We start from the raw sequence: 72,089 nt of genomic DNA, 5'->3' as shown, positions 1-72,089 counted from the left end.
TTTACGCAAGATGTCGCTTCCCACGTGTGCAATAATGTCCATATCTCAATATCTTTAAGTCACTCTTTGCGCAGATATGTGGATTATTACATTTTTCTTTTTCTTTTTTTGGGCAGTGTTACAAAAGGTTCTCCAGACAACAACGTTACAACAAAATGTTATTTTCAAATAATTGAACTTGAGCTTATTGAAAAGTACACCAATTATATGCTATTGCTATAAGTTTATATTTATAATAATACTGTATGGGAATCGGATCATTAACAAGGAATCGTTAAGACATTTTAATTGTAAAAAGCCTACTTGTTCGGAGCAATGCTTTTTATGTAACCTGAACATGAGTACTACGGTCGACCAGTACTACAACCTGGGTCTCCAGTACAGTCTTGTAACTGTACACCTGCTGATGTTATCCCTTTTATTTAATTTGGACCTAAAAAAAGGTTTCATATGCAGAAGCATAATGTCCTTGAAGTCACTTAAATTCTAATGCCAGCATACACCTATTCTAAACCAGAGGCGAAGCCAGCAGCTTCAGACCAACAGACTGGGACCATGACCCGATTGTTCCTCGCCGCTCCCGTTTGTATGCGAGAGCTGGCGAAAACTTCTGGGAACTCAGATTATGACCCGATAGACCTCAAGAGAGAGGTCAGGTTCTCGGGGTCGAGGCTCTCCCATGGGCAGCTAGGGACGGATTCGGAACAGGGGTGGGCTGGCCAGTCCCACCGGCTAATTGAGAACCAGTCCCTGCCACATATCTAACTGCCGGTTATTTTCTGCAGCTCTCTGCCTCATTCATACACTCAAAGCTGGCAAGGTTAACTTATAGGATAACAGTCAGCCGGTCAGCGGTGTTCTCTCTCTCACCCTCTCTACCATCGCGATCAAATACAGTGATGTGCATCTGCATCCCTGTTCAGATACTTTCCGTGTATATCACGGTTTGGACCTCATCAGAATGTCCTCCTTTTGAGGAGTCATCCTGGGCACTTTAATGAATTAGTGTAATTAAAAACAAATAATAATACATTTCATTTCAGTCAAATTAAACCATCAAATTAAATTGAGTTAAATGAGGATTTAATTATTATTATTATTTTAAACATAATCTAATCCAATAATCTTTACGACAATAATTTATGACAGGTTCCTTCCTATTTGAATCTGGTTTCTCTATTCTCGTCCTTCGTGGTTTTAAACCTTCATTTATACAGTCTATGTTTTAAACTGTCAATAGCGCTTTTTGCCCCGCTTTTACGAGTGATCTGCAGATCTCTTCCGGCACAGACACACCAATTGCCATCGGTGTGTCTGTGCGTGCGTGCGTGCTCACGAGAGAGAGAGAGAGAGAGAGAGAGAGAATTTACTTGAGTAAAAGTACAAAAGTATTGGCATCAAAATATATTTAAAGTAGCACATGTAAAAGTACTCATTATGCAGAAGGTCCCATTTCACAAGGTTTCCAATGTATAAATGTATACAAATCCTTTGTAAGTAAGTAAGTAAGTAAGTACATTTTATTTATAAAGCACATTTCAAAACAAGGTTACAAAGTGCTGTACAATGGAGCATGATTAAACAAAATTAACACGATAACAACAGAGTATAAAGGTATATAAATAGAGTAATAAAACAATACAACAAGGATTAAAACAAAGCAATTTGTCCATGAAAGTCAGGTACAACTTCATGGGTAAAAATGCTTACGGAACAAATGTGTTTTTAACATCCTCTTAAAACCTTCAACAGACTCTGCATTTTTTAGGGCCAATGGTAGGGCCACAGTGTGGGAGCAGCCACTGCAAAAGCCCGGTCACCCTTTGTTTTGAGGTTGGACTTAGGTATTTTAAGAAGGCCTTTGTCAGAAGACCTGAGGGATCTCACATTGTCCTTAGGGGGCAGTAGGTCCGAAATATAAGATGGGGCCAGTCCGTGTAATGCTTTATAAGTGGTTAAGATAATTTTAAAATCTATTCTGGACCTAATTGGTAGCCAGTGCAGTGCGGCTAACACCGGAGTTATGTGTGCTCTGCGGTTGGTGTTTGTGAGGATTCTGGCTGCTGTATTCTGAACTAGTTGAAGTCGGGATAATGATGAACGGCTCAGGGTGGTATATAGTCCGTTACAATAGTCGAGACGGGAGGAAACAAAAGCGTGCATGATTTTTTCCAGGTCTTGAGAAGTGAGCATTGATTTTATTTTTGCGATATTGCGTAGATGGTAGAAGCATGACTGGGTAACCTTTTTAATATGGAACTCAAAGTTCATTTGATTGTCAAAGAAGACACCTAGGTTCTTTGCAGACTGTTTGACATTAGTTGCCAGGGGACCAAGGGACAGACAAATTGCATTTGAGCTAATCTCAGGGCCTATGATGAGGATTTCATTGAAAGTTGCAGATCTACAAGCTCACAATGCGTGGCAAAGCGACACATTGTGAGCTTGTAGATGGGATATTTTAAAATTGCCAAAGTATAGGTCCGAAGTGATTTCTTAAAACAGCAATTTTTTTATATAATGGTGTAGTGTTAATAGAATAGATAGATTTTGACATGTTGATGTCAAAATCTATGTTAAGCTTAAAAAGCAATAAAAGCAATTTTAAGCTCTGTTTGAGCAGCAATGAGTGTTTTTCTGTGTATTTTAATAATAACAACACATTTCTATACGTTTTACGTATTTTAAGGGACTACTTATCGACTACTACTAATCGATCGGTGTGTGTGTGTGTGTGTGTGTGTGTGTGTGTGTGTGTGTGTGTGTGTGTGTGTGTGTGTGTGTGTGTGTGTGTGTGTGTGTGTGTGTGTGTGTGTAGAGCAGTTGAAGCAGGAGAGGTGTTAACCTGGATGACGTTTGTCTTGTCAGGTGTGTATATTATATATTATTTGTAGAGTGTTGCATTATCACACATTTATAGTAAAGTCTGCTCTGCTCTTTTTACTTCCTCAATGGAGAGAGAGGAGTTGAAGTGTCAGAGGTATTAACCTGGATGACGTTTGTCTTTATTCTATTAATATCACATACAGAGAGAATGAACAGAGATCAACCCCAAAGAGATCCTGGGCCGGCCTCTTTATAACACAAGCACAACGCAAGTCTTCACTGGTTAGTGTAAGTAAGTCTTCACTTAATTACACTTATAGGGATCTCCATAGAGTAGAGTGAGCTAATCTGCTGTTAGGAAGGCTGAGGCCGAAACACGTTAGCCCAGGGGTCTTCAACAGGGGGTCCGGGACCCCTAGGGGGTCCTCAGAGCTACTACAGGGGGTTCGCCAAATCTTTGTGTGATAGGATTATTTTTTTTTACATTAACCACTTGAACCCTAGAATTCCTTTTCTGAGGGGAACATTAGCCAAAAATAGCTGATCTACAAGCTCTCAACGCCTCGTGCTGCGAGGCGTTGTGAGCTTGTAGATCGGCTATTTTTGGTAAAGAGGCTATAGGTGTAGAGGGAAAAAAGAGCAGACTAAGTAAAACAAATCCTTTAATCTGAAACACAATTTTATACAATATAGAGTAGGGGGTCCCTGCTTCATCTCTCTCTCAGCTAGGGGGTCCTTGGCCTGAAAACATTGAAGACCCCTGCGTTAGCCTAATAAAAATAATGCACAATTGAGCCTCTGTCTTGCATCCCTTTATTTTGGGTTGCCATCATTTCCACCTTGGTGTGGTTCCTTTCTTTAACTGGGCTAAAACAGTGTTTCCATTGTTATTGTGAGCCGAAAGTGATATTACTAACAATAATGTAATCACAATCAATTTTATTTTATTTATTATAATTTGTTGGATGCCCACTCTTTGACTCTGAATATCATGTTTTATTCTATGGAGATCATTAAGTACATCAAGTGTATTATATGAAAGGCAGAGTCTACGGTCTCAACGTTAGAGACAGAGACAAGTGTAGATATTGGGACTAGGTCTGTGTGTGTGTGTGTGTGTGTGTGTGTGTGTGTGTGTGTGTGTGTGTGTGTGTGTGTGTGTGTGTGTGTGTGTGTGTGTGTGTGTGTCTTCATATCTGTCATTACTGTCATACCTGAGTGTTTTCTCTCGGTGTGTGTGAACTTGAAGTACTTGATTTACAGGCATCACGTGTCAGTATATGTTGACACTGGAGGCCGATGCATATGTCTTGACACGCCATCTGTGTGTCTGTGTGAGAGAGAGAGAGAGAGAGAGAGAGAGAGAGAGATTTTTCAAAATAAGATAGTCATAGTCATATTTCATAAATTCATGAATACTGTAGTGTATACAATACAAATACAGAATAAATACATGGTGGTATACTTTTATGACTATAATTGTACTTCACTATCAACTGCAACACATGACTTGTGATATCATCGGTTCACCATCTCACCAATCATTACAATTTACAATTTAGGCATTTAGCAGACGCTCTTAATCCAGAGCGATTTACAGTGAGCAAGGACAACACAAGGTAATACATCCAGGGGTCATCACCATGCCAGCTTGTGATGGACATTTTTGCCACAGACATACAAAAGAAATGATCAATAACTTTACCAGAAATACATAATGAATTCCTAAGTCTTAGACCTTGCATAGTTGTGATGTAAGGCATGCTGATGGAACAATGAAAAAATAAAGATTGGAGTAAAAATCATCATACTGTACGTACATGATGAGTGATTAGATAAGGATAAAGGGCTTGACAGGATTTAAAGGAATGCAGTGTCACAGCTAATGTCATGCAAGGACTCTTAACTTTGATCAGAGAAAGCAAATGTACTGTATAAGCTGGAGGTCTGATGTTGATTGTGGACCCCAGGCTGTGGATCAAGGGTTTCCACTGATTATGATTGTGAAATATTAGTGAAATCGATTGTGAAATAGCAGATCTACAAGCTCACAGCAATGTGTCGCATCACTTGTAGATCGGCTATTTTCAAATCGCCAAAGTTTAAATAGGGCTGAAGTGGTTCATGTGTGTTTTGTATTAATAATACAAATCTACAAAGTAACTAGTAAAGTTTTCAAATATTTGTAGTGGAGTAAACGTACCATATTTGCCCCTGAGATGTAGTGGAGTAGAAGTAAAAGTATTGGAAATTGGAAATACTCAAGTAAAGTACAAATACCACAGAATTGTACTTATTTAAGTAAATGTACTTAGTTACTTTCCACCACTGATCAGCGGTGCTGCTGAACCATTCGCCAATCGAATGTACGTATAATGTATAGTGACGTGGGCTACTGTCTTTGGTCTGTCCATTGTATTGTGACTGGCAATTTGCGTCCTTCAGAACAATTATCTTGCAGCTTGCTTGGCACAGTAAGTGCAAGTATAGTATGTGCTTAATGATAGGATATCAGCTATTTTGTGAATTTGTGTCCTTCAGAACAATTATCTTGCAGCTTGCTGGGCACAGTAAGTGCAAGTATAGTATGTGCTTAATGATAGGATATCAGCTATTTTGTGAATTTGTGTCCTTCAGAACAATTATCTTGCAGCTTGCTTGGCACAGTAAGTGCAAGTATAGTATGTGCTTAATGATAGGATATCAGCCATTTTGTGAATTTTAAAATGATTTTATCAGAGTGCTTCACACCCCACATCAGCTGAGACGCTAGCCGCGCCATAGCCTTATATTAAGATTGTCATAATGTATTTTATCGATTCTGGCTCTGGCATTTGTGTGACTGTCTTGGACACTTCCTCAAATCGTTTTTGGAGTTCCATGTTTATGGCTGTTTTCACACGTAACAAACACGTAACTCCAAACACTAGTTGGGGAAGTGTCCAAGGCTAGCTACGCCCCTATTTATGGCCATCATATGGTTAATGATTACAGTGTTCTTCATATATAGGAATGACATCTCAGTGCATGTTGAGGAGGATGAAGATTAGACACTGAACTTGTTTCTTCTACAACACACCTTGTTGGCAAGTAAAACGGTAAGCAGTGATCTTTCAGTATAATTAGAAATCAAGTTACAGATGTGTTTTATAGGTAGACTACATGATTATAGTAAATAATGGATGTACAGTTAACTTTAAAGTATAGTCACTCCAGCAACGGACTGATCTGGCAAATGGTACCGGAGCGTCAGGTCTCAATCGCAGACTCTGTTTCTGTCCCCAGGCCATATGATGTCTGAACTTTAAAAAAGTGATATAAACTGTAACAGGTTTACATTTTACAGATGTGGACTGTGCAGATTCCATTCACATTGTATTGCCATTTCTGATCATACTGCATATTAGATTGTTAACTTTACTACCACCACTGCAGACATTTAATTGACTGCACTATTTGTTTTTATAGAGAAAACAATCTAAATCTTTATACCCACTTGAGATGGGGATCTAGATCGTACAGTTAACTTTAAAGTATAGTCACTCCAGCAACGGACTGATCTGGCAAATGGTACCGGAGCGTCAGGTCTCAATCAAGCAGAATCGGTTTCTGTCCCCAGGCCATAGGACGTCTGAACTTTTAAAAAGTGATATAATCTGTAACAGGTTTACATTTTACAGATGTGGACTGTGCAGATTCCATTCACATTGTTTTGCGATATCTGATCATGCTGCACATTAGAGATTGTTAACTTTACAGCCACCACTGCAGACATTTAACTGACTGTGCTAAATTTTATACATAGCACATTGTTTTAATTTTTGCAAAGATACAAATCTGCATCTTTATACCCACTAGTGAGATGGGTATAAAGGATGGTTCGCCAGGTACAGACACTAATAGCTGTGTGGGGCTCTAGATGGTTCACCAGGTTCAATAAAACCCCACCTGTAAATATCAAACCGTCCATTATTCAGAGGGCATCGTTTTTTAGGTGTATTGTGAAATGTTTTGATTCTGGTAATGATGTTAGTGGTTACTGTCAGACAGTAGGGCCATATCCAGGATTTATAAATAACTGAGGTCATGAATCCTAGCCCCCTCAATGCATTTTGAAAGCCACAATGATCACTGAGTACAGTTGGTCCCAAGTTAAGTGATATTTTTTGGTCAAAACAAAAAAGTTTTGTTAAAAGGTTAAAGACGGGGTGCCGTGATCCCCCCCCCCCCCCCCCCCCCCCCCCCTAAAACACACTGGTGGTGTCACTATGAGTTGGTTATTATCCATATATGGAGTCCTAATGTCAGTGATCAAGCCCAAAAATGGAAACTATAATGTCAGACTTCGATATATCAGTGAGCTCCATGTATGGAGTTCCAGGTACAGCATTTTGTGACGTGGTCTGACTCACAGTGGTAACCACAACAACAACAGTAGGACGCCCAAATATTTAGTGGGTAACTATGGTGAGTGACCTATCCAGCAATTGTATGGACAGTTACACTCCTGTGCTTCTGCCTGCACAACAGGTCTCTGGATAATGGATAATGCATCTGCATTCTATGACTGAGGAATGTCTTGTACTGAATCTCGTACTAAATCTCATACTGATGCTCATTTACTTAGATCTAATAGAGTGACACATTACTGGTGAGATATTACAGCCCCTAACACAGCTTCTCCTGACATTATCTGAATAATGTGCAACACACACATTCCACTTATAAAAAAATACAATAAAAATAAATGACATTACCAGGACCAGCCTGTGCTGTTACAATATTACGTTACTACATGAGTGTTATACTAAATTAAAGGTAGGGTAAGTGATATTTTTTGGTTAAAACAAAAAGTATTTTGTTAAAAGGTTAAAGCACTATATTCTGATAGTAATCATTGCTATAGAGTGTTTGTTCAGTAACAGGAGTCTCCCCGTCTCTCCAGCTCTTTAATAAACAGAAAATACATTTTCCGGTAGGTGTCAAAATCTCAGCCAATCAGGAGAAAGTACCCATTTTTAAGCTTCATTTTTATAGTGTTCCAGTTCCAACTTTGCCTGCTAATTTCTTAGTGTCATCACTTCCAATTTCACTTGTTTAATCTATATCCTGATTGAGTTCTCTATCCTGATTGGACAAAATTGGAAATTAAACTGAAACTGAAACGAAAATGCATTTTCTGTTTAATAAAGAGCTGGAGAGACAAGGAGACTCCTTTTACTGAACAAACACTCTATAGCAATGAGTACTATCAGAATATAGAGCTATTTAACACTTATTTTAACCAAAGAAAATCACTTACCCTAGCTTTAACTACAACTGCCTGTCTGTGAACAGCTAATCTCAGGCACCACTGGCCCGATCAGCGTGAAACTTTTCAAGCCCGCTCCTAGGAGGCCAAATAACCTAATTTGCAAGAACATTTTTTACAGCGGCCTGTTATAGCGCCACCATGAGACAGATTTTTGCTTAACTCATTTTGAGTCCAAACCAATTGCTGTTAAACTTTGCACACACATTACCACCAAGGCTAGGCCAAGGCCACCCTACATCTTTCCAATTGGCCTCATGGCGGTTCTATAACAGGTCACAACACAGCCCGGGGTAGACAACCCGGCCTGGCAGGGGATCTGCACTCAGAGGAGTGCACTTTACTATTTGTGACTTATTTTGCTGTTTTACAGTTCAAACAACAGCTGTAGACAAGATGGCCAGTAAAACCTCAGCTTCCATCAGAGGTGAGTTCTATTAAAACAAACTAAACCAACAAACTGATATGGGATTAGTCATATATGTGAGCTTCATGATTTTTTTTGGTATTTATTTTTCCAACCAGGGAAGAACAATGACCTGCCAGAAGTGAGAATTGTTCTGCTTGGGGGTGGACCTGGAACTGGTCCCAGTGGAAAGAGTTCAGTGGGAAACATCATCCTGGGCAGAGATGTCTTTGAAACAAATAGAAGAACATCTAAGTGTGTCAAGGGACAAGAGAAAGTATTGGGAAGACAAGTCACTGTGGTCGACACTCCAGGGTGGAGGTCTTCTATACCCCTAGATCTGACCCCAAAAGTGACTCAGTTAGAAATCCAACAGTGTGTGTATCTGTGTCCCCCAGGACCTCATGTCTTTGTCCTGATGATGCCATTGGGCACCACCTATATAGGAACAGGGATGTCAGTAGAGGAGCATGTACGTTGTCTCCTCAGTGACCAAGTGTGGAAACATACTATTGTGGTGTTCACTGTAACTGATAAAACCAAAATGAGAACTGATCTCATTGAATCTGACCCTGAATTAAGATATCTTACTAAGAAATGTGAAGGCCGCTTCCATGTTCTTAACATTACTGACAGAGGAGATGGAAGTCAGGTCACAGAGCTGCTGGAAAAGATAGAGCAGGTGGTGACTTGTAATGGTTGTCACTATGAGACAGAAAAAGATGTCTCAGAGGAACTGAAGAAGATGAAGATCAGAAGAAGAGCAGAACAAAGGAGGGCAGACACTCAGAAACAAACAACTGGACTTCCAAAAGATATTGGTAGGTTTTGTATTACTTTGTTAAGATATTTAACAAAGTCGCCCCCTCCATCTGTTTGTCTGTGAGCAGCTGATCTCAGGCACTGCTGGACCGATTGACACAAAACTTTGCACACATACTCCCAGTAGACTGGAGTAGAAGAAAACATTTCAAATGCAAGCCCCATCCAGTTATGCATTACCCGTTGTACCCATTGTCATGCACCCGTTGTGCCTATCTGTCTGTCTGTGTCCTTTTTATGCCCATAAATGAAGTTCTGTGTGAGACATGAAATTTGGAGCCCAGGCCTGTCTATGATGTCAGTGTGGCGTCATGATGACATCTGGCTACTTTGTAACCGGAACGCTCGCCCCAAAACACAATCGCCTCCCTTTTTTTCATGATTCGCTCGCCCCCATCGGTTCTTGTATTCTTGTATTTGTTTTACTGTGGTTAAGGTTAGGAATAATACGTTTAGGGTTAGGCATAGTTTTACTGAGATTAAGTTTAGGAATAAGGGTAGGTTTAGGCATAATTTGACTGAGGTTAAGTTTAGGAATAAGGGTAGGTTTAGGCATATTTTTACTGAGGTTACATTTTGAAATACCTGGTGGCGACCGTTCAAATCCGGTCACCGGATTTGACCCGGGACGAATATATTAGTTTTTTTCAATATTTTTGGGAGATCCGCTGATCCGACCGCATTTCCACTTGGTGCATCGCTCCCTCTGGTCCTCAGTGTTATGGGCTTGACCATAAATGGGCATATCGGACGGTGGTTCTGGACAGCCGAATCTCTATACTTATATTACTTTATGGGCATATCTTGACACCAGGCACGCCCTCGGGTCCCCGGCGATGCACATGCCGAGTTTGAAGTCTATCAGTGGGACCGTTCTCGAAATACTTGAACTACAGACGCACATACAGATGGACGGACGGACAAACAGACATTCTGAGCATTTATAGTAGCATAATACATACAAAACTGTGATACTGGAGTAAATTAAGTTGTGTATATATAGCAATGCAACCTGTTAAAACAGGTCGGTGTATACAGAATATGCACTGTATTGGAGTAGAAGTAAACCACCGTGTACACCACCGAGAATACAGTCAGCTCCCAAACAGCTTTCCCTTTTGCCATAGGAAGCTCCACAAATGCTAACAGTTGCAAACTCTATTTCCCCCTAGCCTGGGATCAACTCCTTTTTCGTTTTTTTGATCCGGTCTAGAGTGCCAATCTACAATCTCACAATATCACACAACACACAACAGTTTGAGCTTGTAGATCTGCTATTTTATGATAACAGCATAACCTGGACATTGTGGCTTTGTTTTCTCTGACAGAAGTGACTGGCCTCAAGATTCTGTTGTTGGGATGTTGGTTGTCTGGAAAGAGTTCAGCAGGAAACACCATTCTGGGAGATGAGAGAAGCGTTTTTAAAGTTAATCGAGGTCAGAGCAGGTCAGTGCAGTCTGAGGTAAGACAAGGTGAAGTAGCAGGGAGACATCTGACAGTGGTGGACTCACCAGGCTGGTGGTACAATAGTCCACTACAGGACACTTCACAGATGGACAAACTGGAGATCCAGAACAGTGTGTCTCACTGTCCTCCTGGACCAGATGCTGTTCTGCTGATTGTTCCTCTTCATGAAGCATTCACCAAAGCACAGAAAGTAGCAGTAGAAGAACACATGGCACTTCTAACAGAGAGCGTGTGGAGTTACACTTTAGTACTGTTCACGGTTGGAGACTATCTGGGAGACCTAAGCATTGAGCAGTACATTGAGGCTGAAGGGGAAGACCTCCACTGGCTTGTTGGCAAATGTGGGAACAGGTACCATGTCTTCAACAATCAGAAGAGGGATGACACACAGGTCACAGAGCTGCTGGAGAAGATAGACAAGATGGTGGCAGGCAACAGAGGTGGACACTATGAAGTTGATGGAGATGTTTCAGAGAAGCTGTCAGAGAGGAAGAGGAACATAGAGGAACATGTCCAGACATTCCTGAACAGGACACACAAACAAAGAACTGGCCTGAAAGCTCTATTTGAAGGTGATGTTTATAAACTCTGTCTGTCTGTCTCTCTGTCTGTCTGTCTGTCTGACTGTCTGTTTGTGTCCATATGTCTATTTTTAATAGATTAATACCTTAAGGGGTTAATTAATACAATTTCAACCTATTTGTATAATTGTTCACATGAGAGCAGTTTAATATCAGTTGGGCGAACCATTAGTTTCACTGTTTTGTTGTCAGTTAACGCAAAATTGTTTGTCCTGTCATAATTCAACTCAATTCAGAAACAAACAACTACACCAACACAAGATATTGGTATGTTTTGGTTTCTTCAAGAAAAAAAACTATTTTATGTTAATGTTCAGTTAATTTAACTACATTATTCAATGGTGTTTCAATCTGGGCATGTCATTATACTATAGGCAAAAAAATACAGTATTTTAACAATTTTGAAAAAATTAGCATCGCTTAAGTGAATTAATGTTGAGTTTGCTTTATGTTTGAGTCTACCAGATGTGAGCGTGATGTTGGTTGGTGGAGAGCAGTTTGACAGGAGCACAGCTGGAAATCTCATACTGCAGCAGAATGTGTTTAAAGAAACTCCCGGCAAGGTGAATATTATTATATTAATTTGATCTTATACTGAATGACCTCAAAGTAAACAATAAAGAGATCAATATGATGAGATAAAATGTTTAATGATAATGCAAACATATCTGCTGTCATGAATGTTTGAGCCATCATGTGTTGTAGATGTATGTTTTCAGATTTGTGTTCTGATAGTCAAGTATTAAAAAAAACATTCGTAGCAGCTGTATTTTGTGCATGGATTATGTGGGGGTATTTTATGATGTTCCAGTTGAGAATGAAAATAATACATTCAGTGAGATAATCTCTGTGAAGAATAGAAGGGTTTTGCTTAAAACCTCATAAGCATTGATTATTATGACTAACAAACTGCAATCCTCATATTCTAGGAGTTTAAAAACCAGCCTAAACTGACTGAATGTGTCAGACAAACGAAAAAAGTTGCTGAAAGAAATGTGAGTGTGGTGAACTGTCCAGACTGGCTGACTACACCTCCATCACAGAATATCAAAGACCTCCTTCTACACGGTGTGACTCTGAGTTCTCCTGGACCCCATGCTGTCCTGTTGAATGTTTCTGTCATGTCCAGTTTCTCTGAAGATAACAGGAGATCAGTGGAGGAACACATGGAGCTGCTGGGGGACAGAGTCTGGAGACACGCTCTGGTTCTGTTCACACAGGGATGGTGGCTGGGTGAGAGACATGTTGAAGCGTACATAGAGTCTGAAGGAGAAGCTCTGTGGTGGCTCCTTGAGAAATGTGGTTACAGATACCATGCTCTCCAGTGCTTGAACATGGACAGTTCAGAGGTAACAGAGCTGATGGAGAAAATAGAAGACATGGTGTGGAGGAACAAAGGACACTTTGAACCTCGAGCAGCCTGTCGGAAGACCTCGAGCAGCCTGTTGCACTGTCCTCCTAGTAGTGAGTGTCAGTTGATCAGCTAACAGACTTCAATGTGATCGTTCTTACAGTGACTTCTCTGAATGTAACATTTCTTCATCAGATTAACAGAAATGTGGATAACATTTAACACTAATAATAATGTTAAGTTACAGTTCTTTCTTGTATTATCTTCATTGTAAATGTCTTACTGTCTGTTGTCTTGTGTTCCAGTGAGTGGTGAAGATAAGGTTTCTGACTGGCTGCTGAAGAGAAATCCTGGACCAATAGCACCCTCTGCAGGATATGACACCATGGGTGAACACACACAGAGCCCTTCTCCTCAGAGCTGGCCCTCCTCTTCGTCACTGGACTCCGACTCAGCCATCGGTCCTGACAATGGGTGCCTTTTTCAGGGAACGCCATGCGACGTCCTCGGCAAGGAGGGGATCTAGGACGTGGATGGAACAACCACCGACGCGCACCAATCGGTGCAGAAGAGGCTTACGCAAACGAGTACTACACCAGGAGCAAAACATACACACAGTAATTAACTTTTCAACCAAACCCCTATCAGAACTGTGTACTACCGCTCTCAGCAAAGGCTTATCGTTTGCACCCACTTCCAACACGAATGACTTTGAGACACACATAGATTTGCATACATTGTTTCGCACATTGAGACTCAAAGAACTCTTTCATTCCAGTGCGACTGTGTCCCCAGTGACAGTCAATGGACTTGAAAATCCTAATATGAAATTGTCAATGAACTAGACGTGGCTCCACCCACTAACAATTCCATTGTATTGAAACCTACTCCATTCAGATATAGGAATGCCTCTCTCGATACTTAGTGTCGTTTAGTTGAGTTTGATGTACAGGCTGCCTTGAAGAGAAAAGGGAGTATAAAGGGTTTAACAATATGTCTAAGTCGGAAAGAGACGTATTAACTGAATTACAGAAAGACACCACCATTACAATTCGCCCGGCAGACAAAGGCAGGGCTATTATCATTCAAAATTGCTCTGATTACGATTTTGAAATAAAGAGACAATTAAATGATGGCACATTTTACAGAAAACTCCCGTCTGATCCCACTAATCACTTCAGGGCAACTGTACATGAGCAATTACAACTGTGGTTTGAAAATGGTGAAATAAGTAAAAGTGAATATGCATATCATGAAAAACGATTTTCCTGTCATTCCTGTTTTCTATACTTTGCCTAAGGTGCATACATCTCAGACAATTCCACTAGTGGGAAGACCAATAGTTAGTAGTATTGATTCTCTAACAACCAATGTTTCTACTTTTGTTGACTATTGCCTGAAACCATGGGTTTCTCTCCCCTCCTACAGGAGGGATTCAATTTTATTTATTAATTCGTTTATGGACTTACCCACCACAGAGTGTCTGTTGGTCACATTGGATGATAGCAGCCTTTACACCAACATCCCACACAGGGGTGGTGTAGAGGCTGTCAACTTTTTTTCTGAGGCAAAGAGATCCTCTTATCAAACCCAGCACAGCCTGTGTCACTGAGCTCACTAGTATTGACTACAAATTACTTTCTTTACAAAAATGACTTTTTCTTAAAAACTAAGGGGACAGCCATGGGTAGTACAACGGCCCCTAACTACACAAATGTACATAATAGGTTATTTTGAAAAACATTTTGTTCTAGACTCTACTGTGAATCCTCACTATTCCAATATTCTGTTATATCAGCGTTATATTGATGACCTGTTCATTCTATGGACGGGCACGGCAGAAACTCTAAAATTGTTTCAAGCTTATTTAAATTCGGCCATTGAAGATTTACAATTCACTATTGAGTTCAGTGACACAAGCATCAGTTCCTGGATGTGTTAGTCATACAAAATGACAACTCTATACAGAAGAACTGTATCGCAAACCCACTGATAGGAATACTCTATTACGAGTGGATAGTTTTCACCCCACACACTTGATTCGAGGTCTGCCCATCAGTCAGTTTCACAGGGCAAGTAGGGTTTGCAGCACTAACGCTAGCTATAATGCACAGGCTACTGATCTGACCAACAGATTCATAGAAAGAGGGTACTAACAGGAATGGGTTGATGTCGCTTTTGACCGTCTTAAAGCCATGATGCAAGAGGAATGCCTCATACCTAAAATTAGACCTCCAAAGGCAAATTCTCCCTTTGTGTCCCCAGGTACTCACCCATGGGGTTTGATTTAAAAAATAAATTGCAAAACACTGGCATATAATTCAATCAGACCCAAGACTCAACACTGTTTTTAAAGAAGCCCCAGCTGTGGACTTTAAATGCCCTCCCAATTTGAGGGACCAATTGGTGAGATCTTATACACCTCAGAAGCAAAGCACCTTTTTGGATAACATTCCCGATGGGAACTACATGTGCAGTAGTTGTGCCCAATGTGGCTTCACGGCCAAGTGTAAGACTTACACACATCCCCACAGTGGAAAAGATGTGAAGATCTGCGGTGTGTACCTTATTACCTTATAAGGTACCTTATTACCTTACAATGTGGTGTACCTTATTAAATGTCCCTGCGGCTTGGGGTACGTAGGAAAGACCAACAGACCCCTTCGCATCTGCGTCAGCGAGCACCACTCTAACATTAGATGTGGGGACGAAATAAATCCTGTGGCTCTGCACTTCAAACCGGCAGGCCATAGTATTAGCTCATTCCGTTATGTAGGCATTAAAAAGGTAGCACAGCCCCCCAGAGGAGGCAATCAGGAGCACCGCCTGCTACAACGAGAAATGTTTCATATTTACTCAATACTATGGCTCCTCATGGTCTGAACGAGGAATTCAACATCAAACCATTCCTGTAACACATATACTAGTCTTGTTTTTTTTTAATATTGCATTATTCCATATTGCATTCTTAATGTTTGTAATTGTATATATCTGACTGTGTTGACTCTCTGTATAAAGCTCAGGGAGCTTTAAATTGTAGACAGGTATTTCGTATATGGACACTTATTATGCATACAACATGTTTTCCTTTTTTCCTGATGGCCACATAGGAATAATAATGGCTTATCTATATAGATCTGTCAGAGATGTGAATTCCAAATAGGGGCGTTGTCCCCGGGTGCCTTCACTCAGTGATTTGTGAATTCTGCCAACTTTTGTCTCTTTATATACCTGTCTCTTCACTCAGCTCAGTAAACCTGACGAAGGCCACATCGGCCGAAACGTTGTCGTTTTTTTGACCGCTCTATTTACTAAATTGTGTTGGGAGCACCAAGACGGTGTGCGGACCTTTTCCTTTTGTTCACAGTTTATTTAGTCTGATCCAGCACCCGTCGAAATGTTTGGATGTGCGTGCACCTCCTAACCACCATGAGTGAAGCTCCCAGCCCTCGGATGAGTGTGAGAGATGAAGGTGTTTCATAGACAAAACTTTTTTAGTTTGGCATCAGTCATACACATTTTAATTTGTATTTCTTTCATTAAGGGAAATATTTGGTCATTCAAATTAAGTCTGCAAATGCATAGGAAGTACAATAAGTTAAAATAAACAATGCTCCACACATCTGTCAACTCATAGGAGACACCTCGTGGAACATTGCAAATCAGGCATATAAAGACAATAATTGCTAGACAAGATGAATTTATTTTGACATTTTGACATATGTTGATATTGAATATAGGCTTAAAAAGCAACAAAAGCAATTTTAAACTCTGTTTGAGCAGAGATTAGTGTTTCTCTGTGTATTACAATAATAACAACAACACATTTCTACAAGTTGGTTTATGTATGTTAAGGGACTACTTTACATGTCAGAACACACTATTGCAGGTGCTACTAGGTGCTGCGTATTGATCTGTATGTACAGTATGTGTGTCAAGTTGGATTTGACCAATAAAGAACCATAGAACTGAGTTCTCTTCTCCAGTGTTTTTGTTTATAATATAGTTGTATAAATAGGCCACGTACACAATAGTTTATATAAAATAGTTTAGGTTAAAGTTTGATTTTGACATGTTGATGTCAGCTAGTGACTAAATTTTTGCCATATTATATATTTGACTACTATACTATATTGACTACTTAAAGCGGCACTATGCAACTTATTTTTATTGAATAAAATGCAATTTTGTCCAATCTGTATGGTAGGGTATGTTAATACAATATAACATATATATAATCGAGGTGGTTGTATTTTGTCTCCCTGCTCTTCTATTGAGACATTTAGATCGTGTCAAAGGTCATGTCTCACCTAGACACAGGATCTGACACAAATTTTGACCTGTGGTCACGATTCAATGTATCCCCTGAGCAAGCAGGCAGACTTACAAACTAAGTGGTCAATGGTAAAAAAAAAAAAAACAGCACTTGCGCAAGAAACCGGGTTCAAACATTGCCAACATGGGCACAGAGGTGGGTGATCACTGGCACACTGGCATAAGTGTGAGAGAGGGTTTTTCTTTTCTTTTTTTCCCTTCTTTTTTTATGTAGTCAATTATTTTAAGTCCCCTCACATCTGTATGCAAATGATATCCTGCACATCATTTTATATTCATTGAAACTCTGAACTCTGACTGGGGAGGGAGTCTGAGAGATTGGTGGGTTATTGTTCTAAGTCTAATGATCATTATAATGTAAAATTAATAGTTCAAAAGAAGAAGAAACAATAACGGTTGCTATGTATATGAACAATCAAAATATGTTGGAAATATTGTATTTTTATGTGGTGTCATTATTAAACGTCAAAAAGGTTGCCGACCCCTGTATATCAACGGTAAAGGCCCGGTATAAAGGATAGACTATATCAGTGTTTATTTTTTATTTGACAGCAGTAATATCCAACTAGTAGTTGCAAATACTTCAGTTTGACAAGAAACAGCCCTTCTCTCCCAACATTACTCAGTATGTTTTATATGTTCCTTTCCTCCTTACATGGACTGTCAAAGTCCAGCAGAGGGAGGCAGTGTTACATTTTTTATTTGAGAGCTGTAACTTGGGAGAGTAGATGATGTACAAAACAGCCATCACACAATCCTTCATGTTAAAGGAATAGAATATTTGTTGAATATTTTCTTTGGATGCTGGCTTGCAAAAATATCCTACCTGAAGCTGCATTGGACTTGAACCGGTAATGTTGTGTCAATGTTGCAATGTAGTCCATTTGAGCCACCACTGACGATCTTGTGTGGTTTTAAAATGCTGCTTCTTTTGTTAAAACTCAGGTCAAGAATTGAGACTATAAATTCAACAACTTTTTACTTTCTGCTTAAATGAGCTAAAGCCTTAGCATGGCTTTTCTCTGCTTGTTCCCAGACAGATTCCCTTTCCTCTGGGTGCCTGCACACAAGTAGACATAAGAATGTTAGTTTGAGGATTAGATTAGGACACGACTTTAAAACATTGTCTATACTGTACATACACTACATAGCCTACTGTAGTCCACTTTAGATCAATGGTTCCCAACCGCTTCAGGTACCCCTGTCCTACTTATTTTTCAGTCTATAGGACGTCCTATTTTAGTTATTGTTTATTCTATTCTACCGTTATTGATAACATTTTGGCATTTAGCAGACGTTCTTAATCCAGAGTGATTTAAGCAAGTTAAACACAAGGTAATGCATAGAAATAGTAATAATCTAGTATCATAGGTAAACCAAGAACCTATCATCAGTCTAAACCGTATAATATTAAAAAAAATCTATAATCTGTACATTGAAACTATACACACTATAGGCTATGAAGGCTCAAATGTATACAGGTGAGTCCCACCGAGATACACAATCTCTTTTACAAGGGACTCTGTTCAGGGTAATTTAGGTACCTAGTGGTCCTAGAATCAGATGATGTCTGCAGAGTCTCTCCGCAAAGCAGACCTTATCTGAGGGTCAGAAAACCCACCTCTACAGACCCTGTCCCTCAACCATGAGCCTACTATTCAGTCACCCATCCCTCTACTGTGATTCCCAAAGGTTTTGTGCAACCTGATTCCAAGATAGGCCTATACCTGAAATCATAAAGAAAAATCTAAAATCACTGCTATGGACCTGCTATTTTTTTATATTTAAAAGAAGGCTAAAATAGGGATGCCAGGTTGAAAATGGTTAAAATATATTACATGTTTGGGTATAGAAATTGAGTGTGCACAAATAACTAATAATAGTAGATAAAATAAAATATTCATAACTTTTTGTATAGTTGTACATAGTTGGACTATTAAGAATGTGTGGTTTCCACAAAATCCCAAACACACCTGAATTTACTATCTTTGTGTCTGCACTAATCTAATCTGCACTTAGAAATGTATTTTATATTTCATGTTTGTTTTTATGGCTGTGAAGCACTTTGTAAACCTGTTTTTGAAAAGTCCTATTTAAATAAGTTTATTATTAATACAATTACTTTGTAGCATATCCATGTCCTTCTAGCGCTCCAATTCCTTCACCACAGACAATATCATAACCACCAACTCCTACCCCGATATCTACTTCATTTCCCCCAGGGGTTTACCTGGTCCCATCCTTTTTTCCCTCTACACCAAATCTCTTAGCTGAAAATAAAAAAAATCACACCCAGTGTGAAGAGAGTGGTGCCTTTGAAAGTGTAACTGGTTGCATCCTTGTGTTGCAATCAGCAACAATATGTTGTCACGTGACACCTGACAACATATTGTCACGTGTCACGTGAAGCTTGACCAATCATACGGACGGACATACGGACACACGGACAAAGTCAAATGTAGGAGTGGTTGGCACCACTCAAAAATCTACAAGCTCACAACGTGTGGTGTTGTGATGCGCTGTGAGCTTGTAGATCTGCTATTTTCACAGAATGTTTGCCCTTTTTTGCTGAATGTTCACCTATTTCTGTATTGCTTGATTCACTGCCTTTTGCGATTATTTTAATGTTGTTTAATGCTTCTGCTTTTCTTTTTTGCTTTATTGTTAAATTAGTTGTAACTGTAATTATATTCTTGCTCTTGGAGCTGCATTTCATGTCATGAAAGGTGCTATACAATAAAGTGTATTATTATTTTGACATGCCCTGAAGAGGGGTGCTACAGTTCATGGGGTCAATGTTAATGGCAGCACTGCTCCAATCTTGCACTTTTTTTTTAAGTCATTCTGAATGAAAGCATGCGTGCTAAATGCCTAAATTGTAAGTTAATTGTATTCACCCGGTGTCCTTGTCATTCTGGCTGTATAATGAATGAGGTACTATAGTTAGACCCTGGGATGTCAAATGAATGCAACATTGTTCTACAGAGCCACTGCTCTTGTCATATGCCATGTCATATACTACAAACCGAAGAGGGCTTTGTGAAACTGTTTGTGTTCACAACAATCCGAAGACCAAACTGCAGGAGATCAAAGGACAGTGGTTCCCAAACCTTTTAGCTCAAGACCCAAAAGAGAAATGTGTATTTTATACTTTGACATATGAATGTGTCGTGACTTGTGAGGCACACATATTCTATCATAATAATAATAATCTTCTATTTTTACTTACAAAAACGGTTTGAAAACATTTTGGAAACTTTTTTAGAAAACTTGTAAAATCCTGACAAAATGTGCCAGACAACAGAAAAGTGTTGCTGGAAGAAATGTGAGTGTGACTACACCTCCATCACAGTAGATCAAATACGTCTCTCTTTCTCTCTCTGTCTCTAGCCGAAGATCGTAGAATTCGCAGATCTACAAGCTCAGAAGGCGTTGCTGTCCACAACCTGTTGTGAGCTTGCAGACCTGCTGTTTTCGATGCCGTTTCACAATAAACGCTGTTGCACAATAAATCATGCGGTAGTCTCTCTCTCTCTCTCTCTGAGTGAACGCGAACATGATTCACAGGAATCAGATCTCAGTACATGTTGACACTGGGGGCCGATGCATACATATGTCTGGGCTTGTTTCTTGTACGACACACCGTCTGGTAAGTTAGGCTACTAATCCTTAAAATCAAATCAAGTTACAAAATGTGTGTTTATATGGACCACATCAAAGTATAGCAAATTATGGGTGCATAATGACGTATCGTGCATAATGATGGAATATCTACAATCAGTGGTGGACAGTAAGTAAATGTACTTGAGTACTGTACTTAAGTACAGATTCTGAGGATCTGTACTTTACTTCCAAGACAAATATTTTACTTTTACTCAAGTACATTTCTAGGAATGAGTAAAGTACTGAGAACTTTTAGGTTGGCTGTTTCTTTTTTCCACATGCTGCTCTCACACTAGGGTGTTTCTGGCTTCCCCCTCCGCTCGCCTCTTTGTTACATCGTGTATGCATGTATAGGAGTAAAAGTATTTAGTTCTGGTTCCTCAGTCATTTCTATTTTCGTTTTTATAGTGTTTCCGCAGGCTTTGTGTAACGTAATGGTTCTACAAGCAAGCACATCAGTACAGGTGGTTTCAGAGAGTTACTTCTCTGAAACAAGAGTTAAGGTCCTATAAATTCAATGTTTTTGAGAAAACATTACAGCAATTCATTGATATTCAAATTAAGAAATGTACTTCTACTTTTACTTGTACTTTAAGTATTTTTTTTAAAGCATGTAGAGCAAAAAAAAAATGTGACATGAGCTCTACTTAAAGAGGCACTATGTAACCTTTTTAATGAATACAATGTAATTTTGTCCAATCTGTATGGAAGAGTATGTTAATACAATATAACTTATACAATTGTGGCGGTTATATTTTGTCTCCTTGCTCTTCTATTGAGACAGTTAGATTGTGTCAAAGGTCATGTCTCACCTAGACACAGGATCTGACATGAATTTTGACCAGATGTGATAGTATAGGAAATCAAAGGTTGTTTGTGTGGAGACCAAACAAGTCGACTTGTCTCTGTGCCATCTTGTTTTGACAGGGTGAAGTTTGCCGCTGTGCAGGTCGGCGTCATCTTGTTTTGACAAGGTGTAGTTAACGGTTGTGCGTGTGGGTACATATGAAACATCCTCTGCTCTCATGAGAGCAGAGGATGTGGTCATAAAGAAGGCTGTATGTCATGTCTAGCACTGAGAAATGACGTAACCACATGCCTTGCAAACAACACCTGCCTCTCTGCAACCACCATCTTTGCAGGCATGGATGCCGATTTATGTTGAGTGGGTAGGGTACTACAACAAGTCACACATCAACCAAGTTGTAACCCGTTAATCAGAAATACCTGATGAATGTCAGTTGGCAATAAAATACGCTTTTGCTGTAAGTGAAGACAGTGTGCACGATCACCATTCTTTCCTGTCTCATGCACTGGCTGCCTGCTCCTACGCACCTGTCCCAGTAGGTGTGCGAAAGGACCTCTTTTTCCCCCATAAATTTCAAGTCATACAATTTGATTATTGGCTGATGATGAAACCATAACTGGCATAAGGACTTTGCAGATTACAAGGAGAGAGTTTGAATGACAGAAATCTGTTCACAATAACACACGGTATCAGAGCGGGTACATCATACATGCTGTGCACGTTACAAAGCATCACAATAGTCATCCGACCGACACATTTCCTGTGGGTGCTCGGCTTTCTCCTTGGGTGCTCGGGCTCCCCAGCACCCACAGGAGGTCTGCACAAACATACACTGAACAGAGAGAATGCTCTGTTTTCTATGCCAACTGTATGCAAGAATGAGCATGTAAGGTATTGTATCATACATACAGTATCACCAGATGTTAAATATGATCTGGTGGGGAAAAAAGTGTAATCACTGTAATCAAAACGCCCTTATGACAGTTACTTTATTTATTCAATGTATTGGTTTATTTTTTAGAACAGATGGCCTCAGTTTAAAGTTAGCTCCATGTCCTAATCTTTGAAGCTGAATGTTATTGTTTGTATCTTGACAAAAAGGTCACAGTTGATGGTCCTGCATCTGAGAATTTGTACCAAATAGAATTTATTTATCACCAAAGTACATTAATGCAATATAATTAATGTGATCTGAGTGCAGCTTTGTCAGCGATGTGTCACTCATGTGTGATTCCTGTTATTTCCTCCTGAGAAAATAATAATCTTTTGAGGCACAGGGGTTCACGCTGGTCCCAGTGGTGGACGAAGTACTCAACCCCTGTACTTGAGTAAAAGTACAGATACTAATTGTCAAATTTACTCCACTAAGTAAAAGTAGCTCAGTCAAAAATGTTACTCAAGTAAAAGTACAAAAGTAATTGCTTTTAAATATACTTAAGTATTCAAAAGTAAATGCTTTTAAAATGCAAGTAAAAGTACGAGTGGATATATATATCTATATATCTATATATCTCTCTCTCTCTCTCTTTCTATATATATATATATATATATATATATATATCAGACAGGTGAGATGAGGCCGCACACTCCAATGATGTGTGCACAACGCGTTTCGCCTTTTGGCTTCGTCAGGTGCACGAAGCCAAAAGGCGAAACGCGTTGTGCACAAATAAAAGCAATGAAAATATAAAAGTCCATCTCATCATTGGAGTGTGCGGCCTCATCTCACCTGTCTGATACATTACCTGCTTACCCGGGCCAGCACCTCCTCCATTCCAGAAGTGCACAGGAATTGCTCATTTGTATCTCTCATATATATATATATATATATATATATATATATATATATATATATATATATATATATATATATATATATATATATATATATAGTATATGGTTTGTCTTTGGTAAAAACAGTAAGCATTTGAAAAAGTTATTCTATGTCTGTGTGTGCGTTTTTCATAACATGGACTTCGTAACATGCACAGGTTTTTGCACCTGGATGTCATATTTCCGCTTTTATGTAGATCATCTCTCTATCTTAGCTGATAGAGAGAGGAAGCAGGGACCCCATACTGTATATTCTTATTTTTTAGAATGCTTTCCATTCCGTCATACAGAAACGTGAATGGTGTGTGCATTGTGGTCTTGCCAATGCAAGACCACAATGCCACAAGAACTTTAACATTCTGTTCACAACCCACTGAACCCAGACATCGTCATTGAAATTGTCAACCAGCTCAGTGCAGTTTTGGAGAAGTAAAAACTCCTGACTAGATATAACTTCGACACACATGCGTGAGAATACTGTTCCGTGTGAACCTCAGAATGGTGAAGTAGGGGGCAGGGTGCTCTTCACAGCTTCTTCACAGCTTTCATGACATCTGACAATTCAGCACTAATGTCTTTGGCAACGTTACGAGTGACTCCCTAGTCCATACATGAGCAACTGGTGGCCCGGGGGCCACATGCGGCCCCCACCTTCACTTAATGTGGCCCACAGGTTAATATCGGAATACTGATATATTATTGATTTCAGCTGTTATGATTCCAAACATGCAAACATGACCCGCTTTAATTACTTCAGTCTATATTAGAAGCTTAATGACTAGTATTAAAATTCTATTATCTTTTTTTATGTCCAATGTATTTGTATTTAAGTTCATAAAGTTAACATAAGCATAACTAAATGCATTAGAAAATTTGAAAAATCTGAATTCAAAAATAGCAAAAATATCAGATCTACAAGCTCAAAACGCATCGCACTGCGACACGTTTTGAGCTTGTAGATCTGCTACTTTTGCTACTTTTATGTGACATAGAATATGGCCCGACAGTATATGCAATGTGGCCCTCTGGAGTGAGTGTGGAAATATAGTGGCCCTCTCCATCATCAAAGTTGTTAACCTGTAACCTGTGTAGCATGCAGTTTAACCTGTGACCTGTGCTCACATACTGTAGGAGCCAACCAGTGCTTGAGCACTTGCCTGTTTGTTTTCACAGGAGAAATTGCCCTTCTCTTATTTAAATATCAATCTTGCTGAACCACAGTTGCTCTCCACCCTGCTCTCATTCAATACAATGTAGGTTAGGTGGCTTTGTTTGAAAACTCTTTTAGTTTTAGTTGAGTATAAAAGGCATAGCAAAAATAGCAAAGGAAATGCTTTCTCAGTTTCTCAGACATATGTGGCTGTGAAGTGTGGTTTACATTTAGACTATGCAAGTAACACTCAAAAGTGTGAACTTGCTACAGTAGGTTCTGTTGACAGGCTTTTTATTAGGGCTTATCTATGAATCATTATCGTTCATATTTGTAATTATATGAAGTGTGTACACTTTTACTAGACTGCCTATATTGTTTAACTTATCTGTTGCCTAAATTGCTACTGTCCTTCACACCAACACGGTCTCACTGGGTTGGGGGTATAGTTGGGTAGTCTTACTTACAATTTATATTTGCTAATAGTATGTTGAATTATACTATACAAATATTTTACTTTTACTCGAGTACATTTGTAGGAAGGCTGTAAAGTACTGAGTACTTTTAGGTTGGCCGTTTATTTTTTCTTCCCTAAAATGCAATTTTAGGGAAGGCCACACTTCTGCTCTCACACTAGCCGTGTTCCTGGCTTCCCCCTCCGCTCGCCTCTTTGTTACATCTTGTATGGTACTATAGGAGTAAAAGTATTTAGTTCTGGTTCCTTAGTAGTTTCTATGTTTTTATAGGTGTTTTTGCAGGCTTTATAAGAGTTACAAGGTAGGCTACTATAAATCAATTGTGAAAACATTACAGCAATTCATTGATATAAAAATTAAGATATGTGTTTTGGCATTAATGACGCTTTCTGACAAACCATAAATCATTTGACTAGACCTTTCCAGCAGACAGAGAACTCAGAAAAAGGAACTGAAATCTCAGTACATGTGTGTACCATACATGGAACTGGATTGACTAGAGCTCTCTCATCATTATTCTACTGTAAGTATTAATTTTGTCTAATCAGCAAGAACTGCACGTGATGGTGAAGAAAGAGAACTTGGAAAGACACTTGCGGTCAAACCACACGTCATTTGACTGGACATTTCCAGCAGACAGAGAACTGAGAAAAATAAATAAACTAACAAACTGAAAGATCTCATGCCCAATGAAACAGTTAGGGCAAAGAGGGGGCCCTTCTGTTCTAACCTTCTTGAATTAGCACTCACTCACGACAAACGCATCTGTGTTTGTTGTGAGCTTGTAGATGGTTTTATCCTTTTTTCCGAAAATATATAAACACACACACACACACACACACACACACACACACACACACACACACACACACACACACACACACACACACACACACACACACACACACACACACACACACACACACACACACACACACACACACACACGTATGTATGTATGTGTATGTATGTATGTATAATAAGGTCTGGTAGCAGAAACATTTTCTGTATGACTTACATGATTGTTAATATTGTCAATTTGTACTGCTATTTTGTGTTTCTCACCATCAGTAGGCCTAAATGTCCACTTATAGACAAGATATCAAAATCGAAAGGCTAAATTGCTATGAAACTTGCTGAGCACATTCATGTGTTAATCGTTTGAGTGATGCCATGATCTTGTCTCTGGTGCCACCCTCAGGCCAAAGAGTCAACTTCACACACAAGATATCTCATAATCGAATTATTGTAATCTATTAATGTCATGTACATTGTGTGTGTTTCCTGTAGGCTACAATGTTTTCCAAATGGAGGAAATGACAGCAGAGAGAGAGAGAGCTGACAGCGGCAACTAAGGAGATAGCTACACTTTGCAGAACGAGATTCAAACCACCGGCACGCCAGCAGGTGAATTATGATACAAATGTCAAGAAAGTATATCCTATATAATTAATTTCATGGCAAGTATACTATTTTCTCACAAGTGTTTTTGATTCATTCATGGAGATATGATGAGTATGAGTACAATCAAATATTTTGGATGGTTACAGGGTTTTTGTTTACAAACATTGGCCTATACTGGGTATGTGCACATATTAATTTCCACAGTACATAAACAAGAAAGAGACGTTTAACGATGCTTGTGTGTGTACCCTTGCAATACACTTAAAGGACTACTTCACCCATTTTCAATCTATCTTCATATAATTGGTCCTCACTTATGCTCATTTATATGGTATTTTTTTTGTCTACTCACTCTGTGTGTACTTTAGTAGTCAGAAATGTAAACAGCACATGATGGTACAGTAAGAAAAAAGGTAACAGTGTTGAATCTCTATGGCTCTATGACCTATGTATACCGTATATGTCTATGTAGATCACACATGGGCAACATAAGGCAAAAGAAAAAAAACATACCCCCCAAAAAACATCTCCAAACTAAAAAGCAGCATTATGTAGATGGTTTTGAGGGAAATACATTTATCTTGACTATCTGCTTTCTATATTCCATCCGTAATGCACTCGAATGTAAAATGTTTATAATGTGACACAGTCTGCCTTGGGTCCATTTACAACATAATGCAACAGGTTTTATAATGTGAGTGATACAGTACAGCTGTAAAAACAAAAAAACTAAACGCAGTTGACCCTATTGTAAAATAGTCTGTCAACAACAAATTCATGCAATTTTAACATAAATCAACACTACGGTATGTGTTTCACATTTCATTTCAATTGTCCAATGTGTGGACAATTGTGTCCAATGTGTGGACAATATTATATTATCCTTTGTTTGTACCAGGAATCAACCATGGCGACATCTGAGAATCATATCTTGAGAGCACTGGAGAAGCTGGGACCCGAGGAGTTTGAGGGTTTCAAATGGCATCTGAGACTACCTGTTAACTTTAAAACCCTCCACCTCAAGCCGCTCAAAAAAAGTAAAATGGAGAACACTGAAAGAAAAGACATTGCTGATCTGATCATGCAGAATTACCCCGGTAATGAAGATAAGATAATGGTGAAAATGCTGGAGGAGATCGAGAGGAAGGATCTACTGGAGATGTTTCAAAACAAAGGTAGGTGACGTCTGTGTGTGTGTGTGTGTGTGTGTGTGTGTGTGTGTGTGTGTGTGTGTGTGTGTGTGTGTGTGCGTGTGTGTGTTTATACATATATACATATATATATATATATTAAGATATCTTATTTGAAGACGGGGCATTCAAGTGGTGCAGGGGTAAAGTACCTGACCACCACTGCGGAATCTAGGGGTTTGATTCGACCGTGGTGCACCTGGCTTGCCGAGTGTACAAACACATTTGGCCGTGTTCATAGGAGGGATGCTGGACGGGGAGGGTGATCCTTGTCACTGCAAGTACCTGTAGTACTGCGGGCTGGGGCGGCATGTCAGTGGGGAGCGTTAAACGGGAGGAGTAGGACAGAGGCACACACTGGCAGATGAGCCATTAGGGTACAACTGTAGTGGCTGGCAGGGGAGTAATTAATTGGCATAACAACGAAAGTGGGAGAAAACAATGGGTAAAAATAATTGGTTACTCTAAATGTACTAAAATAAATAAGGTGAAGAGGGCTTCCATGTTCTCAACGTTACTGAAAGAGATGGAAGTCAAGTCACAGACCAGCTGGGGACGATAGAGTAGATGGGGATTAGTAATGGTTCCTTCTTACTGTAGAGACATAAAGGAACTGAAGGAGATGGAGAGAACTATCGGAGGAATAGCAGAACAAAGGACATTGGGCATTATGACGTTGTTTCCGCCTAGAACGAATTAACTCCTTTTTCAAATCCATCACTTGATTGCCAAAAACGAGTTAACTCGTTTTTCAAATTTTTACACTTTTAAAAATTTGACCCAAAGACCAAGGAGATATGATTTTTCGAAGATCTAGACTCCTATCCACTTCCTTGTTAACTTAAAACTTATGTATCTCGGCTCCTGAGTACTTTTTTTTTCAATGAAAAATCTCATGGCATAAAACTGCAAAAAATCTGAAATAATTCAGGCATTGAATGTGTTACAAAAAGCTGTCAAGGTGAAAGCAAACAATGTTTTCTCCAACAGGACTGATTGATGTAAGGATTCTGTTATTTGGAAAGTGTGGGTCCAGGAAGAGTTCAGCAGGAAACACCATTCTGGGAGAAAATGTTTTTACAGCAGGTCAGAGGTCAGCGCGCTGTGAGGTAAAACATGGTGAAGCAGCAGGGAGACGTCTCACAGTGGTGGACTCACCAGGCTGGCTCTACACTAGTCAACTACAGGACATTTCAGAAATGGATAAACTGGAGATCCAGAAAAGTGTGTGTCTCTGTCCTCCTGGACCACATGCTGTTCTTTTGTTGGTTCCTCTTGATGATGCATTCACCAAAGCACAGAGAGTAGCAATAGAGGAACACATGACACTTCTGTCACAGAGCGTATGGACTCACACTATAGTACTGTTCACATGCGGAGACCTACTGGGAGACACTAGCATTGAGCAACACATTGAGAGTGAGGGGGAAGATCTCCGCTGGCTTGTTCACAAATGTGGGAACAGGTATCATGTCTTCAACAATCAGAAGAAGGATGACACTCAGGTCACAGAGCTGTTGGAGAAGATCGAGGAGATGGTGGTAGGAAACAGAGGTGGACATTATGAAGTTGATGGAGATGTTGCAGAGAAGCTGTCAGTGAGAAGGACCACCATAAGGGAACGTGTCGAGACATTCAGGACCAGGACACACAGACAAAGAACTGCTCTGAAAGCTCTGTTTGAAGGTGATGTTTATCAAATATGTCTGTCTGTCTGTCTGTCTGTCTGTCTCTCTGTCTGTCTGTCTGTCTGTCTGTCTTAGTATTACTATGACAAATAATACAACAACAGAACAGAGAGAAGAAGCATCATAACACAGCAGTAAAGCAGCTACTCATAATGAAACAGTTGTGCGTTCATTTGTATTGTATATTCTCAATGTGGTAACACTTGTGCATTCAGGCTCTAAATAGTCAAATTGGTGTTAAGTGAACTAAAGTTAGTTCCCTTGTGTCTGTCAGGAGAACATCAGCGTCTACCAGATGTGAGGGTGATATTGGTTGATGGACAGCAGAATGACAGGAGCATAGCTGAAGATATCATATTGCAGAAAGTTGCATTTAGAGAACCTATGGAAAAGGTGAGTAATGTATGAATTTTATGCTAAAATGAATGACCCCTAAGTAAACAATGAAGAGATCAAATATACATGTTTTCTGGTGATATTGTGAATGTATTTGTGACCAATGTGTCCAATGATCTGTCAGTGATCAATACACACAGATATTCTCTCTAAAATGAAGGAAATAAATGTAATAAAAAGAACAGTAATACTAATGAAGGTTTTGCTTAAAACGTTGATTGATTATTGATTATTACGACTAACATACAGTAAACCTCATATTCCAGGAGTTTAAAACCCAGACTAAACTGACAGAATGTGTCAGACAACAGGGACTAGTTGCTGAAAGAAATGTGAGTGTGGTGAACTGTCCAGACTGGTCGACTACACCTCCATCACAGAAGATCAAAGATATCCTTCTACAAGGTGTGACTCTGTGTTCCCCTGGACCCCACGCTGTCCTGTTGAATGTTTCTGTCAGGTCCAGTTTCTCTGAAGCTGACCGGAGATCAGTGGAGGAACACATGGAGCTGCTGGGGGACAGAGTCTGGAGACACACTCTGATTCTGTTCACATGGGGACGGTGGCTGGGAGGGAGACGTGTTGAGAGGTACATAGAGTCTGAAGGAGAACCTCTGAAGTGGCTCCTGGAAAAATGTGGCTACAGGTACCATGTTCTAGACTCCTCCGAATGCAACATTTCAGAGGTAACAGAGCTGACGGAGAAAATCGAAGAAATGGTGACAAGGAACAGAGGACACTTTCGACCTTTAGACTCAAAAGAAGACAGGTCTGTCAGAGACACAGGACTCTTCAGGGTGAGAGATGAGACAAGACAGAAGACACTATTTGAAAGACTGAACGGAAAGCAAACATTTACTGTTGAACAATGGAACAGCCTAGAAAAAGAATGGGAGAAGAGAGAGCAGGGATGGAAGAGGAGTGAGGAGGAGTGGAGGAGGAGAGAGGATGAAGGGAGGATGAGGGAGGAGGAAGGGAGGATGAGAGAGGAGGAATGGAGGAGGAGAGAGGAGGAAATGATAGAGAGGATGTTGAAGTTCATGGTGAGAAGGAAGGGAAGTAGCATGGACCAAGCAGCACCAAGTAGTGAGTATCAATATAATTGAACTGCCAACAGAATGTGATCGCTCTGAATGTGGATAATATTTAACACTTGAAAAACAGCGACCTAGACTTTAATATCCTTCTTTCAGTGATAATACATTCACAAAACCTTTGCCAGTGGGTCTGTGTGTATGTCTGTCCTGAGCGTAACTCGGGCGCTGTCTGACTGATAGATGACATCAAACTTGGCATGTGTGCCGGCAATCACCCGGGGGTGTGCACTGCCGAATGGGAATTTGGTCAGACCAACGGTTGTCGAGAACCCAAAAAATATGGATGTCTCTCTGTCCACGGGTCTGTGGATGATGCACTGAATCTGTGTGTCATGTGGGGGGTGTAGGCGCCGGCTTCCCTGATTGGCCAATCAATCAGCTTCATGGTTGGACTGCTGTGTCACTATTAGTGGCAGCGTGCACGATAGAACTCTGCACCTGTCTCCCATTTACTGTACGCCCATGTACGTCATCAACGCGAGATCAGCAGTTTGTGATGACATCATGACGATCAGGGTTATCTAAATTTTAGGTCGATTTGGTCATAATTCAGGCATTAGTAGGCTAGTGCTTCCGAACAGAATCGTAGCGGCAGCTACTGTCTGTATGAGGAAATATTTAGTGGTACCATATTATGGTAGTGGGTACCACAATGGGTACTCTGACAACAACTACAACGGGTATTGCATAAACAGGTGGGGCTTCCATTCCCAACTTGCTTCGTTCCCGACTTGCATTGTCCCAAGTAGGCTGGTACCCGTTTATAAATCACTCATTAATCGTAATATCTAATATTATTAGTACAGCGACAACAGGTACCACACTGGTACTCTAACAGGTAGTACTCTCACAACAGGTACAATGTTTATTGCATAACTGGTTGAGGCATGCATGCATTCCCAATTTGCATCGTTTCCAAATGACATAATTCTAGACTTGCAAAGTTCTAGTAGCTTAAAATGAACTGAAAGTAGAATATTAACACTAGGTATGTATTATTAGTAGTATTATTGCAATATTATTATTGCTATTAATAATAATAACTTGGAGGTCAGTATATTTAGTCTATTGACATTACTATGATGAAATTGATGACATCAGAGATGTCCATATATGGGCACAAAAGGGACCAGCCAGATAGACAGATTCAGAAATCTCTGTATATGTGCATAAAAGGGACTCAGAGAGACAGACCGACACGCTGACAGATATAGAGATGTTTGGATTCTCGGTTCTGGACAACCGCTTGTCCGAACGACTTCTCAGTCAGCACAAGATACCCCTGGCCCTGGGTCCTCGCCGATACACACGTCAAGTCTGAAGTCAATGGACCCTTCGCTAAACCCCACCCCAAAAGCGATTGTCCAATGCCAGCTTAGCAACCGTTGTTAGCCTGGCATAGGTCTGGCAAGCTTTCGTCACCTGCCATAGCTGTCAATGTTATTTTGCCCACACACACACAATCATTTGCAACATAATAGCAAGAATAGGAATACCACGATAACGCAATGGTGACTATGAACCAGCAACAGATTCCACGTACCCAAAACCGTTGGAGGGTTCCTTTCCCAAGCTGAAATCTGCGCTTAAACTGCAAGGCTTCATGGCTGTGTTGTTGAACACATACACAGCTTGACGTCGGGAAAGTTACACGACTCACTCGCCCAGGTGGTGATACTAATCACAGTAATCGTAACAAAATTCAGAATCACAGCGCTGCCTGTTTCGGATTCCGCACGTTAAAGTATGTTCATTAATTTGTTCGTCTATTTATTAACTGCTACTGTAGTCTTACCCTGCGGTACTTCAACCTGGTGTTTGCACTTTCTCCATTTACGGTCCGTACATCTATATAAACGTTCAGATTTAAAATATAAATTGCTTACCCTATGGCCACGGATGTTAAAATTATGCATGGGACTCTCAAAAGTACCTGTATATTCTGTATTGTTCAATAAAAAGCATTTTAATCCAATCGGTGGCCATTTTCTCATAGAGTTATAATGTATCAGAGTGCAATACACCTACCAACCGATAGGGTCGCTTAGTTGAAAGCATATGGAGAAAATGGTCACTGATCAGATTAAAATGCTTTTTATTGAACAATACGGATGATTCAGGTACTTTTGAGAGCCCGTACATAAATGTAACATCCGTGGCCATGGGATAAGCACTTTAAATTTGAAATATGAACGTTTCTGTAGATGTACGGGCCGTATATGGAGAAAGTGCAAACACCAGGTTGAAGTTCATCCATGACAGGCGAGACAGACCGTTGTGTATCCATGGCTATTACTCCCTCTAACATTTCCCATGTTTTTAGTTTATTGAAATAATGTCATGCACATTTGTCCAGTGCAAAAAAAGTAGCCTACTGCAGGCCTTGTTGACTAGATTTAGAAGAGATTTTGAAGCTATTGCTGCTGAAATTATTGATTATTTTTAAGGGGAAAAGCCGTCATTTAACATGCAAGTCAATGGGTGAGAAGCAGAGTTTGCCAGGCCTGGGTGTGACTAACTCGCACCACCAGTCACAGAGTGGAGTGGGTGGGGCTTAGCGAAGGGTCCATTGATCGGACAGTTCTCTAGTTATGTGTGACAAACACACACCCACACCCACACACACAAACTCATTCCATGCATTTATAGATAACTACTACTACTACTGATGATGATGATAAATGACCAGTTGCAGTTCTTTCTTCTTGTACTATTACAGTATCATTCAAAATGTGTTGTTGTCTGTTGTCTTATGTTCCAGTGAGTGGTGGAACACCATCTGAAACAGGAATTCCATACCTCTCGCGACGTGACATGGTTTCTGATTGGCTGCTGAAGGGACATGCTGGACCAGGTGAATCCACTGACCATCCCCTACCTGCTAAGAGAATAAACTGAACAATAACACAAACAACCACCAAAAGGTGTAGTTGGGCAAGGTTTCAGACCAAATACATCCCCCCTGACTTCCTTTATAAAATTAAAAATATTATAATTGGCGTTGATCACATCGGTGGTTTGCAAGATCGCACGCACGCACGCACGCACGCACACACGCACACACACCTGACGAACACCACGGCGTGGGCATTTCAATTATAATAGTTAGATGAGTTGCAGTTCTTTCTTCTTGTATTGTATTGGTAAATGTGTTGTTGTCTGTCTTGTGTTCCAGTGTGTGCACCATCTGAAGCAGATAGTTCAGACCTCAGGACCCCTGAAAAGGTGGGTGATTGGGGGCCACAGAGCAAAGCATCGAGACAAGATTCAGAACGTATGTCACACGCTTCCAGCTTGAGGAGTCTGATAGAGCTTTTATAGATTAAACATTAGTTTGACAACAATCACACCCATTTTCTTCAGGATGTAACACCATCAGGGAGGCTCACACACATTTACATTCTTATGTCTTTACCTTACATTTTATATCATGCATGATCATTGTAAGAACACAGATGTTTTTGTTCTTAATCTTTATTCATCCCCTCAATTATAATTGATATTTGATTATTTCTTTCCTCCATGGTTATTATTTGTAACAGGAATGTTATAATTATTTTCTTTCTTGAATGTTGATCAAATCCAGCTGGGTTTGGTTTCATTCTTGGTTTAATCTCTCAGGATAAAATTGTGTTGATGAAAAAAATATGTATATGTATTGACATGTATTGTACTGTCTATGGTAATAAATAATAATGATTTGTTTGAGCAGAGATCAGCATTTTTCTCTGTATTCATATTAACACATTTCTATATTTTTGGTGCAGTGTTAAAACAATATATTTTTTACATGTGTTTGAGCAGAGATGATGTTTCTCTGTGTATTATAATAATAACATATCTACATTTTTATGTTTATTTTAAGGGACTACTTTGCATGTCAGAACACACTATTGCAGGTGCTACTAGGTGCTGCGTATTGGTCTGTATGTACAGTATGTGTGTCCATTTGGATTTGACCAATAAAGAACCATAGAACTGAGTTCCCAAGCTTCTCCAGTGTTTTTGTTCATAATATAGTTTAAATAGGCCACATACACAACAGTGTACATAATAGTTAAAGGTTCAAGTTTGATTTTGACATGGCAATGTCAGCTATAGTGACTAAAGGAGCTTCTTTCTTATAGCATCTATCTATACTTTTATAGACTTTTTAAAAAATGAATAAAATGCAATTTTGTCCAATCTGTATGGTAGAGTATGTTAATACAACTAGACCATACCCGGTCGACGCATCCGTGGGGGGATATGCGCACATGATCTGGCAACCCGGGAGCCAGTTCGTCCCATAGCTGGGCAGCCCCGTAACCATGGCGACAGTGTTTGAAACAAAAACGCTAATAAGAAGCTGAGATTTGATGAAATCGAAAAACGGGCTTCACAGTTAAGTTCAGATGGTAATGGTCAATGGCTGTGTGCGAAATCAGAGCAATTGCTCCAGCCAGTGAGGAGAACTGGGTAGCTTCACCTACTCACCCACTCACTCACCACTACAGACAGAGGTTACTAGAATTATAGTAGGATATAACTTATGTGGTTGTATTTTGTCTCCCTGCTCTTCTATTGAGACATTTAGATTGTGTCAAAGGTCATGTCTCACATAGACACAGGATCTGACACAAAGTTTGACCTGATGGTCAATATTCAATGTATCCCCTGAGCAAGCAGGCAGGCTCTATTATCTCAATGTTAAAAATGTCAGCACTTGCGCAGGAAAACGGGTTCAAATCCAGGGTAGAAGAGGAAAGTTACATAGTGCTGTTTTAATCACCTTTATCTACAAAGGAAAATGCAGCATGCAAAAACGTGCCATTACTTTCTTTGTTATTAATGTCTGCATGTTTCAGATGTGAATGTAAACTATCTCTACAGTACCTGCCGATGCTTGGTTGTGTTGCTGCTCTACTGGTATCCTGTATAGAAGAACACAGGAAGCAGTGTTTGGAGAACATTAAAATCATGGTTGTGTTGCTGCTGGTACTAGTACAATGGTTCTCAACCTGTGGGTTCACATGATGGGGGGTGGGGAGATGACATTAAAGTGTTAAAGTGACAATTTAAGGACTAATAATAATAATTATTGAACACTCACGCGAAATACATGTCTAACTGGATGTCTTCAGGTGTGGATGTAGATCAGTCAGTAGAACTAGTTGTTCTGATGTTTTCTGCTAAATGTTTTGATTGCTGCTGGACTGTAGCGATCAAATACATATTCTTATATATTAAATATGATTAATTAAATTATAGAAATACATACTTCATCAAACTGGAACCAGATACTGGTTACCTCATGACCTCACTGTAAACCCTTTAGATAATTTACAATCAGCACAACAACAACAAAGCTTCGACATAATGCAAATCAAAACCTTCCTACGACCTAAAGATGAATTATGAATGACAGAGGATACACAACATTGTTGAATATCTGGGGTGAAATGCAAGTTTTAAGCCCCAAACACAATGTCACCTGCAAACCTGCACACTGAGAACCGAAGCAGAGGTAACAAAATGAGTCAAACGTACACATACTGGGGGAGGGAGTCTGGGAGATTGGTGGGTTATTGCTCTGAGTCTAATGATCATTACAATGTCCTGATGTAAAATAAATAGTTCGAAAGATGAAAAAGAAGAAAAAATAAAGGTTGCTATGTATATGGAAATCAAAATATGTTTTAAATTAAAATATATTGTATTTTTATGTGGTGTCATAATTAAACGTTATGTCAAAATATATAGTCCCTGTAGTGACTATATCAACTGAAAAGGCTCGGTATAAAGGATAGATAGACTATATCATGGGATCATGTATAATGTATTGGATTCTGGGGTTTGATTCCTCCACAGTACAGTGGGGTGAAGAAAAAGCCCCTCTGTCCCTACATTAATCAGAATGTTTTCTTGCAAATAATTGAACAATTTCATTATTCGTTACATGGACTGTCCAGCAGGGGAAGGCAGTGTTTATTTTTTATTTGATATATCCAACTAATTTAGTAGTTGCATAGACTTTGGTTTGACAAGAAACAGCCCTTCTCTCCCAACATTACTCAGTATGTTTTATATGTTCCTTTCCTACTTACATGGACTGTCAAAGTCCAGCAGAGGGAGGCAGTGTTATATTTTTTATTTAAGAGCTGTAACTTCTTACCAGTGATGGGAGAGTAGATTATGTACAACACAGTCATCACACAATCCTTCATGTTAAAGGAATAGAAAACACTGGGTGAAAAAGGTGATATACCTGGATACGTGGGCAAGGCATACACCCACCAAACATAAATGATTGGTGGAAGTATTTCAATGAATGCGGGAGAGGACTGTTTACCTAAAAATGCCTTTAAGATACCTGGATATGCGTCTCTCTTTTCTCTGCTAGGGAATCTCCCTTACATATGTAAATTAGAGGTTTGTTCAAACAATGGGAGGTGTGGGGTTCAGAGTGGGGGGGGGGGGGGCTCAGAGAGAGAGAGAGAGAGAGAGAGAGAGAGAGAGAGAGAGAGAGAAACAGTGAACCAAAGTTGCATTGTGACATTCAAGGAAAAGCTAATACAAATATTAAAAAAAAAAAAAGTGTTCTTAGGTCTTGCATAGGTGAGCAGTGTTAGTTTACAGAAAGGACATACTAATAAAGCATGACACAAACACACACACACACACACACACACACACACACACACACACACACACACACACACACACACAGAGAGAGATCAGAGTGCAGTCTTGGGGCAAATATTGTACTTTTACTCCACTACAATTATTTGAAAACTTTAGCTACTAGTTACTTTGCAGATATAAATGATTACATTATAAAACATACATTAACCACTTTAGCCTTATTTTATACCTAGGCTATTTGAAAATAGCCGATCTACAAGCTCACAACGCGTCGTGTTGTGAGCTTGTAGATCGGCTATTTTCAAACATTTTAGTACTTGAACACATTTTGATACCAATACTTTTGTACTTTTACCAAGTACGTTTAAGGGTCATTAAATGGTTAAAATTATATCACAAACAAGGCTTACTTTATGTGTGTTTTCGTGTGTATTTTGGGGGGTAGAGATTTACATGCAGGCACAACATTTGCATGAAAGGTGTTGATGGGTTCAGTGGCCCTATTGTCTCAGGTCTCTCAGACAATAGGAGCTCCACCTCTATCACCATATTAACCACTTTAGCCCTATTTTATACATAGGCTATTTGAAAATAGCCAATCTACAAGCTTGTAGATCTGCCATTTTCAAACATTTTAATACTTTCACTTTTGGTACTTTAAGTATATTTTGATGCCAATACTTTTTTTAAACTTTTACTCAAGTAACATTTTGAACACAGGCCTTTTACTTGTTTTATTATGTTTATATTTTGTTTGTATTTTTATATTGTGGTATTGCTACTTTTATTTAAGTAAAATAACTGAGTACTTCTGCCATCACTGCCAAAAATACAGGTTACCACCAGTCATGTGGTTAATAAACTATTTAGTTTGTTTTCTAGTCTAGGCCCAGTAGTGCTCAAAAGAACAAAATGTAATGGACTTTTCTTGTAACAAGTAAGAGCATTTCTACATTACACTATTGATACTTTTACTTAAGTATAAAATGTCAGTTCTTTTTTTGTGCTTGTTGTTTAGTGCAAAGCATTAGTACCTCTACATAGTAACGTTTAACTTGTTAAAACTAACTAAACTAAGTAAATAGTTTATTTCCAATCTTTCTCTCTCTCTCTCTCTCTCTCTCTCTCTCTCTGACTGCCAACATTTAACATGCACATTCAAATGGTGGGGAGGGGAACATTTGTGTCTATCCAATCAGATGTGTCCAAACAGAGTTTTCAAACATTTGAACTGTTTGGGCGGTTGGGTGAATTCATTCTTCTCAACCATGTACTGCTGGCCTGTTGGTGTTTTTGGACTAGCTTTGTAAATGGTAAGCTGCTATTTTATCTAATTGTAAATCATTAGTAGGTTATACTGTTTATTGTATTTACTTTGATCAGTTCTCTACAGTCTGTTTGATCAGTTGTAGGCTAGTGTTCCTTTACCTGTATGAGTTCAGATTGTTTTAAAACATGTGGCCTAGTCAAGTAGCTAGTCAATTCATATGCCATGATTTAATTTGTCAGCATAATGCAGTATAGTAAAATACACAGACTTTATACATTTTAGTAACTAAAGTTGGATTGCTTTGTAGTTTGTCTTTACTGTGGCTATATTGAATACAACGGCAAAGCATTGCTTCATCCCACTAACCCCTAAAATGATATTTGCAGGGAGAATTCCATTGATTTCCCCACTGTTGACGAGGAAGTTTTATAAGGTACTACACACCCACACTCTTCATTTAACTTTTTTTTGTGCACTCCTGTTTCAGTTGAAGTTTTCTGAGTTGTAATTGCTGTTATATTATTTTACAGTTGTTGGCACCCAGCGGTACATGTGTGAGGACCTTTCGGAGTTTTAACAGGTAATCTCCAGAATAAATTGCAATTTGCAGGACAATGGCTTGGTTTTCAGCAGAAGATTCAGCAGACAGTCAGCAGGCAATACACACACACACACACACACACACACACACACACACACACACACACACACACACACACACACACACACACACACACACACAGTAGTGTGGTAGAGTGTGGTAATTGTATTAACATTGTTGTGTTCCGGTTTCAGTGGTTTTGTGGTTTAATTGTAATTCTTTTTTTCTTCTTCTGTTTTTCTTCAAGGTTTCAAGGACTGCCATTTTGGATCTTCAGCCCTCCAGCAGTCCAAAGTTCAGGAGATCATCTCCAAAAAGGACACAGAGCAACTCCAAAGATGGACTTCCATTTTGGATCTTCAGCCCTCCAGCAGGAAGAAGTTCACAAGATCATCTCCAGGACCTTGTACCAAACGCTGTGTTCTCCAGGACCCAATGCTTGACGACAAAGAGCTTGAGGACTATGTTTTTAGTGCAAACATTTTAACTCAAATCTTTGCTTCTGGGGTCCCTGGAACAAAATATATTTCTTTATTTTCTGTATTTCTTCCTGTGGATTATACCAGGGACACATGACTTGGATTTAGCTCTTCCTTGGACCCAGCCACCGTGGATTACATGAGTAGCCTACAAGTGACTTTGTTTTCATTTTCCCGCTATTTTTCTTTGCTCTTCTTCATGTCACTAATTGCTGACTATATGTCAGTCTATGTGGATTATGCGGTCGACACACACTGACATTTTGCACCGTAATCCTGTGTATAACGCACTGACTTTTAACTTTTTTTTCCAAGCACCTTAACTAACGTCCATAAGTATATCATGCACAGTATACATTGCTGCTATGTTCATGCACATATCTTATCTCAGGTACTAGTGTGAGTATATAGACACAAATTTCACCCACTTTTTTTTAATTAAACCTGTGATGTGACAATAAACCTGATTCTGATTCAGAATATTTGAATATATATTTTTTAGAGTGAACATTTTTAACTCAAATCTTTGCTTCTGGGTCCCTGGAACAAAATACTTTTCTTTGAAACAGTTTACCTTATCTGTGTGCTCCTGTTCCATTGTTTTGTATACATTTATTTTTCTTGATCAATAAACATAATTACATGAGTTCTGCCTATGTGTTTTTCTATATTGTTTGTGTGTGTGGATATATATATATATATATATATATATATATATATATATATATACATATATATATATATACATATATATATATATATATATATATATATATATATATATATATATATATATATATATATATATATATATATATATATATATATATATATAAATTAGTGCAGGTAGTGGGGGGGAACTATAAACCACCCCTCCCATTGGGGGTGGGGGGGGGGGGACAAGCCACAGCCCCTGGGGGGGGGGGGGGGGGGGGGGGGGGCTTTAAACACCCTTCCCACTGAGGGGGGGGGGGGGGGGTATAAACTAGGGGGTTTATACAAGAATTAGCATGCAGAATGTGGGGTGGGTGGGTGGGGTTATAAGCCACAGCTTCCAATCAAATGTAGTTTTCTGCACATGCTCAGAAGTGGTTGGGGTGGAAGGGTGAGAGGGGTGGGAGGGGTGGGTGTGTGAGGTCCTTGCTGGCAGACATGCAAATGAAGGTCTCAGAAATGGTACATACACCTGAATATGTGGGAGGTATGTGGGAGGTGGTACATTAATGAATGAGGGCAGCATACACACACATACTCCCTTAAGTATCAGGGGTATGCCTGAGGGATACCCTCCCAAAATCATTGCTTTTCACCCAGTGAAATGTGTTGTATATTTTCTTTGGATGCTGGCTTGCAAAAATATCCTACTTGAAGCTGCAAAGTGGACATTGGACTTGAACGGGTAATGTTGTATCAATGTTGCAACATAGTCCAATTTGAGCTACCGCTGCTGAGCTTGTATGGTTTTAAAATGCTGCTTTTATTGTTAAAACTCAGGTCAAGTATTGAGAAACAACTTTGTACTTTCTGCTTAAATGAGCTAAAGCCTTATGGCTTTTCTCTGCTTGTTCCCAGACAGATTCCCTTTCCTCTGGGTGTCTGCACCCAAGCAGACATAATAATGTTAGTTTGAGGATTAGAGGCACACAACTTTAAAACATTGTGTATACTGTACATACACTACATAGCCTACTGTAGTCCACTTTAGATCAATGGTTCCCGACCTCTTCAGGTACCCCTGTCCTACTTATAATTCAGTCTATGGGACATCCTAGTTTAGTTATAGTTTATTTTACCGTTATTTACACTATTTACAATTTTGGCATTTAGCAGACGTTCTTAATCCAGAGTGATTTAAGCAAGGTAAACACGAGGTAATACATCAAATGCATAGAAAAAGTAATAATCTAGTATCATAGGTAAACCAAGACCCTATCATCAGTCTAAACAGTATAATATAAAAAAAAATCTATAATCTGTACATTGAAACTATACACTTTTTTTTTAATCTATCTTTTATTGGTGAAACAGGTGGTACAGAGAAAGAAAGGATGGTTTCTTTCTCTGTACCACCTAACTATACACACTATAGGATGCCAGGTCAACAAATGAACCTGGCATCTGTCTACATAACATGCTATAGACCCCTTAACAGACGACGTCACACTGATGAGAACCAGTATGCGTGCAACCAGTATGCGCGCAATGAAACCCATTCTATCAGGTCTCGCTAGGACGCGCCTCACTAGCCAACACACAAGAGGGGGTTGGGGTGTGCTGAAACCAGCGCACCCCGAAACAACAGGTTGGAAATTGATTGCGTGAAACAATCACCTGTGCGTCCAGTCTAAATGTTAGTAAACAAATATGGTCTATATAAATTACATTTTATAGCTAAAGGCTCAAATTTATACAGGTGACATACAAGATACAAGATCTCTTTTACGAGGGAGCCCTGTTCAGGGTAGTTCAGGTACCTAGTGGTCCTATAGAACCAGATGATATCTGCAGAGTCTCTCCGCAAAGCGGACCTTATCTGAGGGTCAGAAAACCCACCTCTACAGACTGTGTCCCTCAACCATGAGCCTACTATTCAGTCACCCGTCCCTCTACCCCTGTGGTTGCCAAATGTTTTGTGCCACCTGATTCCAAGATAGGCCTATACCTGTATTCATTAAAAAAATCTAAAATCACTGCTATGGACCTGCTATTTTTTATATTTAAAAGAAGGACACAATAGGGATGCCAGGTTGAAAATGGTTAAATATATATTACATGTTTAGGGTATAGAACTTGAGTGTGCACAAATAACTATTAATAGTAAATAAAATCTAATATTCATAATTTTCTGTATAGTTGTACATATTGGACTACTAAGAATGTGTGGTTTCCACAAAATCCCAAGCACACCTGAACTTACCATCTTTGTGTCTGCACTAATCTCTGTTACTTAGAAATTGCTTTTATATTTCATGTTTGTTTTTAATGGCTGTGAAGCACTTTGTAAACCTGTTTTTGAAAGGTCCTATTTGAATTATCATTAAAATGACTTTGTAGCATATCCATGTCCTTCTAGCGCTCCAATTCCTTCACCACAGACAATATCATGCTGTTAACCACCAACTCCTACCCCGATATCTACTTAATTTCCCTCAGGGGTTTACCAGATCCCATCCTTTTTTCCCTCTACACCAAATCTCTTAGCTGAAAAAAAAAATCTACAAGCTCACAACGTGTCGTGTTGTGATGCGTTGTGAGCTTGTAGATCTGTTATTTTCACAGAATGTTTGCCCTTTTTTGCTGAATGTTCACCTATTTTGACATGCCCTGAAGAGGGGTGCTACGGTTCATATGGTCAATGTTAAAGGTAGGGTAAGTGATATTTTTGGGTTAAAACAAAAAGTATTTTTTTTAAAGGTTAAAGCACTATATTCTGATAGTAATCATTGCTATAAAGTGTTTGTTCAGTAACAGGAGTCTCCCCGTCTCTCCAGCTCTTTAATAAACAGAAAATACATTTTCTGGTAGGTGTCAAAATCTCAGGCAATCAGGAGAAAGTACCCATTTTAAGCTTCATTTGTATAGTGTTCCAGTTCTAATTTTGCCTGCTCATTTCTTAGTGTCATCACTTCCAATTTCACTTGTTTAATCTATATCCTGATTGAGTTCTCTATCCTAATTGGATACAATTGGAAATAAAACTGAAACTGGAACGAAAATGCATTTTCTGTTTTATAAAGAGCTGGAGAGACATGGAGACTCCTTATATGGACAGGACACTCTATAGTAACGAGCACTATCAGAACATAGACCCATTTTGCAATTATTTGAATAATTACAAATCACTTACCCCACCTTTAAAGGAGACACACCATGAATTTCACTTTTTTTTATTTTTTGGGTATTTTTTGGGCTTCCCAGTGTCTCTTGTACCCCAAAAAATATTTTCTTTTAACATTCAGTCATTCATTCTCATTTCAGAGATTTTCAGAATGGGCGTGTCTAAACAGGCCATCTCAGAATGGCAAGTTTGCTTACATCACGAAACTTTCTGCCCATGTATTTTGACAGACAGAATTGCTCAGTACCGCAGTACAGCACCCCTCTGCCCAACAGGACGTTTTGGTATTGCAGCTGAAAGTGCTTTATAAGCCTGAGAGAATTGACTTGGGATAAGTATATCTGAGTGTTGATTTAGGCTCAAACCTTTTGAAAATGGTTTGAGGGACATACACCATATGATATTAAATATCAAATATTTTTTTTAAATTCATGGTGTGTCTCCTTTAATGGCAGCACTGCTCCAATCTTGGACTTTTTTCAAGTCACTCTGAATGAAAGCATGCGTGCTAAATGCCTAAATTGAAAGTTAATTGTATTCACCCGGTGTCCTTGTCATTCTGGCTGTATAATGAGGTACTAGTTAGACCCTGGGATCTCAGATGAATGCAACATTGCAACATCTACAGAGCCACTGCTTTTGTCATATAAGTCATATACAAACCGAAGAGGGCTTTGTGAAACTATTTGTGTTCACAACAATCCGAAGACCAAACTGCAGGAGATCGTAAGACAGTGGTTCCCAAACCTTTTAGCTCAAGACCCAAAAGAGAAATTTGCCGTTTGCCGGGGACCCAAACTAGTGAAAATAGCAGATCTAAATGCTCACAACGCATTGCTTTGCACCACATTATGAGCTTGTAGATCTGCTATTTTCACTATACTTCCTTAAAAAAAAGTAAAAATGTATTTATGGAAATTATTACATTTCTTCATTTTATTTATAAAATACTTTAGAAAATGTATAATTGATGAAAAGTTGTGATTTATTTTTGTTTAAACTTTTTTAAATCGTTTGAAATAATATATTTATTTATTTTGATTTAGGCAATGGGGAAAAAAGGAGATATAGTAGATCCATAAAACTTGGTCCGCGACCCAAACATGCCCACAGTTTGGGAAATGGTGATATATGAGCACTGAGGATTCTCTGTTTTATTGGCATTTCTTAAGCCATGTTCCCTGAGTCTCACGTGGCTTGTTTTTCTTGGATGCTAAGTGTGATGACAAGCAAATCCAAAGCTCTCATGTGATTTTGTCTTTATTGTTTTAGCAATTACTGGCCATCTACTATCACATAATCGCTTCCATGTGTGTTGGAGTGTTCTTAACCACTTATGCCCTATTTTATACTTTGACGTACGAATGTGTCGTGACTTGTGAGGCACACATAGTCTATAATAATAATAATCTTCTATTTTCACTTTCTTTTGGGAAATTCTTGAAACTGTTTGAAAACATTTTGGATTTTTTTTTGAAGATGTGTAAAACCTTTTTGAAAATGTTCACCTACTGTATAAGGACCTGCCCAAAATAGGAACGGTTAATGCTGTAAGAATTTCACCACCAAGGGTGACAAACTGCAAAGATCAAAGAAACTATATGAGGATTGTTTCACTTTTTCCGAAGGGTTACAAAAGTGTCTCTATAAAGTGTGCAGAAGCTAAATGCATGTCTTTTGGTGTGGGAGGAACCCTACGTGAACCCAGGGCAGGGGATGTGCTGTACGGAATCACTCAACTGTCTTTACCTTCATTTGCAAAAGTCAAATGCAGCATTGGAAACACTGCAAATGTCTATTCTCATGTTTGGTTTTATATCGGCTGCTCACTCATTGCCATTTTCCTTAAACCATGCATTTCAGTCATTACGTCTGCTGCTGTTTAACTGCCTCATCCCACTGCTATTTTGACCACGCACCATCATGCATCTGTAGTATTTCATACTGCCCATCTGATCTGTTTTTCTGTTTCTTTCTTTGTCTGTCAAGGTGAGTGTGGTGTATATAGGACCCAAATGCAAGACGGGTCAGGCAGAAAACATCAACTCAAGGGTTTTAATAATGAAGCTTCACCAAAACGTGGCAACTAAGGTTCTCCAGAAACAGGGCAGGTCAAACATAGCCAGGCACAACACTGGATTCAAAAGACTAAACGTCCGAAACACATACATGATACCCACAATGACTTGAAATGATGAACTGACCACATGGAGGAGTTTAAATAGACAAAGGGACTAACAGGGCACAGGTGAATCAACTGACAATTGAATCAACACAGGGATAGGCTTCCCAAACCTTTTAGTTCAAGACCCAAAAGAGGTACAGTATTAGACATTTGCCTGTGGGACCCAAACTAGTGAGCCCCGCTGTGAGCTTGTAGATCTGCTATTTTCACTACTTCTTAAATGTTTTTATTAATTTATTCATGGCAATGCATTTGATTTTGTGATTTTATTCATGAAATACTTTTGAAATAATATATTTCTGTTTTCAAATGTAGGAAACGAAAAAAGGGGATTTTTATCCACTTTTTTCATACAAATTGGTCCGCTTGGGGAACACAAACAGGACACAGGTGACTATAGGGTTAACAATAATCAGGGTGGAGAGACTGCAGGTAAAAGCTATAAAGGGTAGACGGGAAGCACAATACTACAAAATAAGATGCAACAGCTGGCTGAAGAACAGAGTAACATAATTACAAGACCTACCTACGCACTGAATTCAGAACAAAGTGAACATAGAGTAGCTACAGAAACCAAACAATCAGGAAAACATAACACTAAAACCAAAACAGGAAGAGAAATGTCCAAAACAGAAAACACAGCCAAAGTCCAATGGCTAAGAAGAGGGCCATGCCCGTGACACATTTATATTCTGTACATCTTTCGTAGCTAATTTGTCTATTTCATTTTCTATATAGTCGATATTCTTTAAATTATATTTTTGGCTGCAATTATACATATACATCCTACCTCAATAACCCAGGAAAGGTGCAATTCTAATCTCTATATTCTGTACATCCTCAGTGCTGATGTATTCATACATTCTTTATTTTTCTCTGTACTGTATATTCTGTATATTTTCTATATAATTATCCTACCAGGGACCCAGGGAAGTCTATGGACACCCACTACACCAACAGTCTCGAAAATATCATATAAGTTCTCTTTCAGTGCAATAGCAGAGATCAAATGAGACAACATTGTAGGGCAGTTACCTGCCAAATGCGGCACATGCTTCTTTTGACAAATGGGACATTTACTCACGTTTCACTATTCAGCCGGTTTTAATTTGGGGTCCTGGGAGTGAGTAGGTACAGTAGGGTCATATTGTGGAGAAAACCTCTAATCCTGTGCCTGTTATGTAGCATAATTGAGGTTGACATTTGGAGGGCGATCAAAAGCCCTAACGAGAACCACCACTAAACAAAGTTCTCCTCTGTTTAGTCTATAGCATTCCAGGCAGACCTATACTCCTTTTAATTCACTTCTTTGCCCTTTAATAAGACATTTTGTGACAGTGCACCCTTAAACAAACAGTAAAGATTGTTGCAGTGCAATGTCCCCTGTAAGACCATACTTGTAACGAACTGAACTTAAGAGTTAAATCAACTTTGGTGCTCCACTATCCTCTACTACTTGCTACTGGATAGTTTGTTGGATTATCCTTAATCGAAAATAGCAGAAATACAAGCTCACAGCGTGTTACAATGTGACACGGTGGGAGCTTGTACATCTGCTATGTTAGGTACACGATGCCCAGTGTTGCAATGCTGAATTGGAAGGTGGCTGCACTCTACTTTAAAGACGTGACACGCACGTCGCTTAACACCTACACTACAGGTCACACAATGACAATTAATATGCATTTAGGCTCATTCCTATGTTAATTCCCTGGTGAGTCGGGAGCCTTTGTAAACTTTGTTGAGGTGTGAATTTGAAATAGTTTTAAATCTATGCGTGTGCCTGCGTGTGCTCCTGGTCAAATAGGGTCCTGCACGGCGTGCAAGGCCGTCCAGTGAGCATTGCACCCCTGACGATGCCCCAACACTCTTGTGTGCATGTTAGAGATGCTAATTATCTGTAAATGTTTAAAGCAATGGATTCACTTTGAGTACTGCCCTGTGTGCAGCAGTGATACCCTCGACTTCACTGACGCTCTCCTAGTTTATACTGTGCACCCATTTAGACCCGAGGCCGATTCTAAAAACGCCTTCTAAATCCTGACCTGACCGGATCCTCAGAAGTTTTCTGAAAAACTTACATTTGTATTCAAATATATTAAAATGTAACTGTATACAGCAACAACTACACCAAAAGGGTTCCCGGATTGAAAGGTATAGTTACGTACTGGTGTTCCAGGTCTAAATGGGTTGACAATGTATGCCAACATTCGCATTCAAAAAATCTGACGCATTGTGAGATTGTAGATACATGTTCAGTTATAATGACATACATCCCAAAATAGGGAGGCCAGGGTTAATGTTAATGTATCTCCATGTGATGTAGAAGAGGTGTGGCACAGATGTCACAATATCTATAAGCAGTGGTTCTCAAAGTGAAGTCCATGGGGACCCTCACTAGTGTTCCTTGAGGGTGTTCCAAATGGACCATATCACAGGCCTGTAACTCTGAGAGTGTACAAATGGAACCAAATGGACCCGTATGGGTCCATTTGGTTCCATTTGTACCCTCCCAGAGTTATGGGAGGGTCCTTGAAACTAAAAGGTTTGTGAACCACTGAGCCATAGGATGGAAACTATAGTCTACACGTGACTCTGGCGTTGGTTGGGACACACCTATAAGTCATGGTGTGTAGAGAGGCCAGAGGGTGTGATTACTGTGTGGGCCCACATAAACACACTCAGCGTGAGTATGGACCATCACCAAGGGATCTGAAGCTGACCACATGTACCTCAAACACTTAAATATTTAGCTTAGCGAAGCCGAGGCAGCCCAACGCCAGACAATTAATCTCTGCAAATGAGAGCGTGTGGTCAAACAAAACCGATATGAGAGCAATAATGAAGCAGGAGCTGCAAGTGCATGTGCGTGATATACTGCACATACTGTATAGTGTGTGTGTGTGTGTGTGTGTGTGTGTGTGTGTGTGTGTGTGTGTGTGTGTGTGTGTGTGTGTGTGTGTGTGTGTGTGTGAGTCTGTGAGAGAGACACACTGAGAGAGAGAGAGAGGGTGTGTGTGTGTGTGTGTGTGTGTGTGTGTGTGTGTGTGTGTGTGTGAGAGAGGGAGAGAGAGAGAGAGAATGTGTGTGTGTGTGCACGTGCATGAGAGGGAGAGAGAGAGAATGTGTGTGCGCGTGCACATGCATGAGACGGAGAGAGAGTGTGCGTGCGTGTGTGGTGTGCGTTGAGTATGTTGCATTTGCTTGAACAACCAAACAGCCACAGTCAACATCTGCAAGAGATGTTTCACGGAGAAAAAATACAACCACATATTTGTCCTGAGGGGTATTGGCAGCCCAAGACTCAACATACAGTATCTGACACAGATTGTAAGTGTTATTGTTTACAACATGTGCCAAAAAATGTTTGGGGGGGGAAACTGTTTGAAATGGGCCGTTATGTCAAGGTCCAAAGTCTGTTCCTCGTAAATTGTAATTAATGAGCCTGGCAGGTGTTTTTCTTTTTCTGTCTGGCTGTGTCAGCTATTTTCAGCTGAGCAAGCACATTGAAATGAAAGCATAACAGCCGTGCACTGCGGCCTTTCAGTTGGAGCACTTTGGAAAAACAGTGGTTCGGAAATGGCCCCTTGAAGTATGTCGTGCAGAGGAACCAGCTTTGAGGACCTTGAGTGAAGCATTTTGTTTCTCTCTTGCTTCGCCCTCAGGTCTTCTGTGTAGGCTGTGGCTTGGTGGCCAAAAAATCCAAATGCACAGTAATATTTAACACTTAATATTTGAATCTATTAAGACCTGAGGCCGATTCTACAGATGCCTTCTAAATCAATAGTCGAGATTATTCAAAAGTGTTCAAAAATAGCAGATGTACAAGCTTGCAGCGAGCTTGTAGATCTGCTATTTTTGAATACTCAACACTAAAATCTAAAATGACACAGATGCTTTCCCGGTTTTAATGGGAGAAAGATAACACTTACAGCACCTTTAACTATGAAAGTGTTAGTCACAATTTCAAAGTTAAATGAATATTCAAAACTAAAAGACTTTCTGTCATCTGTCATGTTTTAGACCATAAAGCGGTGGTTCTCAAAGTGCGGTCCAACGACCCCCAGGGGTCCTTGAAGGGGTTCCAGGGGGACCCCATTAAAATGAGGAAAAGTTAACCCAATGAGAGAATGTATAAGAATGACAATTCAAATCATAGGTTTCATTTCAAATCATAGGTTTCATTCGCCACTGTTATCTCCCATCTACAGTATAACACAGATCTTCTCTTACAGGGGTCGCTTACAAAAAATGTTTTCAAATAGGGGTCCACGGACTAATACGTGGGCTTGGAGAGGAACAACAAACATCAAGCCCATGCTGTATAAAGTTATGTTAGGGTGAGTCCAGTGACTAACAGGGTGATGAAGGAAGCTGAATGTAGACCTATCATAGTACAGCTTCAATCCCTGGGTCACAGCATAGACTAGCAGTGCATCCCCAGGGGGTCCCCACATGATTTTGGGAGGGTCCCCATGATGACGGTGAAGTGACAATTTTAGGACGAATGAAGAAGATTTAGAAGAATGTAATGTCACAACTCCTACAATTCCAAGTGAGAAAAGGTTGAGAACCACTGGACTACAGAGAGAGAGAGAGAGAGAGAGAGAGAGAGAGAGAGAGAGAGAGAGAGAATTGGACAACATCCCGAAATCATCTCTTTCCCATGTCTTTTCGATGTTTGTCTATGCACGAGTGGGCCTTACAGCTGAGCACATGCTAGCTCATGCCTACGTGAGCATTTGCAAGGAAACTATGCATGTTTATTTTAGCAGACCTTTGACCAACAGGCATTCTCTCCATTCACCCCCCCCATCCCCCCATTAGGAAATGACATTTAAAGGTATAAGACTGTGCCAGACTCTTAAATTTCATGTGCATACACAATATAAATGCATGTAACCTGACCCCTGAGATGGAAATGGAACTAGTTCATGAAAAAACATTGAATGGCTTTTATTGGGTGGCTTAAAAAGCAACCTTAGCTTAGTATAGCGCTACAGTTGGCTGTGTCTTACACCATGTTGAAGTACTTAAAAGGCTGTGCCACTGCCAGGAAGGTCCATCAAACCTGCTAGATATGATATATACTATGCCAAAAAAAAAACTTTTTATTATTTCGATTTGCTTTTGCTTGACCACAAATGTTAAGAATGTTATTTAGATACCACGTTCTTTAGACAGATGCTGGGTTTACCTGGTGTCCTAGTTTCTTTGAGGCACTACATTGTTCTGTTGCACTCTACTTTGTGACTCTACTGTGACTATTTAACATGTCATTTTACTCTTGATTTCACACTTGTAAGTTGCTCTGCATAAGAGCGTCTGGTAAATTCCTAAATGATAAATTGTCAACGCACACAGTGGAAGTGAACAAAAATAAAACCACTTGACAAATATGTATTCTTCCAATTCGGCAAGAATAGAACTCAAAACAAAGATGACCAAGATGGAGAAAACATGAAAACAAGCATAGCAGAGAAATGTTTAATCTATTTCTATTTCATTTTTTTCATGTGACATGTCATACATGACCGTGGAAATACAAACTTAGCTACAGTGTGTCCTTAACCTTTGACGTTGGTCCATTCATCAAAACGAGCCATCGTGTATTCCTATAAACGAGCCATAGTGAATTCCTATAAACGAGCCATAGTGTATAAGTCTGTGAGGGTTCATGAAGTTATTGCTATTTGTATTAACCACTTTCAATCTGGCATCCCTATTCTGACACCATTGACACCGGGAAAGCATCTGTGTCAATTTAGATTTTAGCTATATGAGTGTGTCACAATTTTGTGACGTCACTCGTGCTGCAATATGAGCTTGTAGATCTGCAATTTTTGAAAAATCTGAAAAATGCAAATCTTTAAATATAGGCCCACAGTATATACATTTTAAAGGAAAAAGTGAAATCTAAATATTTTGAGATCGGGGTCGGGAGCCAAATACATATCATTTTGGGGGTCCTCGACATGAAAAAGTTTAACACCACTGATATAGAAACATACGTTTTTCAGAAAACTGTTAGGATTTTAATGGGTCAAAGTGGTTCAGTTAACTGGCGTTGGACGGCCGTGGCGTGGCGTGCGGTTACAATAATGACATTTGGAAAAGTGATGAGTGCTGGTATGCAGGATGCAGAGACTGGCTTCAAGCCCCACAACATCACAACAATGTCTTCTGACATCTCCCTCTGAAAGGAAATGCTATGGCTGCTCGCTTTCTCAAACGAGTGACTTCACATCACCCCACATATAAACTAGTAACAGTTTGTTAAGCAGTCCACGACTTGGTGTACAGTCCATGATTTGAAATGACAAAGGGAGAGGGTTCTTCTCATACATTTTATAGTTTGCTGGCACAGAGGAGAGTCTGAACCGCTCCGTTTTGATCTTTGGTAGATTTATTGTAACCTATAGGCTAAAGGCCCTCTGCCATAGCTCTTCACAGTGGATGGGATGGGTTTTCCGGGATGCAATTGAATTTGTCTTTCATCCTCCGCTCTGCAACTACCTCCAGCTCTATGCCAACACTAATGAATCATAATAAAAACATATAATATTGAGATATTATTTTTGTGTTTTTTCCCCTTTTGGTGGGAGTGGGGCGGGAGTAAAAGCTCTGAAGTCGCTAACCCATCTTTATTCCATCCCACATTAAGCCTATAGTGATACTGAACAGGAAATGTAACTGCCTGGAGTTGAATCTTCAAAAAGTTTGATGCAAACACTTGTTGTAGCAAAGATACAGTGTCATTTTTTTCATGGAAAAGGGGAGTTTTTAGGGAGGTTCACCGTGACACGGTACGAAGCTTCCTAACACTCTGACATTCCACATCCTGCCCTCTGCACAGAGAGGCAGGCAGGACAGTTCCCTTGGCCTTTCCTGCTGTCACTGCACCGGGTTCAGGGTGAAACCAACCTCCTACCAGCCAGCCAGCCAGTCATTCAGCCAATAAACCAGAAAAACAGCCAATAAACCAACCAGCCAGCCCAACAGCAGTGGTGGAAAAAGTACTCAAATTGTTTACTTAAGTAAAAGTATCGATACTGCAATGTAGAAATAGTAAAAGTATTGGCATCAAAATGTACTTAAAGTACCAAAAGTACTCATTATACAGAATGTCCCATTTCAAGTTTTCAATTGTATAAAGATCTACAGTATCTGTATAAGCTCTGTGAGTTGTAGATCGGCTATTTTCAAATGAAGTGGTTAATGTATTTTTTGTAATAATAATCAACATCTACAAAGTAACGATCTAGTAACTAAAGCTTTCAAATAAATGTAGTGGAGTAAACAATATTTGGAACCGAGATTTAGTGGAGTGGAAGTAAAAGTATTGGTAATTGGAAATATTCAAGTAAAGTACAAATACCTCAAAATTGTACTTAAGTACAATACTTAAGTAAATGTACTTTTACTTTCCACCTATGGCCATCAGTCAGTCAGGCAGCCCGCCAGCCCAGTCGTGACAGACAGACAGACAGTCACCCAGACCATTAGCCACGCTCCCTTCCGCCGCCTCCATCTCCAGCCTGTCAGGGATTTGACCTTCACAGGGTGGGGAGACTCAGCTTCCTTCCCTTGAGAGGAGGGAAGGGACACGATGGGGGGGGGGGGGCACAGAGGGGAAGGGGTACATTTCTCTGTTTACAGAAAACACGTCCGCGTAGCGCGCATTCTCTCACTCATGGCTTTGGAAACGAAACACGCCGGAGGAAACCGATGGGACGGATACCTCACCACTCCATCATCCGCGCCGCCCTTTCCCCCTCTTATATTGACTTTTTCTTTTTACAAACATGAGCGCGTGTGTATATACACACACACACGTGGAAATGCATGTGTGTTCATGCAAGTATGTATCTGTGTGTCTGTGTGTGTGACAATAAGATAAAGGATAAAGGAGGGGCTCCTACTACACTTTGGCTCGAGGTCCCCGGGATCGAAAGTCTGTCGGTCCTGGTGGTCCGACCGCACCCAAATCTATGACATCACTCCATCCACACCCAATGTTACTCATGTCTTTAAACGGCAATCAATAACCCTTCTGTGAATACATTTTATTTGAACCAATCTGTATGGTAGATTGATTGATTGATTGATTGATTGATTGACAGACACAAAAAAACCTTGAGAGCAAATCTCCATTGTGGTCCTTTATGGTATATATGATAAGATATGATATATATGGTGTGGTATGGTATCGTGTGGTGTGGTGGTTGGAGGTGGTCTCCTGTCTCAGTCTATGAATTGAATACAAGAACCTCAATGGAAACAAGACCGCAAGGACTTTTTGGACTGCCATTTTAGTTAAAATGCTATTAACTGTACTTGTGCTGTTTTTACATTATGCCTAATAAAATATTCAATCAATCAATCAATCTCTTCCGTTGAGACACTCAGATCCTGTGATCGGGGTATAGGACCACTAATGGCTGACAAGAGGTATTGCATGAAACTCAAAGGGGAATATCTCGTCTTGCCAAACTGGCTTTCTGTTGTAGCTCAACAGTAGAATTTCACTGCTTGCACATGCAGGGGATCGGATCCCAGGTAGGAACTTGAAGGCTTGGCTCATGATACAAACCACATGCTTTAAATAAACCATCCATTTTTACCCCAGACTCTTTTTTCTAAAGGTAGCCTACATCATTTTACACAAATAAATGATCAATTACTAGTATTGCTCAAATTGCTAACATCATCCAAGATGCATGGGCCATTATACTGTACGTTTTTCTCCATCTATAAATGTATTAGAACACATGGCGGCAATTCCTCTGTCTCATTGGTTAATGGAACACATCTGTGCCTGCGTCTGCATTCCAGGCTGCAGCCTGGAGGTTCTGGTGGCCATTGCTCTTCACTGGGACGTCCCAGGAGGATGCAGTGTGCAGACTGATTGGGAGAAACTTGGGAGAACTCCAACAATCTGAGGGCTGGACTGTCATCACATGTGGCTAACAAGGCCTGTGGTTTATTTCACAGAGTTTTCCTTTTTTTGGGGGGGCCATAACTCAGATTTATTCGGTATGTCTGTGGTCTTGCCGGCTTTGCGATTAATGGAGAGGTTCTAGTGTATTTTGCTGCTGAAATTTCCAAGCGAACAATAAGCATATCAGGCAATAAAGTATGAATATCAAAATGCAAAGGTATAATGGATTAGGTATGTACAGATGTGCCACTTCAAAACTTCACATGTCCTGCCATCGCCAAGACAGTACATTTTCAGGGGATTCCCAGGGAAATAAGAGGGACAAAGAAGGGCATTTAAAATGATGAATTATTTTGATGATCACTGCTTTTATGATGCTAATTAATTTGAGAAACTCTTCAAATCACCTTTCGCCTCATAATGAGTCTGACACCTTCTCAACACACATTCTTTTGTTCTCATGCATATGGGTGTCTGTTGAAGGGAAAAACGGGGGGGGTTTAGTGACAACTTCTTTTCAGGGGCAAAACAGTGCAATTTTAAGGGCAGAACAGGGAGGAAAACATGCCTTTTCAGGCCACTTTCAGGGAAAGAACAGTAACATGTGAAGTTTTGAAGTGGCACATCTGTATGGATATAATCTGCTGAATTGTCTCTGATTTCTTTCACTACCGACTTCTCACAATTTTGGGGGGTGTTATTGATAGTCAATAAGAGAGAGAGAGAGAGACAGGAAACTGGGAGAGAGAGTATGGGAATAAAATGCAGCTAATGGTCTGCCACACCCGAGAGTCAAACCAGGGACTTATGTGGTGTATGCCTAACCATTCGACTATCTGTCGCCCCTGACACTACAGGCTTAAAAAGGGACCCCTTGAAGGCACTTGTAAGGGTTAATCGTAAACATTTGCTCAGCAAACCAAGAGGGCCCCACAGTGACTGACAGTGGTAGCAGCCCGGGTCAGAGTAATGAGACATTTAGGTGGCCCATTCACAAACCGTGGGCTGACCTCAAAGGTTACACGCTTCAGCGGTGGCACCCGCCAGTTGTTTGGTTAGTTCGTCGTATAGCAACGAAAACCTCCAGCTACATTGCAGCAGTGGAGAAAAGTGGAATGGAAAAGAAATTGACACCTGAAGTGGGACACACACACATGGCTGGCAGAAAGGGAACATCTCGGCCCAAAGCAAAGCTGAAGCCACCATGCTGTCATTCCTATACAACCTTCCAAACAGCAAGGTTTTAGCTTTTAACTAAATACTAATCATAACCACTATAACACTCTGCCCTCAGGCCACTGGTAACAGAGTTTGAGATGCCATATTTGAGCTTCAAGACCCATTTCATGGGACTTTTGGGACTACCCTGAACGTTGAAAGCGACGTAAAAGGGGTACCTTTTACGTCAACCGTATGTATCTCTGTCTAGATGTTGTCCATGACAATCTGGGAATTAAAACTTTGGGCATTAAGGTTGTGAAGATGTTTAGCATGTTCACTGTCTTGTGAATGTTTCACCATGTGAGCTGGGAAAAGAACTTCATCTCATGAGAACAATAAACGTCATCAAATCTAATCTTATCCAACGCCCTGAGATGCCCCTGCAGCAGCAGAGTATAGGATCAATTCTCATTTATTTCAGTGGAAGGCTGCAAAGGGTATTCAGCGTGTGAAAGCAGACATGCAGCAAGCATTTACTGCGTTTCCTTTCGCCAACGTTCATAATCAAGACTTTTGTTTTACTGCAGCTTGACGGCTTTGAAGAATTGACGGACGCGTTCGAAGTCATATATCCGGCCGTATTTTCTTACAGCAGAATGACAGGGCGGTTTAACAATAATGATGGACAGCGTTTCTAGCTAAACCAGAACCCCCTCAAGTGTGCTTTATCAACCTCAACACTATAGGCTATTCCAGGAAGTTCTCTCTCTCTCTCTCTCTCTCTCTCTCTCTCTCTCTCTCTCTCTCTCTCTCTCTCTCTCTCGTGGGGTGATAGGAGGAAGGAATGATGGCTGGACCACACACACAGTGGCACCCCACACCTCCACTTTTAGGCGGAGGGTTTATTTATACGGGGCCCTAGCACGTATCCTCCCATTCAAAAGGGAATAATTACATCTGACAACAATTTCGCTAATGTTTTGACTCTCGGCTCCTCCCGTGTCGAAGATCGCTCAACATACTGTAACGGAATGCCTGCAAAATGCTGTCGGAAAATGAGAAATGTTTTATCGCGGGCAATAGCACTTGTCTTAACATACACACTGCTGTTGGCATCCTGCACACCCACATGTATCCCTTTACCTCCTGTTTATAGAGGAAGAATAATTGTAATATTCTGTGCAATATATAATATTTCTGCATTACATTAATTGCTGTGTTGCCTTTGTGTGAAACCAGAAAGCCACAAAGCATATATTTTTTAACTCTAAAGAGTGTACAAATGGAACCAGTTGGACTCGTACAGGTTCATTTGGTTCCATTTGTACACTCTTTGGAGTGAAATGAACCCTATATGTAGACAATAATGAGGCCAATGTCAGGGAATGACAATCTACACCACGCGTGCGTTACATTACAGTCATTTAGCAGACGCTTTTATCCAAAGCGACTTACAATAAGTGCATTCAACATAGGTACAAGCAAAAAAACAAGCAACCAAGAGTATACCTGCTAGCGCTAAGGTAAAAGTGCAATATCAGCTACCTACTTTCTTAAACAGATGAGACAAATGGCAAAATCAAATGAGCAAGAGCTAAAACAAATAAGTGTATCGACTAAACAAGATCCAATAAAACAATACAACAATAAAACAAGAGTTCGTACAACTAGTTAACAACAAGTAGGAAAGGCGAAGAGGAAGGGTAGTGTTTCCTGAAGAGGTGGGTTTTCAGCCTGCAGCGAAAGATGGTCAGTGACTCTGCACAAACATCTGCACACTCACACACACACACACACACACACACACACACACACACACACACACACACACACACACACACACACACACACACACACACACACACACACACACACACACACACACACACACACACACACACACACACACTCACACACACACACACTCACACACAGTCCCCTAAATGCCCAATCCTAACCATGACCTCGACCTGACAGGGTCTCAAACATTGTTAACCATGAAAACAACATTTTTCTCAGGTTACTTGGGGTGTACTTATTGGATAATCTGGCCATTATATAGTATATACCTGGTACGTACGTACGTACGCACGCATCAAGGTTCAAGGAGGTTCAAGGAGCTTTATTGTCACCCAGATCCTGGCCATGGCAGAATAAATAAAAAATATAAATTCAACACATAAAAATACACCTAAACACAACATAAAACTAAAAACTGTGCAACAACAACAGCAAGACAAGCATGCACGCACGCACGCTTTTTAGGACCACAATCCTGGTAAATTTCCGCACACACTCTCAACGGACATGTTCTTGGCACCAACCACACGCCGGACCCTTAAATCTACTGCTTGGCACATTCCTAGCGCTGCATGCCGCGGGTCAAAAGGCCACTCATTCCTTAGCCGGGAAACAGAGCGGCTATTTTGGAGGTGCTCAGTGTACCTTACTTAAGGGTGTGAACCTATGAGCCCGCACAGATTGAAGGAGACCACTGTGTTTTATGCCACTTACACAGCACAGACCACTACAGAACATTCACGTCATAAAACGTAACCACTTTCAAGCTGGTGTCCGTATTTTTGGGGCATGTCGTTATTATTGTTGGGGCAGCTGTATCTTGGGTAGAGAGCAGTGGTGGAAAAAATACTCAAATTCTTTACTTAAGTAAAAGTACCAATACTGCAATATAGAAATACTCTGTTACAAGTAAAAGTCCAGAATTCAAAATATACTTGAGTAACAGGCAACCCAGCATACGTGTAATAATAATACTATATGGATGGAGTGTTTGAAGGAAACTAAAATCCAAATAAATATAGTGGAAGAAACTATAGGACGGTTGATGAAGCAGACAAAATAATGAAACATATTGTGTGTATCACACGTTCAGTTAATTGCATTATAATTGCGATTGGAAGTGACAAATTGGCAGTGGCAGTGAAATTGACCTACGTATTAGCCAAATCCTTCAAAGACATTCCCTCTTGAAATGCACTTTCTGTTTTTAATCTGTAGCCCTAGGTGTCACACACACCTCATGCCCGTCTTATTTAGTTTTCCAGAAGGACCCCATGGCATTTGAGATGGGCCCCGTAACCCCGTTTCTTGACCACCCGCAAAGCCCTGTATTTGCCCCCCCATCAGACAAATGCCCTTGGCTGAGGAACAGGTTGCAGCTCAGAGTCCCTGCATCAAGATTCAAGATTCAATCGTGTCTTGATTCAAGATTCAAGACACGATTACAGGTGTAAGAAAGTGGGTGAAATCCTCTGTCGTGCAAGATCCTCAACATTTTCAGTTCCAAGAAAGCAAGAGTAGAGAATGAAAGACACCTGGAAAACAGGCCATATTATGTCAACTATAAAGCGAGCAATGTCAGTATATAGTATACTGTACATAAGGTGCATGGTTGAGACTTGTGCAAATGCAGAAATAGTCCTTTGTGTGTATGCCTAAATTATTTGGCATTTTCTTTATTTCTTTAAAAAAAAAAACTTTAGAATACTTGATGCGCTGTGAGCTTGTAGATTGGCTATTTTCAATATTTTAAAATGTTTTTCAAAATAATAAAAAAGGGATAGGGCGCCATAAACTCTTGTGCAGGTGAGACATCACTAAGTAGCAGATATCAAACATGTCAGTGTGTACCTAAGTGACAGTACACAAATGTATAAATCTTTAGCCTATACAGTATATCCTGGACGTGCTCCCCAACACCTAAAATTCAAATTTGACATGTCAAAGAGAAGGTAGTCTACAGTCACATATGAGGACCCAGGTTGGCAAGTCATGTCTAGACTGGCCTTTAGCCTGAGACCTGAGTTTCGCATTGTGTCACGAAGCGAACATATATCTACGAGCTACAAATTTACAAGCTCTCAACGCTTGTACATTGGCTTTTTTCGGAGCACGGCAACGCCATGCACTATATGTATAAATCAGGCTTTGGATGAAGTTGTGGTAACTAAGGCGTAGATGTGACCTATGACTACGTATTAACAGCTCTTCTTATGTCAGAACTGGGCGGTGTGTGTGTGTGAGGCATATTTTGCATAAATCCAGGAGAGCTTTTCGCTGGCTGTAAATACCCAGGGTGCATGTGGCGTAGATCACGGGGGCCACATACCTCTGTGGTGAGCTGTCAGATACCTTGTTGACTGCTTGTTGCCGGCGCATCTATAATGGTAAATTGACTGCATTTAATAGAGCAGGGGACTTCAACGTTTTTCAGGCCAAGAATCCCCTAGCTGAGAGAGAGATGAAGCAGGGACCCCCTCTATGTTGTATTAAAAAAATGTCTTGGTCTGCTCTTTTTCCCCTCTACACCTAGAGTATACCTCCTTGCCAAAAATAGCGGATCTACAAGCAGATCTACATGCTCTACAATGCCTCGCACAGCGAGGCATTGTGAGCTATTTTTGGATCAAGTTCTCCTCAGAAATGGGATGCTACTGTATGGTTCAAGTGGTTTATGTAAAAAAAATACGATTTGGCAGCCCGCCTGTAGTAACTCCGAGGACCCCCTAGGGGTCTCGAACCCCCTGTTGAAGACCCCTGATATAGAGCTTTTCTCTAAAGCGCTTTACAATGTATTTCACATTCACACACACATTCACACACCGATGGAAGAGGAAACCATGCAAGGCACCAACCTGCTCATAGGGAGCAGTTAAGGGTTCGCAGTGTCTTGCCCAAGGACACGTAGCCAGGAGGGGATCGAACCTGATTCCAAGACGGCCGCTCTACCTCCTGAGCCACTGCCAGCCCCATTCATTTGTGAAAAAAAAGGTAATAATAATATTAATAAGCGCAGTGAATTTCAGACACTTAGAGGGGTGTATTTATAAGTGGCGAGAATGCGTTGCCTGGCGTACCTCGCATGCCTTGGCTGTTACCAGAACTGTCCCCCATAAAGGCCAACAGCATTCCTTAAAGCCCTCGATATACTAAGATGCACAAGATCTCTGACACCTTTCCCACCTTTCCCACCGACCGACATGGAATATAATCTGTCCTCGCATATTGTCCTCGGAAATCCATTGTCCTGTTCAAAACAGGCACAACGGTGCCAGGGTTGCGATAATGAGTTTTTATTGGAAACTGGCCAAGTTGTTGGCATTGTGTCGGGGTGTGTCTTCCATGTTGCTGAATTTGAGCGTACTGTATGCCAAAACATACCTTTTCTCACATTTTACCACTTCTGTTTATGTTTTTTATATTTTTCATATTTTATATTGTGCAGATGATCTGTATTGATGTGTACAACAGATCACCATAATCAAGTACCAGTAGGATGGTCACAGAGACCAGTCTTCTTCTGGCCTCAAGGGTAAGGTGCATCTACAAATGTCCGTCTGTCTGTCTCCCGCATATCTCAAAACCGTCTGACCCAATCAACTTCAAACTTGGCGTGACTACCACAGAGGACCTAGCCTCGTTCCCAGCCTTACTCATCTGAAAAGAGAAAAGCCTGAGTCACAACCTAACGCAGAGCGTGTCGGGCGGGACTTCCGTGGTACGTATTTTCCCCGGAAACAATATTTTTCGACCAATCACAACACTTGTTTCATTCAAAGAGAATGTAAACAGATTTAATGTAAAGCATCAACGTCATTTCCTTGGGCGGTACTTCCGCCAAATTCTGGTACTTCCGTTTAGACACTCAACTGGCTAGGTCTTGCCCAGCGTGCCGAGGACCCAAGGAAGGGATGTCAGGAGTGGGAAGTCGGTTGGATTGGCCCTACAGTCAACCACGCAATGCTTTATCAACTAACAGTATTTTAAAAATACTACTGTTGCATTGATAGAAATGAAGATAGTGTAAAGATCTAAGAACTGGAGTGATATGATCCACATTATTGGTATTAGATTTGAGCAGCAGCGTTCTGAATCAAGTACAATTGTCTGATCGTTTTCTGTCTTTTTTCAAGACCTCTAAAGACATTACAGTAGTTGTTGATTCTATTGAAGATAAATGCAGGGCTAATTTTTCCAAATCCTGCTGTCCTAAATGTTTTATTCAATTGACCAGAAGCAGGGATAAAACCTATCCCCAGTGATAAAAATGAATGACCAGAGGGGTATATCAAAAACAGAAGCATTGATTCCCCCCACACCAACCCCCCCAGCAAATCCAACCGGCCTGCACTCAAGGATATCAAACAGATTTGGCAGCAGCCTGTCGCGTGCGAAGTTTCCATTCCTCCATCCTACTGCTTCAAATAAAACTGACATCTAACATGCTTATTCTTAGCCTCCAAACATCCACTACAATATCTGTCTAATGCTGCAACAAAAGCCTGGAGGCTTAACCCTTCCAAACAACTTCTGAAGCGACCAGAACACAGAGCGGCATGGCACAGAGCTGGCATATCTCACGACAGCGGGGCTTAACTCTCGCTTAGCGCTTCCTTCTTATATGCGGCGACCAAAATTAACATTTCCAAGAAACTGTAAAACACTCTTGTCACTGTATACCGCAAGATCCTGGGTGTTAATTTAACTTAGCAGTGACCCTCGCATCTTTACACTCTTGGTTACAGAGTGGTACCCATTTTGGGCGGGAACCCCTATTTGTAACTATACCTTTCAGGACAGGAACCCGTTTTGGGGTTATTGTTGCTATGTACAGTATACATTTGTTGTACATTTGAATGAATATTTTAAGTTTTTCAGAAAACTTTGGTCAGGATTTAGAAGGCGTTTTTAGAATCGGCCTCAGGTCTAAATGGGTTAAGTCATGTCTGTCACGTACTGGACCTTCCCAACCATCTACAGTACTCAGTGGTTTAAAATAATGTTGTGCCCAAGCCCCAAGGGACTGAATGGGTAAAATGCACACCTGTATTTTTAGCGCCAATAGCGCATTTTGCAAGCTCACAATGTGTCACTCACAATGCAACATGCTTTGAGCTTGTAGATCTGCTACTTGAGTTATTAATGAAAATGTGTGGAAAAACTGAAAAACATTTCATTTATATATTTTAAGCCAAGTAGGGAAGCGAAGTTGAAATTGGCTGATATATATATTTTTTAGAGTATTTACCTCTGTATTGGGAAATGAGTAATGATATAGTACGTTTTAATGTCACAAAATCCCAAAGCACACGGCTCACCAGCGTATCTCGGGACACTGTTTGCGAACCACTGATCTATTGTACCTGAATGGGAGGCAGGTACAATAAGGTCTTTAGAGGCTAGAGGTAGAGCTGGATGTGACATCATGTGGTGAACATACTCGTGAGAACATCTAGGGATGAACAGAGTTATATAACTGTCTCATGAATCAGGCCATACGTGACAGATGTTTGCATTTAAATACAGTATCTGTGCCATACTCAAAGCAGAAACGTATACGCTGGATTCAATTAGCCTTTCGAAAATTCCACCGCACACCACCACAGCTAAACTCCGACAAAGCAGAACCAAGTACAGCCCAATACATACTTGGCATTTTTACCAAGTAGGGTGAGCTGAATCGAGACCACATAGAAAAAAACAATTCCTTCTATGTCCAAAACTGTTACTTTTCAGGAAATGAAAAAAAGTCCCTCTGTTCCAATGGATCCAATATAGATATTAGTCACAAGCACAGTACACTCACCCTTTTTTTTTTTTTTTTTTTTTAAATATGTATAAAACCTACAGTCAGACGTAATGACTTTCAAGATGGCATCCCTATTTTGGGCATTATAGGTGAAAATCTTATATATTTTGGGAAAATAACAGATCAACAAGCTCACAACATGACTAGATGTGTTGTGAGTGAGCTGTTAGATCTTAGCTTAGATCCGAACTTGCAGATGTGCAATTGTAGATCGGCTATTTCCACTACTTTTATGTGACACTGTCATATGCAAAGTATGCCATTCATTCATAAAAATAAATAAAAACATAAGAAGATCAAATATGGAGACAAGGTCTCTGCCCGACCGTGACGATATAGTCCAGATGACAAGGAAACAACGTAGATGAGTATGTCTCTCCTAAACGTCCATGGTGAGGCCTGTCCCTGTGCCCAGCATTTATTTAGCTAGTGTGCTGTGCGGCCAGGGAGGAAGCAGTCTCACATTAAAAGACCCGGGGGAGAGACACCGCTGCCAAGAGAGAGAGAGAGAGAGAGAGAGAGAGAGAGAGAGAGAGAGAGAGAGAGAGAGAGAAACGTCCTCATCTCTTCCTGCGTTCCTCATCCAAAGGAGGCCAAAGGGATCTATTAGGCCCATTGGAGGAAAGAGGCGATGGCAGAGGAAGGGAACGAGAAAGACGGAGATGTAGTGGGGAGAAAGTAAGTCCCTGGGGAGCAACAACAATGGGTCACAATAGACCTATTCTTAATTCTGAAAATGAAATGATTATCATCTTTTTTTTCTTCTTAGTTCTGTAAATAGACCGTGATAACTGGTTCACTGGCTGATTAGCAGTGTTGCCAGATTTTGCAAGAGAAATAAGCGACCAGGTCTATGAAAACAAGGCCAAAAGAAGCGACTAGGCTACGGGTATTTGTAAATAGCCGATCTACAAGCTCAAAACGCGCCGCGATGCGACGCGTTGTGAGCTTGTAGATCAGCTATTTACCAAGAAAAGAAAAAAGGTCATTTTTGATTAATAACATTTTAACAACACAAATCTTGTATGGGGGGTCCCTGGCACGAAATATTTACAGATAGGGGTGGTCTGCGGACAAATACATATTAGTCTGGGGGTCCTTGCCATGTAAATGTTTGAGAACCACTGGTTAGGAAACAAGCCCAAATAAGCAATTACACTTTAGAAGCACGCCCCAAAAAATGCAACCCACAACTACATGCAGTACCAATATTTACAAGCAACTTGACTGAAAAACAAGCCGCTTATTAGCCGCAAATTAAGTCGCTTATAATAAGCAGACCTGACAACACTGGCTGATTATCTACTGAGGCTATTATATACCGGCTGCCTGTGTTTGCACAGGGGGGGGGGGGGGGGGGCTCAGTGTGAGGAGCTAACAGTTCTCTCCCGGCAGGAATTCGCTCTATAAAACAGGGTGGTAGTTGTCCAGCAGCGGTCCAGACGAAGTGGGAAACACCGGCGTGCATTCACACTTTCACCGGCCTGAAAGCATAGGAAAGGGAAATGCCTCTGAAATCGTTCTAGAAAATGCCGGGAAGCCAAATGGACGCTGGCTAAATGCCTCAAGTGTGCAGTAGGTTAATAAAATGGTAAATGGTACTGTAGATGTACCATTTAAATTATTGGCCTCTGAGATGTAGTGGAGTAGAAGTAAAAGTATTGCAAATTGGAAATACTCTAGCAAAGTAAAAAGTTACTCAAAATTGTATTTAAGTACAGTACTAAGTACATGCACTTAGCTACTTTCCACCACTGACCGTACTGTATGCGTTCATGTACTCAATTCGATGAATTGTACTCAATTCGATGAATTGAGTACAAGGGACCCCAATGGAAACAAGCCATAGGCTTTCTTGGGTTTAAAATCCTCTTTAGCAGACCATGTACTGAACTGTGCTTTCCGGTGCTTTTTTTTGCAAACTGCTAATAAAGTATTCAATGAATGTGCTTGCGTATAGCATTTTGTTTATCTGTAGTATAAACTGTGGCAGCTGCTAGCTACATTAACGCACAGGATGACAAAATGTTTTATGTAGAACGTAGAGGTATTTGCCAGACCAGGCCCTGGGGGTCAGGAAATGAGATATGATATGAAGAAATAAAATGTGCAGCCATTTGTCATCATGGTGTTTTCCCCACTTTTGAATGTTCTTTTCCGTTTTGGACAAGAGGAGAAGCGGAGGGAAGTGGAGGCCTCTTGTTAAAGCTATGGCACCTGGTAGTAAACACATTATGTAAACTACATTACCCATCGTTATCTGGACTGCAGTTTGCAATGACTGCTATAATCACATTGCTTCTGGCTCAACCTGATACCCTAGCCTAGACCATGGGCCTTCAACAGGGGGTCCGGTACCCCTAGGGGTCCTCAGAGTTACTAGAGGGGGGGCTGAAAAAGTTTAATTTGCCACACAATATATGTAGTGGTGGTCTTTCTCTCATCTATGGAGTCCTTGGCCTGAAAGATATTCAACCACTGCCCTCGACAAATAAAAAATAAAAATAAATTACTGCCACTCTATAAAATGTGTGGTTGACATATGTTGTTCTCTGATACATGCTAATGCAATGTTTCCCAAACTTGCCCATTCCAAGGACCCCCACACGTACTTCAATGAGCTATGTTGTGCACATTGTCACTGGCGCAAGACAAAATACATAACAATCCACACACAGCTGTAGCTCCGAAAACATGTTTACTGTGCAATTATCAAGTACACAACATTTCGACCATACTGTACAATGAACCTGGCCTTCATCAGGTGACCCTGGCCCTCACTTTGAAAACCTGTGCCCCCATAAAATGTGTTTGACATGCTGCTCTCCTACAAGCTTAATGCACTCCGAAAGCCGAAATGACCGAAATGAAACACGAACCGATGCTCTTAACCCATCCGCAGCTATGAAGCGAGATGGGTAGCATGGGGGATTATACGTCCATATGGTGATGCTTAGCCCAGAGACATCACCTCCATTCTAACCAGAGAACAGAGCCATGGGGTAATTGCAAACAGCCCGGTTTCTTGGCAACTCACATCTTACACCGTGCAATAGAAGCAGACTAACAGAGGAGTAGGAAACGTCTACCCCTCCGACATCTCGCTACTGTACACCGTCTTGAATTTCAGGGGATTTTCATGATACAGAATCACGATGACAGTAATCAGAGGCTAATCAGGATCATAGTAGCTATGGATGTTGAATCCAACATGTTTAGCAGAGGAGAACAGTGGTGGGCTAGCTTAAACAATGGTAAGCCTTTGTAGCAGAGCAAGGATTCTAGTTTTTTTTTTTGTGTCAGCCTGTCCGCCCTCATTACACTGCTAATGATAGACCAGGTAACTCTAGCTTCCAAAAACCCCATCTCACTCTCGCCACTCCCCTAGCTGTCCTCTCTGAAATCCACTCCCTCAATCTGTCTTTTGGGTTCTTCTCTCCTTCCATTACTTTCCGTCCCTCCCTTCTCTCTCTTAATCTCATCATCTCCTCTCTTACAGTATGTCCTCCCTCTGCAAAATCCCTGTCCTTCCGTCTTAAATCCCTCTCTCCTCCTCTCCTCGAATCTGCGCAGTCAGAGCAAGCTCCTTGGCTTTGTCCAAATCGACCACAGCCTGCTGGATTTCGACACTGATCTCCTCCATTCGATAGCTACAACAGGATGTCCAGGGCGCAAACTCCACCCGAAAACCAAATTGCACTATTCCAATGATCTTGGATGGTAAAGTTAAAAGAAACTGACTCTGGAGATGTGCACCATTCAATGTGGATAACTAATGCTGACCTATGGTGGTGAAATGTGGATCATGATGAGCAGTCAAAATTGGTTTTCTCTGGAGCATGGATGGCACCTCCCTTAGGGATAGGGTAAGAGGCTCAGCAATCCGTGAGAGAGTTGGAGTTGAGCATCTGCTCCTCTGCGTATAAGGGGCCAGTTGAGGTGGTTTGGGCATCTAGTGAGGATGCCTAGTCTCTAGCCTGCAACCAGACAAATCTGGCAGTGCAAAAATACTGAACAAATTGCCCTCTGCAGATTTGGTCTGGCCCCGCTTGGTTGTGATTGGATTTCACTACCCCTAAGTTGTGGGGTACCAATCAGGGCCCAGTATGCAAATGTGGGGCGGGTTTAATACCAGAGGCATTTTTTTTAAATCAGCCCCTTGGAAATGCAGGTTCCACAGAGATTCCAGACTAATATCTGCACAGTGATATTAGTCTGGCCATGCCAGGCTAGGTCGTCTCCCCAGGGAGGTTTTCCATGCAGCACGCCCACCTGGGAGGAGGCCACGGGGCAGACTGAGGACCAGGTGGGGGTGGGAGTGGGGGGCTGGGTTTATATGTCCATGCTGGCCTGGGACGCCAATGCCTCGGGATCCCCCTTTTAGAGCTGGCTAACGTGGCCAGGGAAAGCTGGAGCTGCTACCTCTGCTCTGAGACCCGACTATACGGATAAGCAGATGGATGGCTGGATGGAGGGAGGGATGGATAAAGTCTGGAATGTTAATGATGCAATGTTCAGCGTGCAAGTGTGACTATGTGTTCAGTGCAGTATGTGTGTTTGGTCACACGCCAGTTATGCACCCTGACAAATGACTAATCGCGAAAATAGCTGATCTACAAGCTCACAACATGTCGCATTGTGGCACGTTGTGGGTTGAACGGCTGACCGCACCTACAAATCCCATAGCCTGTGGCAAAAATGCTTTTAAAACGTGCTTTTAAATGTGGGGAAAGTGAAGAATCAGCTTCCTCACTCGCTGCATATATGCCAATGGTCAATGCTCATGTGCACGTTCAGATCTAGCTCAACCGAATGAGAACAAAAGATGGATGAGGACAGACTGACAGAGATGTGTTCAATTAACAGTAGGACAGTATAGGGTTTCTGAGATATGATGGTGTAGAGGGGCAAGAAGGGCAGAGAGAGGAGAGTCGTGTCAGGCAAAACTGGGACTCGGATTTGAACTTAGTTGGGTCATCGTGGCTCAGAAGGAACACAGGGTCTGTACACCTGCCACCCCGACTGTCACCTTGTTAACCTCCTCTGATTTATCTGATGCTCAAACAACCTGCTCTCCATAAATTCTTGACCTCCTGCTCTGACCTCACCCTCCTGACCCTCCAGAATGACTCTCTCATCATCTTCACCTCCCTCCCCCCGGGAGCTCTCGTCCATGCACTCCTTCTCCCCTCACCTTCCCATAATGGGACCCCCCCCCCACACCTTTCTAATACCAATATAATTCTACCCGGCTACCACCGGATTGTTGAACAATTAAGGCCTGAACTCCACCTGTCGCCGGACTAGCCTGCCACACTGGAATACTTTTCCTTACCTGATGTGGATTTACTGTATGGTTTTTACCTTTGAATGTGGACAAACTGTCCACATTGTAAACTGCACCTTAAGAAGATTGAACACTGCACTGCTACTACTTATTTAACCTCGCCTCATGGTGGCACGTTTATGCACACACCTGCATATGAGGCTAATATCCTGAAGAACATGTACACACATGCATATGATGCTAATGCTGTGCCATGGGTTCTTGAGGGGGTTCCAGGGGGTCCCCAGCTAAAGTAGTTAATATAGCATCACAATCATTTAAACCACTTTCACCTTTTATACTTTGATTAAAAAATAGCAGATCTACAAGGTCATAGCGCGGAACACACTTGTAGATCTGCTATTTTTTTTTAAATCTTGAACATTAGTGAACATTTTTAACACAAATCTTTGCTTCTGGGGGTCCCTGTCGCAACATATTTTCAGATGGTCCGCGGCCACATATTTATCAATTTGGGGGTCCTTGACATGAAAAAGTTTGAGAACCACTGATGTACAGTACCTGTTACTCCACATGCTATCTGTATTATGTATAACTCTAACACTATGCAGTATATCTTTCCTTTTTGATCTATTTCTATCCTGTTCTTCGTTTCTCCCCCGCTCTTACTCTGCCTCTACAGTATATCCTCTCTCTTCTCACGGAAACTACAAAATGATGGAGCACACAAAGTAAAAGTATTTCACCCACTTCTTTAGTGTGTAAAATGTATGGAGAAACATGAAGTCATGCCATCAGAACATGGGCTATAAGACAACCCATTGAACTTTGACCTGACACCCAGCAGCACTCTCAAACACACACACAGTAATTCTTTTGACGTACATGCACGCTTGCTTGCAGACTCTGGCGTCTCCACAGACAGGAGTAGGACGGTGGTATGACATTAATGTGCAAGGTGGGAGAAACCGGAGTGGGATAATTATGACAACAGACGCGCTCTCTCTCTCTCTGCACACAGCGCTGGCAGATAGAAATAGACTTTGGGAATCTGGAGGGATGGTTTGTGTCTGCGTTTGAATCACACAGACACAGCAACAACACCTTTGTCTGCTTTGGCAGGTAGGGGGCGCTAGGCTGCCATACTTACTGGCCAACCAGCAGAGCAGACCAGGCCTGAAAATACAACAATGAGCCAAACCTTGGACAGCAGTATTGATATTGATGTGTGGCTCTGTGCATGCACAGAGGCATGATTGTTGGATGTGTGAAAAGCTGTGCATGGTGTGCCTTTGTGCCTGTGTGCGTGTGGTGGAAAAAGTACTCAAATGTTTTACTTAAGTAAAAGTATCAATACTGAAATGTAGAAATACTCTGTTACAAGTAAAAGTCCGAAATTCAAAATGTACTTGAGTAAAAGTACAAAAGTATTGGTACCAAAAGGTACCAAAAGTAAAAGTACTAAAATGTTTGAAAATAGCAGATCTGCAAGCTCACAACGCGTCGCGATGCGAAGGAAGGAATAGGAATAAAGTGGTCAATGTATGTTTTATACTGTAATAATTTATGTCAGCAAAGTAACAAAAGTTTTCAAATACTTGTAGTGGAGTAAAAGTAAAAGTATTGAAAATTGGAAATACTCCAGTAAAGTAAAAATACCTCAAACTTGTGCTCAAGTACAGTACTTGTACTTAGTTACTTTACACCACTGGTGTTAGTGCGTGCATGCGTGCGTGTGTGTGTGCGTGCGTGTCTGTTTGCTTTGACTGCATGTGTTTAAGTCTGTGTGCACCTGTGTGTGAACCTGTGTGTATCTGTATGTGCGTGCGTGCGTGCGCACATGGCACTGTGCGTGTGTGTGTATCATGGTGTGTATGTGTGTATGTGTGTCGTCACTAGTAAACAAGAGCATTAGCAGCTTCCCCCGTACCAGCAGAGCTTAGCTCCTGCACCATCACTTCATGGTCAGACCATCTAAGGAGAGGTAAACACAGTGAGATTTATGTCCGGCAGGCAGCGCTGCACTGTGATCACGTACGTTGGCTTTATTACAGCGCTCACAGTTCACATCAGGACTGCCCTGTGGGCCTCGCAGCAATCTGACACATTCTCCACCGTCCAAGCAGCCAATCAAATTCATTTAATTAATTTAAGGGAGCAAACACTGCATCCATTTTCGACAATATTTTCAATATGATTGGATTTGGACCTCACTAATGCTCGTCATAAGATAATTTCCATCTACTCGCTCGGTGTGTCAGAGGTGGTTTGTGGTTTTGACAAGTCAAATTAAGTTAAATCTGTTTAGTTAGTGTACAGTAGTGACAGTAAATTACATTTAATTAGTCTAACTCTGAGTGTGCACAAATATAACCAAATGAGCCCGTAACAGGTCCATTTGGTTATATTTGCGCACACAGTTACAAATGCAATCAGTGGGTACAAGTGTGTGTGTGTGTGTGTGTGTGTGTGTGTGTGTGTGTGTGTGTGTGTGTGTGTGTGTGTGTGTGTGTGTGTGTGTGTGTGTGTGTGTGTGTGTGTGTGTGTGTGTGTGTGTGTGTGTGTGTGTGTGTGTGCACGTGTGGTATGAGAATAGCTATCACAGTGACGTGCCATTCAGGCTAATAGGCTTTCGCTCCTGACAAACAGCAACATCTGCTCTCTCACCGGCCAATCAGGGTGTCTTGAATGAGAAAAAAACAAAACAAAATATACTGTATGATCTCACCGATGCAATATGCATCGTACAGCACACCGAAATACACTCTAAATGCAAACCTGAATGTGACCATGTACTGTACCTTCATGAATTTTTTCAACTTGTTTGAGAGCTGACAGTATGCTGCCCTACAAAGCCAAAGTGCAACTACGATTTTGGACACACTGGCTTATTTGTGTATCCCAAAGGTCAAATTAGCCTTCAGGATTTTTTTGGTCCATCCTGTCCACCTAAAGCCCTTCCGTTAACTCTCTCACTGCCAAGAACGACTTATGACGAGACATCGTCATAACGCCCTGGCTTTCAGAACTCAAGATATCCTGATCCGAAAATTTGCTGCATCATTCACTTCTTGGTTAACTTACTACTTAAAAAGGCTGCATCTCGGCTCCTGTGTACTTTTTTTTACTATGTATTTTTGGCCGAGACATGCTATTTTCAAAGGCGTATAAAATTTAACGGGGAGGTCGCGATGACACAGTGCAACTCGCTGTGCAACCATCAGGGGATCGATCATACTGGAGATAAATATTCTGTGACTACTTGAAAAGGGTAAGAAAATTGAAAAATC

At 40.6% G+C, this 72,089-nt stretch overlaps 2 protein-coding genes across 3 annotated transcripts in view; both read left to right on the top strand.

The window, feature by feature from the left end:
• Positions 1-16,736, top strand: part of LOC311059921 (GTPase IMAP family member 8-like) — a 17,155-nt gene extending 419 nt beyond the window's left edge. The window contains exons 2-11 of the mRNA XM_084078039.1: positions 2,824-2,868; positions 3,030-3,114; positions 5,837-5,924; positions 8,511-8,564; positions 8,663-9,364; positions 10,694-11,404; positions 11,650-11,680; positions 11,871-11,976; positions 12,343-12,877; positions 13,070-16,736. Coding sequence (XP_083934165.1) covers positions 8,534-8,564; positions 8,663-9,364; positions 10,694-11,404; positions 11,650-11,680; positions 11,871-11,976; positions 12,343-12,877; positions 13,070-13,290 — 2,337 coding nt within the window. The 5' untranslated portion in view covers positions 2,824-2,868; positions 3,030-3,114; positions 5,837-5,924; positions 8,511-8,533 and the 3' untranslated portion in view covers positions 13,291-16,736. The remainder of the gene's footprint in view (positions 1-2,823; positions 2,869-3,029; positions 3,115-5,836; positions 5,925-8,510; positions 8,565-8,662; positions 9,365-10,693; positions 11,405-11,649; positions 11,681-11,870; positions 11,977-12,342; positions 12,878-13,069) is intronic.
• A 3,927-nt stretch (positions 16,737-20,663) lies between these two features.
• Positions 20,664-34,619, top strand: LOC311059922 (GTPase IMAP family member 8-like). 2 transcript variants are annotated; one of them, XM_084078041.1, is made up of 8 exons: positions 20,664-20,748; positions 26,320-26,436; positions 27,332-27,608; positions 28,614-29,309; positions 29,586-29,704; positions 29,974-30,790; positions 33,566-33,658; positions 33,980-34,619. In XM_084078041.1, exons 3-8 carry the CDS (start codon positions 27,341-27,343, stop codon positions 34,123-34,125), a joined length of 2,139 nt encoding a protein of 712 aa, XP_083934167.1. In that variant the 5' UTR covers positions 20,664-20,748; positions 26,320-26,436; positions 27,332-27,340; the 3' UTR covers positions 34,126-34,619. The 2 variants fall into 2 exon arrangements, with proteins under 2 accessions (XP_083934167.1, XP_083934166.1); XM_084078040.1 differs by having other exon boundaries at positions 29,974-30,793.
• Positions 34,620-72,089: the final 37,470 nt, after the last annotated feature.

The sequence above is a fragment of the Gymnoscopelus microlampas genome (assembly GCF_963454915.1).
Source record: "Gymnoscopelus microlampas genome assembly, chromosome: 14".
In the NCBI taxonomy this organism is placed as follows: Eukaryota; Metazoa; Chordata; class Actinopteri; order Myctophiformes; family Myctophidae; genus Gymnoscopelus; species Gymnoscopelus microlampas.
Note: the sequence above shows the minus strand (reverse complement) of the source record. Positions and strands in the feature narration are given on the sequence as shown.

Bases quoted from the DNA above. Each gene is read 5' to 3' on its own strand.
- LOC311059922 (XM_084078040.1), top strand. From the start codon at position 27,341: ATGGCGACATCTGAGAATCATATCTTGAGAGCACTGGAGAAGCTGGGA. The intron at 29,310-29,585 runs GTGATGTTTATC...TGTGTCTGTCAG, and splicing joins TCTGAAAGCTCTGTTTGAAG to GAGAACATCAGCGTCTACCA. The intron at 30,794-33,565 runs GTGAGTATCAAT...CTTATGTTCCAG, and splicing joins GGACCAAGCAGCACCAAGTA to TGAGTGGTGGAACACCATCT.